This window comes from Bubalus bubalis, chromosome X (genome assembly GCF_019923935.1).
Source record: "Bubalus bubalis isolate 160015118507 breed Murrah chromosome X, NDDB_SH_1, whole genome shotgun sequence".
Lineage (NCBI taxonomy): Eukaryota > Metazoa > Chordata > Mammalia > Artiodactyla > Bovidae > Bubalus > Bubalus bubalis.
This window is the reverse complement of record NC_059181.1, coordinates 8,392,259-8,464,347: the sequence shown is the minus strand read 5'-3', so window position 1 is coordinate 8,464,347 and position 72,089 is coordinate 8,392,259. Positions and strand designations below refer to the sequence as shown.

Sequence of the window (72,089 nt, the reverse complement as noted above, 5' to 3'; positions counted from 1 at the left end):
AAACCAAACTTTTATAGCACAAAACAAAAAATATGGATAAACAAAAGAGGAAAGACTAAAAAATTAAAAATCATAACATAAAAATTGCAGATGAAGAAAAACGTATCACTTATATCAGTTAAAGTACATCAACAGAAAGGACACACACACACATACACACTCAAACACACACACACACACACACACACACACAGAGTTCCTGGGAACTCTGTTTTGCAAGGTACTTGCTCTTCTTCCTTATCAGCTTTAGTACATGTTTTCTATGCTGTATTATGACTGTGCACTTGATTTTAAATTAATATATAATTATTTAGTTAAGTGTAAGACATATTGCATGTAAAGATGACAGAGAAATTCATTCTTTATACTTTTCATAGCTTTTAGTCCAGAAAGAGGCACTAGTTAGGAGCAAGATTTGAAATTTTAGCTCATTATTTCTTGATTTGCTTCTTTTCCTTTCTAGCCTTTCTTATTTTCTTCCAATCTTAACCAATGCTTTCATCCCTATTTTTCTCCTGAACCCAATTCTTAACCCTTTAAGTCCTCAGCATCCCTTTCTAAAGCCACTAAATTAGATTATTGATGACAAACAAAAGGACTCAGAGTTTATGAGTCTGCAAGTCCTTTGCTTTCTCAGTATAACAAAGTCTGAATTTTTCAACCTTCAGGGTATAGCATAGAGCTCATCTTAGACATTCTTTTTGGCTGATCAAAGAAAGGAGGTCAACTTACTTGGAAAGTGCTTTCATGTTTACTTAAACTAAACACTGTTGTTAGTTCTCTTGCTGTATTTTAAAAAATTCAAGTGAAAGATGCTCAAGGGTCATATAGTACATGAGGCTGTTGAAACAGGGAGGATAAAGATGAGACTGGAATGGATTTTTAGTACCAGATTCCACTTTGGCTTTATACTTCAATCTATTGCAGTAATGTCTCCTTTCGTACTCCCAAGAGCCAGCTTAGGTTCTTCAAGACATGGCCAGAATACATTCTGTAGAGGATGATAGAGGGAGGACCTATTTGCCCATAGGAGAAGGGTCCAATTCTAGTCTCATGGTAATAAGCTTAAGAGGCACCACTATATCCCCCGCTTTAGGGAAGAGTGAGAGCAGTAAGGAGTAACTCAGTCCCATGGAGTCTGGGGAGGGGGGCATTGTGGGGTCACCACATTTATGGAGGGCATGGCAATTGTTTCTGATGTCATCTCTGCCGCATGCTATAGTAGAATGAGCCTTGAATTCTATGGTTATGTTTGAATCCTGCTTCAGTCATTTACTCGAACCAGACATGGTGGGTGGAACCAGATTTCTGGAGGGATTCTAGCTTTGGCGACCTTGGAGTTATGTATTCATCCAACAAATATTTTATTGAGTGCCTACTATGTTCCAGGCTCTATTCTGGACATGGAATATATTTTAAAAACTGGAAGTAATATGGAGTCTCTAACCTCACCAAATTTACCATGACTTTGGAGGCTAGCCCCCTCTCCAGCCATCAGTTGACCCTAAAAAGGGCTAGATGGCACATTGCCCCACCTGTGGCCATAGGCAATCATGCAAAATGCACTAATTAAATGTCTCCATAATGACTGTGCTTCAGGAATGGCCTGGTGCCAATGCCTTGAAAAAGACCGTGCTCCGAATGCCGCTCTTGTCCTGAAGCCAATGGATAAAGTGACCACAGCACACGCCTAGGATTGATTGTTTGCTTTGGATTTAATCAAGCTCTCCTCTCCTCCTGCCTTGGAAATGTTAATGCTTTCTCTCTACTACAGCCACTATACCTTAATATGAAGAGAATTAAATTTCCCCTCTGACTTTTAATTATCCCCTGACAGCTTTGGGAAATGGCATGGGTAACACAAATCAGAAATGCCAATCGGCCTTGGAATGCATCCTGCATGCTTTGAAACAGATTTTCTGAGTTATGTTTTGAACAAATGTTAATGTTCATTTGTGTTTTTTTAACAGACACCAACAAATGAGCAGAAAAGGGAAAAAAGTTCTTCGCAAATGTAATGGTGTTACAGGAGGACTTTCAAGGATCAACAATACCATGAAGGTAATTGGCCGGCAGTATGCGAAACTGTACATCAGATATTTCTTCAACTGAGGTCTCGTTTGTATCAGGGCTTCTCTAAATATACTTGGAAATTGAATCATTTTTAAAAAGGAATTTTCTAGTCTAAAAGTTTCTGAATGGTAACTCTCAATTTTTGTACTCCTTTTTCCATCAAAGACCAGCAATGAAAAAACTAGCCCTGGTCCACAAATCGCAGTTTCATTACCCCTGTTCTATATAATAGGTAACACCTTTTAATGGGTAGGCATTATGCCAAATATTTGATAAATATCAAAATTTAGTCTTCACAACAATCCTATGCGGCAGTTCTTCTTTTCTGTTTTGCATATGGAAAATGAGGTTTAGAGAGTTTAGGTTATAGGCTGAAAGTCTCAAAATCAATCATTGGTGAAATATTTCTTCCTGAGTCACATCTGTCCACCACCATCTTTCCTTAAGGATCAGCATGGAGCAAGGTTGGATAGTTTGTAATATGCAAGGGTTATTGACAGATAATGACACCAAGAAGGATTGGATCCAATAGGCCAAGGTCATAAATTGGAAGCAAATTTATAATAATAATTTATTATTACTTATAATAATAAATTATTATTACTTATAATAAACTATTGTTACTTATAATACTGGAAGCAAAAGACCAGGAGAACCAGGTCAGACATAAGTCAGGTACTAGGTGACTGAAGATAAGAATGATTGAAACTGAGTTGGCTGCCAGGGTATGGAATGTTGCTCATAAGCAGCTACCCCAGTAAAAAAGAAACTTATTAACAGCTGTCACCTGATTATTCTACCACCTTCCAACATACTATCTGGATCTCACTATAACTCAGTGGTCCTGGTTCTTTTAAGGCAATAAGGTCATCAACATCTATCCATAACACTTTACATGGCAGAGGGAAGAACACATCCTTTGGCACCATTAGAGGTTCAATTGAAGGGTCTTTATCCTCAGGGAGACCAAATAGTATACTATTTAAGTCAGCAAATTGAAGAACTTGTCTCCTGTTCATCAGAACATCCTCTTTACAGTAAAACACAACAGAACTGGGAGTAGGTCACCCCCTATGGCTGGGAGTGACTGCTAAGCTATTTTCAGGTAAACAAGAGGACTTCACCAGGTTATTAGCACCTGGAGATACCCACTGGAAACCAAGTGTGGTGTCTTAGGGCTGGATCAGTCCCCTGAAAGCAGGGGACACTGAAGCTAATAATAGAAACTCACATTGCAAGCTAAAGTAGGAAAGTGCATTGTCAAAGTAGGGATGTAAGACAAAGGGAAGGGGCCAAGGGAAAAATCTCTGAGCAGGGGGAGATAGTAGGTCAAATGTAATAGCCCAGGTGAAAACATGTCCGAGCCCCAGAGATAAGTATTACATTCAAGTTATAGAAAATATAGAAAGGCACTCTCACACATGCACACATACAGACACACCACAAGCAATCAGCTGCCCATATTCCTGCAATCCAGACATGATCTTTTCTGTACACTATTTGACTTGGAGAATAAGCAAAGCCCAATTGAGCTGATTCCTTGACTGTGTTCTGACCAGTGTGTGTGTTGGAGAGACAGAGATATTGAGGCCAGGACTCTGAAAAAGAAGGGCAGCTAATCCAGTTCTGAAAAACAGTGATAATGTTGCAGGTGGCCAAGGCATCATGGAATTTCTGACCCAGAGAGAACTTGATGTTCATCCAGTTGGTGGTTTTAAAGGTCTGTTCTTCAGAGCGGTATAGGTTCCATACAGATGTCTCAGGGGCTGTCTGGTGCAGAAGGGGGTAAGGTTGAGTGTAGAGCAAAATGGTCAGGGTTATAGGTCTCCAACCTGACTTCAACTCAGTGGCTCTGCATTAGCTTCCGGATATATTCCTTTCTAGCTAAGATTTAATTTGAAGAAATGATTCTGCTGCTCTTAAAAGAGGAAAATAAAAATGATTGAAAGCCAAGTAATCATTTTGCTGATAAAGAAACTGAAATCCAAAGAGATGAAAGGATTAAAAGGCTCCATGGTCTGGTATGGTAGCTATAAGGAGCATTCTTGATTCCCTAGCCCTTCTATGATATTTGCCTTGAAATCAGCTGTGTCATTTTACATCTTCTGTAAAATAGGCCTCCTTTTACTCAGAAAACCACTGGTGTTGGCTCAGTATTATACAGCTGTAGGGTACTCTACTGTCCCCATTATCCTCAGTCTGAGAGATTGCCCTGGGTGTAGGACTCAGTGCTAAAACTGAGAAAGTCCAAGACAAACCAGGACAGTTGGTCACCCTATCAGAAAGCCCCTGATGCCCAGATGTTTCTTTACCAACCACTCTCTTTTTGTTGCTAGAATCCTGAGTAAGTTTCTATCTCACTTTAGAGTCTCACAGAGTCCTTCAACCTTTGGAGCCCAGTCTTTGAGCCTAGCTTTCTCAATTCTGCCTTCTGACCCCAAGCTTTCTGATTCTTACTACTCAGGTAGATGCATTCTGTCTGCTTGCTTCTGTCTGTCGTGGACAAAACCCTCTATCTAGCTTTGATTTTATTTTCCCCTCTGGGGTCTGATCACATGGAATCATTGAAGATGTCACTGAGTGCCATTTGCTGTCCATGCAAATTGCAATAACTGCTAGCTATTTTCCTAATCAGTCTGTTAAGCTTCTCATACATTCTGGAAGATCTTAGACCCACATGCAGACTTTTGTCAGAGCTTCATTCCATCAGCTTTTCTCTTCAGTACTGACAATTTTGGAAAACACTGTATCTCGGCTGGTGGAGGTCAACTACAAATTTTATCCCCCATGCAGTCCATGACCTGAGTGCTTGGACCTATCAGATTAGCAGGGGATAACTTTTTTTAATTCACTTTTCAAATAGTTAGAAAGAGTCTCTTCAGACCACTGTTGATCAGTATATCTAAATTATTCTCACCACTTAGTTTTACCTTAAGAAGACCTGCTACATATCATCCAAGGAGGATTTTATTAAGTAACTCGAGCATGGAATTTTAGCATCTTATTTGATAACTCCACCAAAGTGCTCAGCGTTTGGCCTGCAGGGAGAACCTTGTGGCCTCTGCTCTGCTCATCTGCCTACTCGTATCTATTCTAGGCTTACTTGGTAGATTCTGATCTGAACTATTTTTTTGAGTCCCAGACATGTTCTTTTTCAAAAAACAAAAAACTGGTTTAGCTCAATTCTGTGTGTTTCCTGCTCTCTCCAGCTGCAGTGATGCTACTCAGACCTCTGTGCTCAAGGGATGCGATTAGAGACATGAAATGGCATTGAACTTCACACCATAGAGTGTTCAAGTTCAGCTAGCATGTGAGAGATCATAGTAGTTTTCTTCCCATTCAGTAAACACAGAGTTATATTTTTGCCCTTTCACTTTTAGTTTCTTTAGAGGGAAAAATCACTTCACTTTCTACCAAACCTTAAATAGTGAGAGAGACATCAGCGATGTTGTAATCATGCCATAGGGAAGAAAATCTTAGTAGCTATATCAGTGGAAGAAATATTGGAGGGGGATGTGCCCTGGTAATTTTGAAATAGAATTTAGGATTGTAGCTCGTAGCACACTGTGTTGGGAGTCATCAGATTCCAATATCTTTTTCTACAGATGAGGAAAGTGAGATTCAGATCAAAGTGATGATTCTCCACTCTGCTGCACATGAAATCTCGCTGAGAGCTTGAGAAAATAAGGGTGTCTGTGCCCCACCTCTAAAGCCAACCTAATTGATCAGGGATGTAGCCTGACATTGATGACTTTTATTGTTATTTTTAAAAATTTGGTTCAAGTATAGTCCACATATGATATTATATTAGTTTCAGGTGTACACCATGTCTTAACATTTAAATACGTTATGAATTGATCACAATAAGTCTAGTAATCATCTGTCACCATACAAAGTTATTATAGTATTATTGACTGTATTCCTTTTGTATAAATTACATCCTTGTGACTTATTTTGTAACTGAAAGTTTGTACCTCTAAATCCTCTTCACCTAATTTGCTCAACCCCTGACCCCTTCAAACTCTGGCAACCACCAGTTTGTTCTCTGTATCTATGAGTCTTTTCCTATTTTGTTTTATTTGTTTTTTAGATTCCACATGTAAATGAAATCATATGGTGTTTGTCTTTGTATAGCCAAGTTATTTCACTTAGCATAATACCCCCTAGGTCCATCCATGTTGCTGCAAATGACATTATTTCATTATTATTTATGGCCAAGTAGTAGTCCATTGTATGTATGTACCACATCTGTATCCATTCATCTATTGATGGGCATTTAGGTTGTTCCCATATCTTGGCTACTGTGAACAGTGCTGCTATGAACATAGGGGTGCATGTATCTTTTTGAATTATAGTTAGTTTTCATTTTCTTCGGATAAATACCCAGAAGTGGAACTGCCAGATTGTGTGGTAGTTCTATTTTTAATTTTTTGAGGAACGATCACACTGTTTTCTATAGTATTATGGTTCCATAGTATTAATAGCTGTACCAGTTTACATTCCCACAAGCAGTACATGAGGGTTCCCCTTTCTTCACACCCTCTCCATCTCTTGTTACTTTTATCTTTTGATAAGAGCCATTCTGACAGGTGTGAGGTGATATCTCTTTGTGGTTTTGATTTGTATTTCCTTGATGATTTAGTGATGTTGAGAATCTTTGCACGTGCCTATTGGTTCCCTGTATGTCTTCCTTAGATAAATGTTTATTCAGGTCCTCTGCCCATGTTTAATTGAATTGTTTGGGGTTTTTATTTTAAGTTGTATGAGTTCTCTATATATTTTGGATATTGAGTCCTTATTGGACATATCATTTGCAAATATCTTATGCTGCTATTAGTTATTTTATTCTTTTTGATATAATCATAAATGATATTGCTTTCTTATTTCTGATAGTTTGCTGTTAGTGTATAGATATGTAATAGGTTTCCATATATTGATTTTGTATCCTGCAAATTTACTGAATTCATTTATTAGTTCTAATAGCTTTTTGGTGGAATCTTTAGGATTTTCTGTATATAGTATACTGTCATCTGCAAATAGTGGCAATTTTGCTTCTTCCTTTCCTATTTGGATGCCTTTTCTTTTCTCTCTCTCTCTCTGCTTGGTCTGATTGCTATGGCTAGGTCCTCCAATACTATGTTGAAGAAAAGTGGCAGTAGTGGATATTTTTGTCTTGTTCCTGATCTTAGAGGAAAAGCTTTCAGCTTTTCACAATTGAGTATTATCTTACCTGTGGGTTTGTCATATATGGCCTATATTAGGTTGAGGTATGTTCCCTTTATACTCAGTACTCACTTTTTGGTCAGTTTTAATCATAAATGGATGTTGAATTTTGTCAAATGCCTTTTCTGCATCTATTGAGATGATCGAGTGATTTTTTTCTTCATTTTGTTAATGTGGTGTAGAGTGTTGATTGATTTGTGGATATTGAATCACACTGATGGTTTTTTAAAAAGCCTCCCCCCAGGTGGTTTTCACACACAGCCAGTGTCCAGAATCCCTGTTTTCAAGTTCAGTGGCAGAATGGAGTAGAACAAAGCCCAAATCAGAGATGGGTCCATTGCCCCCATGCTGTCACCTTGCAGAATGCTGGCTGTTGGCACTGCAGATAATACTGAAAGTAGGTGAGTCACGGCCACACAAGAGAAGGAAAGGGTTGCATCCAGGAATTGAGCAAGAAGGAGAATGCTAGTTCCATGTAAGTCAGTTGCAAGCATTTCCTGGGAGACACATAATACACAGGACACGCTGACATGCTAGATAGCTTGGACTTCAGGAGTGTCATACCCTGATTGTGGTACCACTGGAAAGAGATACTAATCATTCAGCAAATGGAGTGATGGAGAAGCTCCTTCAGGAGGCTCGTGCTTGGAATCCTTTCCTTTCCAAAGGATTCCAGGAATTAGAACATTCCTGTCAACTGCTTAAGTCAGCAGGTCATTCACTGAACTCCTCTCTTATCACCCTATCTCTTTACTGGCTAGACAGTAAGCATCACTGAAGAAACTATGAATGGAACTACTTGAAGATAGCATCTTTAAAGAGGTAATTAAGGTTCAATGAGATCACTGGGGTTAGCCATAGTCTAGTATGACTGGTGTCCCTATAAGAAGAGAAGAGGTCAGTGTCAGAGAAGACACTGACATGCACAGAGGAAAGACCACGTGAAGACACAGGAGAAGATGGCCATCTATTAGCCCAGGAGAGAAGCCCTCAGAAGAAACCACACCTGCTGACAGCTTGATCTTGGACCTCTACCTTTCAGAAACATGAGGAAATGAATTTCTGTTGTTTAAGCCACTTAGACCGTGGTACTAACAAGGTAATACAGCTACAGTGGTACTAACAGTGCCAGAGCCTGACAGCTAAAGAAGACAGGGCCCCAGACTCCAAATCACTCAGAGTCTAGCCACTCGTCAGAATCCACTGGAAGCAGTTTTCTCCAGGGAAGAAGGAGGAAGATTGTGAATGAGTCTGTGACTAAATCTAGAATTTTAGAACTGCCTGTAGGAATGGGGCAAGGGAGAAAAAGTGCTGGATCTTGGGCCAGAACCAAGTGGGACATAAAGGTGGCCAAGCTAGAACAAAGCACCAGGAGGGGTGCCAGCTCACAGAATTACAAACAAAATGGGGAGGAGCTGTGCTGGATGAGAAACAAGCCAAGTGATCCAGCCAAGAAAGAGGACCAGGTCGCAAAGGCAAATGTTTAAAAAGCAGAGCCCAGGTAAAAGACAACGGGAAAGGGATCATAAGGACTGCTTCCTGGGTCCATAGCCCATCTGAGACCCAGTTGGCCAATGACATATAGCTTTATTTTTTTTATTTTTATTTTTTTAGCTTTAAAAAGCTTAAACTCACTTTCCTTTCATGCTCTCTTATCTGTATAATAGCCAGTGTTGAAATTGAATTCTGGCATCCCCATTAAAATATGGTTGAGGGACAGACTGTTCATACCTGTGTCATGTTGGGTTCCCCAGAAGCAAACCCTGAGAAGAAGATTCTGGATTACAATTTTAATAATAGGAAGGATACATCTCTCTTTATTTACTACCTTCTCAAAAACATTCTTGGCAAATTGCATACTTTATTTTACTAAATGCATTCTTGTTGTGTGTCCAACTCTTTGCAACCCCACAGTCTGCAGTACACCAGGCTCCTCCATCCATGAGATTCTCCAGACAAGAATACTGGAGTGGGTTGCTATGTCCTTCTCCAGGGGTCTTCCCAACCCAGGGATGGAACCCTTCTTTCTTACGTCTCCTGCATTGGCAGGCAGGTTCTTTACCACTAGTGCCACCTGGGAAACCCTATACATTCTTAAATTATTTTAAATTTAAAAAGAAAGCCTGTTTTGTTTCTGATTGAAATTATATGAAATTGATATATTTATTTGAAAAGAATTAACATTTTTATTACATTATGACTTTCTATCCAGGAGCATGGTATATCTCTATATTCAGGTCTTGTTTTATGCTGCTCAATGAAATTTATAGCTTTCTCTCAAATAAATCTTACATTTCTTTGTTAAATTTTCCCCTGTATATTTTGTAGCTTTTGTCTCTATTGTTAATAGGATGTATGTGGGATTTTTTTTCCCCATTTTCATTTCTATCTGGTTTCTACTAGTAAATGAATTGATTTTTTAAAATATTTGTCCTGTACCTTAACCAGTACCTTACTAAATTATTTTACCTGCAATCCAATAATTTACTTTTAATTGTGCCTGATGTTTTTCTAGGAAATGATCATATCATTTGCAAATCAGGGTAATATGACTACCACACTGGTGGCTCAGACGGTAAAGCGTCTGCCCACAATGCGGGAGACCCAGGTTCGATTCCTGGGTCAGGAAGATCCCCTGGAGAAGGAAATGGCAATCCATTCCAGCACTCTTGCCTGGAAAATCCCATGGACAGAGGAGCCTGATAGGCTACAGTCCATGGGGTCACAAAGAGTCAGACACGACTGAGCTTTTTAAGGCTTATTGCATTAGCTAGAACTCTGAAGAAATGAAAAATAGCAGCATTTCTTTCTTGAGCGAGCATAAGCTACTGGCTATTATTTAGGAGTTGTAATTGTGACAGCAGTTACTTTGTCTGTAATCCCTTCTGCAGTCTGTCAGCAGGATATCAGGATGATATTGCATAGTCAGAGTGCCTCCCTGGGCAGAACCACATGGAATCAGAGGGGTTTTAAGGGACACATTTTGACAGAGTTCTTCTGCCTATCTGTGAGGTTGAGTGGGGCTGGGGAAGAGAGCACACGGGCAGGCGTGAATTACATCTCAGGGACTGATTGTCCCACACAATTTTAAAAATTATTTTAAACAGCTTTATTGAAGTATAGTTAACATACAATAAGAGCTGCTGCTGCTGCTAAATCGCTTCAGTCGTGTCCGACTCTGTGCAACCCCATAGACGGCAGCCCACCAGGCTCCCCCGTCCCTGGGATTCTCCAGGCAAGAACACTGGAGTGGGTTGCCATTTCCTTCTCCAATGCATGAAAGTGAAAAGTGAAAGTGAAGTCGCTCAGTCGTGCCTGACTCTTAGCGACCCCATGGACTGCAACCCACCAGGCTGCTCCGTCCATGGGGCCTTCTCCGACAATAAGAGCGGAAGTTTTTAATTTTGGTGAAATGAAATTTATCTACTTTTTATTTTATAAATTTATTTGGTGTCATATCTCTGAAATCTTTGTTGAACTCATGCTCACATGGACTTTTGTTGTATATTTTCCTCTAGCACTTTCATAGTTTTAGACTTTTCATTTAGCTCTATGCTGTATTTTGTGTGAATTTAGGGGATGGTGTGAAGCCTTGTTCAAAGTTCACATATTTGCATACAGATTTCCAACTGTTTCAGCAACTTTTGTTGAAAAAGATTATTCTTTCTCTGTGCACCCCTGTTGCAAATCAGTCATCTATAGATGTCTGAGTATATTTCTTGAATCTATATGTTTTTTCATGGATAGTTTTTTTTTTCATTGTTTCCACTCATACCACATTGTCTTGATTAGTATAGTTTTATAATAAGACTTGAGTAGACACACTTTTACAAATTTAGAAAATTTGAACTTCTTACTTGTAAGGTCTGGTCCAAATGCCCCCTCTTTAAACAGAATGGAGTGAAAACACTGCCAGCAACATATGCAGAGCCGATGGGAAGCTGGAGGTTCACTCGGCCCCTCCCTGCCTACGGGTAAGGACTGTGCTGCCGGCCTGTGGTCTGCTGTTGTTTGCAAGGCCCAGGACCACGTCTCACACCCTCCTCTTTCCCCAAAGACAAAACCCACTTCCCATAACCAGGCCTGTGTGGATCTACACGACTGCACAGAGCTTGTTTTCCTCCTCTTACTCACCTTTTTGCTTCGCTGTTTTGAAATTACCAGGCAAGCTCAGAGCAGGCAAAATCAAGTCACCTGGGTTATTGGATGATTTCTGTCTTCCACCTTGACCCCTCACCATCCCCTTTACATCATCTTTCCACGTGGTATAAGTATTTATTTGAGTGCCTTGGGCTTGATGTTCTCTACAGCAAGCAGCTCTACTTTCTGTTCATCTCTTCTGCGTGCTGACACCTGTAATAATTATCAGCCTAAAATTAATCCAATCCATCAGATGCACACTGTTTGGTTGCTCCTCAAAGCTTTTCGTTTTTCCTGGCCTATCCTCACTGGAATGGCATTGTACTAAACTAAATTTAACGTGTGTACAATGAGAAGATTTTGCCTCATTTTTATAGGACTTTGATGCTCTGGTATTTCGAACCAGCCAGGCTGTGACAGCTCAAGTTGCCTAGTAACCATCCAAAGACCAGCACAGAGTGAAACCCAGAGAAGCCACGTTCAATAATAAAGAGAGCAACAACCAGGAACGAACAGGCCCAGGCTCATGGCTGGGCTGGATCTGCACCCCTTTGAGGATGCAGCTGACACCTCTTTGGTTAAGCTGCTCAAATCCTCCATCTGTAAAATGGGCCTGACATTTGAGAGCGGGTACCTCCTGTATATATTGTGAGGGTTAATAAAGAATCCAGAAAACAGTTTGAATCCTTCAAACTAAATGTACTTGGGAAATATGTTGGATTTATGATAATTTGGTGCTGACATGCAGATAATGTTGGGAAGCAGGATCAGTTCAATCACTGATTTCCAAGATTCTAAGACAAATACAGTAGTATCAGTCTCTATGCTTGCCTCCTAGCTGCGATGACTATCTGGACACATCTCAAGGATGGAAAGTAGTGAAAAATACAATGAATATTGAGGGGAAAATGAATCCAAGTATTCAAAAACTACCTGAGTTATGATGTCTGAGGTCAATACACATATATGGGATTTACTCACATTTAATTTGGCTAATTTTAGAGAAGTCTGTCACTTCAAAGGGTAGAAACTCGGGATAAAGGTATATAGCACCACAAATAGAATATGAATTGGCTTCATTTGGGTTTCAGTCACCTCTCTCAATGCCAAGGTGGAAATTGGGGTCATCTGAGCCAATATGCCTTAGCTGGGGTTCAAGCCTGCTCTCCTCCCCCTGTAATCTGGGCATCTCCTTTTTCCCATCACCATCACCACAGGCAGACCTTGCATTTTGCTCATGTTGATTTATTTCTCCCCACCCCCCCAAACATACTGAAGTCTTCACAGTTGCAAACATCAAGGCTCACAATTTTCAGCCTTTTAACTTTTTTCATAGTCCTATTGAATGATCTGAAACAAAATTATCCTGAAAACCCCAGCTCAAGTGCTCCTTTGTAAAATGGATTGCTTCATTTCCCAGGCCCACATGGGTCATAAAGCCCCCGATATATCACCAGGAACCAAGACGAACTGGCTTCAAATCTTTTCTCTGTTGTTTTCTGTGCATACCTAAGGCAAATTACTTCATCTCACTCTTAGATTATCATGTTTAACACAGATCATAATATACTCAAAGGTTGTTGAGAAGATTAAATAAGGATATATGTAATAAATGTTGACACATGTATCCTTATATGTGTATATACGTGTAAGGACAACAAATATAGACTTGGAAACAGACATATATGGCCAGATATCTATATAGGTACACAACACACACAGTCAGGAATTTTATAAGTATTCAGTGCTCGGGAAGCTTGTTATCGGAGAAGGCAATGGCACCCCACTCCAGTACTCTTGCCTGGAAAATCCTATGGACAGAGGAGCCTGGTAGGCTGCAGTCCATGGGGTCGCTGAGGGTCGGACACGACTGAACGACTTCACTTTCACTTTTCACTTTCATGCATTGGAGAAGGAGATGGCAACCCACTCCAGTGTTCTTACCTGGAGAATCCCAGGGGTGGGGGAGCCTGGTGGGCTGCCATCTATGGGGTCACACAGAGTCAGACACGACTGAAGTGACTTAGCAGCAGCAGCAGCAGCAGCAAGCTTGTTATCAACTATATTCTCTCTCTGCCCTTTTTCTAGCTCTTGTACCAATCATGGCAGCTTTTCCAGAGGCTAGAGTTGGACCCTACATCACCTAATAAAATCCGCTTGTAGATGTATTCCTTTGGAGGAGGTTTAAAACCATGTTAAAATGTAAAACATGCCCGCTAGCCTGTAATGTCCAGTAGTCTGCATTAGAATTTTCTACAATTTTAGAGACTCCAACCACTGTGTCTTCCTCCACCCCATGCTGAGATCATTTGTTAATCACAAGTGCAAAAAGCATGGTTATGAAATAAGGCAAAGAAACCACCTATTTTTTAAAAAGGAAGCATGTCTTGGTCCTATCTTAGGGAGACAAGTTTTTATTGTCTTAGAATATTTTTAAGTGATGTTTACCTGTTACAAGAGAAAAACTTCAAAACTCACAGTTCTGGAGAAAAAGCACCACACTGAAAGCCCTCCCCCCGGGCCATTTGTGTCTGCTCTCTGGGCATTAGGGAACGCATTGTATAGTGACACATGATTGCCTTGACTACATCTGATCCACCAGCAAGGACTCTGAACGACATTCATTTAATCACTTGTCCTGAAATCACCGCTGAAATTGCAGCCAGCTGAAGTGACACAGGAAACCAAGTCCCTGCACCTAGTGTGGGAGATGAAGAGAGAGATCATACAGAGGACTGATTAAAGCCAGGTGCTTCGGTGACCCTCATCCTCAGAACACCAGGGATAGTCTTTTCTTTAATTTATTTTTAATTGAAGGATAACTGCTTTACAGTATTGTGTTGGTTTTTACCAAATATCAGCATTGGATCAGCCATAGGTTTACCTATGTCCTCTCCCACTTGAACATCCCTCCCATCTCCCTCCCCATCCCAGCTCTCTAGGTTGTTACTAAGCCCAGGTTTGAGTTCCCTGAGTCATACAGCTAATTCCCATTGGCTATCTACTTTACATATGGTAATGTACATGTTTACATGTTACTCTCTCCATACATCCCACCCTATGTATATTCCCGTTATATTGAAGTATAACATCGATAAAGTATACTAATCAAAAGGTCACAGTTTGATGAATTTTTACAAACTGAGCAGACCCATATCAACAGCACCCAGATAAAGAATAAAGCATTACCAAAAAACAGAAAGAAAGAAAGTAGGGCACTACCATCACCCCAGTAGGACTTGTGTCCCCTTTTAGTTATGAGCCCACCAAGGGTAAATGTTACCACAACTTCTAACACCTTAGTGTTTGCCTGCTTTAGGATTTCATATAAATGAAACCTTCTAGTATGCACACTTTAATATTTGCCTTCTTAAAATTCAGTGTTATTTTTGTGAGAGTAGACCACATTATTATGTGTGGTTGTAATTCATTAATTCCCATTAGATTAACATGCAACATTTTATTTATCCATTACATTGTTGGCTATTTTTTAATTAATTAATTTGAAATATAGTTGATTTACAATGTTGTGTTAGTCTCAGGTATACAACAGTTATATATACATAGTTATCTATACTTTTTCAGATTCTTTTCCATCATAGGTTATGACAAGATTTTGAGTATAGTTCCCTGTGCTATAGAGTAGGGCCTTGTTTATCTATTTTATATATGTATATATCAGAGTGTATATGTTAATCCCAAACTCCTAGTTTATCCCTCCTCCCCTCTCTTTCCCCTCTGTTAACCATAAGTTTGCTTTCTATGTTTGTGAGTCTATTTCTCTTTTGTAAATAAATTCATTTGTATCATTTTTTAAGATTGGAACTATGGTGAATAGTATTACAACAAACACTTTCATGCATGTCTTTGGGTGAATAAATGTTGGCTATAAACCAAAAAGTAGAATGGCTGGGTCCTGGAATATGCATATGTTCAGCGTTAGTACAATTGTTTTTTATTTTTAAGTTTGCATACAGTGAAATTCACTTTTGTTTTGGCATGAAGTTCTGTAAGTCTTGACAAATGAATGGAGTCTTATAACCACTACAATCAGGAATAAACAGCAAAAAATCCCCCCAAATTCCATCATGCTGCTCCTTTATAGTCAACCCTTAACCTACACTTTCCCCTGACAAACCACTGATCACTCTAAAAGTTTTGTTTTTTTTTTTAATAAATGGAAATATGCAGTATGTAACCCCTTCTAGACTGGTTTATTTAGTGCAATGTATTTGAGATTCATTTGTGTTGTTTATATTATTGTTCACTCAGTCATGTCTGACTCTTTGCAACTCCATGACTGCGGCACGCCAGGCTTCCCTGTCTTTCACTGTAAAGTCTTAATTCAATCCTTTGTATTACCGGGTCAGTTCAGTTCAGTTGCTCAGTTGTATCCGACTCCTTGTGACCCCGTAGACTGCTGCATGCCAGGTTTCCCTGTCCATCACCAACTCCCAGAGCTAGCTCAAACTCATGTCCATCAAGTCAGTGATGCCCTCCAACCATCTTATCCTCTCTCGTCCCCTTCTCCTGCCTTCAATCTTTCCCAGCATGACGGTCTTTCCCAGTGAGTCAGTTCTTCACATCAGGTGGCCAAAGTATTGGAGCTTCAGCTTCAGCATCAGTCCTTCCAATGAATATACAGGACTGATTTCCTTTAGGATTATTCAGTTCAGTTCAGTCACTCAGTCTTGTTCGACTCTTTGCGACCCCATGAATTGCAGCACGCCAGGCCTCCCTGTCCATCACCAACTCCCGGAGTTCACTCAAACCCACATCCATCGAGTTGGTGATGCCATCCAGCCATCTCATCCTCTGTCATCCCCTTCTCCTCCTGCCCCCAATCCCTCCCAGCATCAGAGTCTTTTCCAATGAGTCAACTCTTTGCATGAGGTGGCCAAACTACTAGAGTTTCAGCTTTAGCAACATTCCTTCCAAAGAACACCCAGGGCTGATCTCCTTTAGAATGGACTGGTTGGGTCTCCTTGCAGTCCAAGGGACTCTCAAGAGTCTTCTCCAACACCACAGTTCAAAAGCATCAATTCTTTGGTGCTCAGCTTTCTCACAGTCCAACTCACATCCCTACATGACCACTGGAAAAACCATAGCTTTGACTAGACAGACTTTGTTGGCAAAGTAATGTCTCTGCTTTTCAATATGCTATCTAGGTTGGTCATAACTTTCCTTCCAAGGAGTAAGTGTCTTTTAATTTCATGGCTGCAATCACCATCTTCAGTGATTTTGGAGCCCCCCAAAATAAAGTCTGACAGTGTTTCCACTGTTTCCCCATCTATTTCCCATGAAGGGATGGGACCAGATGTCATGATCTTCGTTTTCTGAATGTTGAGCTTTAAGCCAACTTTTTCACTCTCCTCTTTCACTTTCATCAAGAGGCTTTTGAGTTCCTCTTCACTTTCTGCCATAAGGGTGGTGTCATCTGCATATCTGAGGTTATTGATATTTCTCCCGGCAATCTTGATTCCAGCTTGTGCTTCTTCCAGCCCAGCGTTTCTCATGATGTACTCTGCATATAAGTTAAATAAGCAGGGTGACAATATACAGCCTTGACGTACTCCTTTTCCTATTTGGAACCAGTCTGTTGTTCCATGTCCAGTTCTAACTGTTGCTTCCTGACCTGCATACAAATTTCTCAGGAGGCAGGTCAGGTGGTCTGGTATTCCCATCTCTTTCAGAATTTTCCACAGTTTATTGTGATCCACACAGTCAAAGGCTTTGGCATAGTCAATAAAGCAGAAATAGATGTTTTTCTGGAACTCTCTTGCTTTTTCTATGATCCAGCGGATGTTGGCAATTGATCTCTGGTTCCTCTGCCTTTTCTAAAACCAGCTTGAACATCTGGAAGTTCGTGGTTCACGTATTGCTGAAGCCTGACTTGGAGAATTTTGAGCATTCCTTTACTAGCGTGTGAGATGAGTGCAATTGTGGGGTAGTTTGAGCATTCTTTGGCATTGCCTTTCTTTGGGATTGGAATGAAAACTGACCTTTTCCAGTCCTGTGGCCACTGCTGAGTTTTCCAGATTTGCTGGCATATTGAGTGCAGCACTTTCACAGCATCATCTTTCAGGATTTGAAATAGCTCCACTGGAATTCCATCACCTCCACTAGCTTTGTTCATAGTGATGCTTTCTAAGGCCCACCTGACTTCACATTCCAGGATGTCTGGCTCTAGGTGAGTGATCACACCATCGTGATTATCTTGGTCATGAAGATCTTTTCTGTACAGTTCTTCTGTGTATTCTTTCCACCTCTTCTTAATATCTTCTGCTTCTGTTAGGTCCGTACCATTTCTGTCCTTTATTGTGCCCATCTTTTGATGAAATGTTCCCTTGGTATCTCTAATTTTTGAAGAGATCTCTAGTCTTTCCCATTCTCTTGTTTTCCTCTATTTTTTTGCATTGATCACTGAGGAGGGCTTTCTTATCTCTTCTTGCTATTCTTTGGAACTCTGCATTCAGATTATTTACTGAGTACTGTTCCATTATTTGGATCACAATTTGTTAGTTCATCCATCTGTTGAAAGACATTTTTTTTTTCTTTTTAAGGCTTCTTTAAACATTCACATACAGGTTTGTGTGTGAATGTAATTTTCATTTTTCTAGGATAATCACTTAGGAATGGTTTATTTGGTATTTTGTTGGCCTTTATAAGAAATAGCAAATTTGTTTTCTGCAATGACTGTCCCATTTTGAGTTCCCATGAGGAATATATTAGAGTTCGTGTTGCTCTGCATCCTCATTGGCAGTTGGTATTGTCAGGTTATTTTATAAGCCATTCTGATACTCTTGCAATGATTTCTTATTGTGGTTTTCATTTACATTTCCTTAATGATTAATGTTGTTGACCATACTTCTGCGTGTTTACTTGCAATTCTCAGAGAGTTACTTTATGTATTTTTAGTTGTAATTCATGGGAGGATAGGGTGAATTGTGCTTCCTTCATTTCAACCAGATCAGAAGTCCTCAATATCTTTTGAATTTAATTTATTATATGCTTCAGAGAATGTGCTTTCTGTTAGTCTCACAGCCAGCACAGCAAATAAATGGACCATTAACAGCACGAGGACTCCAGATGATATAAACACATCTCAACGACACTCAAGGACACCTATTATCCTTTGAATCATGTCTGCCAGTTTGTTGAGAGCCTGCTGTTCTATATGATAAGTTCCTACAAAATTCAAGTGGGCAAAAGAACTGGTGTGAGTTAATTTTAAATGTACCCCACACTTTTCTGATTGTCACCCCTATTTTGCTTCCCACAGAAGCAAGTTCACCCATTCCCCTTTGCTTATGGTATTTTAAACTGCTATCATAGAAAGTAACTGGATCTGCTTAGGCACTTTCTCCCTTTTCCACAGTTCTATTGTAATGATCTCATGTTTGGTTTGACTCAGTAGTTCTCAAGGTAGGGAAGCAGGCTTTCCCCTGCTTCTTAGTTAGGCTGCCTTAACAACAGAATTGGTAGGCATGGGTCATGATGGTAGCAACACATTTGTCAAACTGGAGCTGTCTCAAAACATACTGTTTCTGGTATCGCCAAAGCTTATGACTTAAGATGCCCAAATATTGCTATCCATTCTAGTTTATTAGGCAGGATTACTTGAACCCACACATAATCCTCTAGCAGGATGTCGAGTGTTTCAAATGGCTGTGTGTACTCATCCAGGCCATGAGGATAATGCTACTCAAAGTGTGGTCTGCAGGCCAACAGTGTCAGCGTTACCTGGGAGCCTGTTAGAAACCCCAGTGTCCAGGCAACCGCTGCTGAATAAGATCTCTGATGGTGGGCACGGGAATCTGGATTTGAACAAGCTTTCCATGGTACTCTTTGCATTCTAAAGTTCAAGAATCACTGCTTATTCACTTATACTTATCACAAAGCTGAATTTAAAAGTTGGTAAGAGGAAATGAGATGCCTCTCCCAATATTTTCAAATTTCTGAGTGTTGGTTTATTACTCTTTTAGGGCCAGACTTCCCTAAACCTAAAAAAAGAACTAAAATGACTTCAGTAATAGCAGTTAGCAAAACTGTCAGCTTACAGGAGAGTATGTGCACTCCTTTTACACTTATAGGTGGCAAAATATTACTGTGCAATGTAGGTTAAAAAAAAAACTTATTTTTTAACTGTTTTAGAGTAAATGCCCACCATAAAGTAATTTTAAAACAAAGACAGTTATTTCCCTTATAATTCATGTTTTAAAAAATAATATTCAGAAAACAGGAAAATCAAGCAAAGCTATTGGTGGTGTACTTCCCTCAGGAAAGAAATTATTTTCTGAGCATAAGACCAGGGCAAAGTGAGCAAGTTTTAGAGTAATTCAAACTTGATTCTCAGTCTTGAGCCTTGTTAAAAGAATTCTGAGAGCTGAAATCAAGTAGAGATGGCATGGGAAGCTGGCAAAACAAAACAAAAAAAAAAGACAGACAGTCTTCTAAATTGGTCTCGAATTGGTCAGATGCTGTTAATAAATATTTATTGGGTGCTTATTATGTGTGGAATGTGTGCTTCATGCTGAAGCCAGCCATCATTATACCAGTTTGGAAGTATGCTACCAATTTGGAAGTATGCTCAGCTAGCCTTATAAAATGCCCACTAAACCCATGTAGGCAATAGAAGGCAAAGAAGATTTCTTCTTTCCTTCTGTACTCTTCCTCGACTCCTCTGCAATCTCCCCACCCCTTACTGAGTTATGTTTTCTTCCACAGGAAGCTGTTAGTACTGAGTCAGCATCAGGGGCACTTCAATTGTTTCTGTTTCATCCAGCCATGAACATTCACCCTCCCCCTTCCAACAAAAAACACAACTTTTGCAAGCTGACGAAGTGAAATACAAGGGGTAAAGGGTGGACACGAGCTAAAAGAAGTTATTATCCAGAAGGAATTTATTTTTTTTTTTGAGAATTATCTGTTCCTGCTGTTTGAACTTCAAGCAAAAGATACATATCATATAATTCTTGTATCTGTTTTTCCAATTAATGTCCCTATGAAAAAATCCAACAGAAGTGAATTAATCATGGCATCTTCTCTCTTGAGCTTGGGACTGGAGCTCAGGTTCACCAGCGGTTTTAGTGCTTACTCTGCCCCCCTGGACTTCAGCTGCAGCTTACTGAAGATAGTGACTGTTTAACCAGAACCACAGAGCTATTTGGCACATTGCACATGCTGCGTCTGAAGGAATCATAACTGACTACTCATCTGCCTACAGCTTGACTCTCAGGCAGATGAGTAGCCTGAGAAAGAGCCAGATTATTTGAAAAGTGAGGGTGCTGGCTAACACATTAACTGGGCACTGCCTCCATCTGGGAACACCTAGGGAAGTCCAAAACAGGACAAGGGCATGCTTGCAGGAGAGACTCAATGGTCAGGTTCTGGGGTCCCTTTATTTCTCATCGTGTTCCCTCCAAGTGCTATTCTTCCCTTCCATTTGAAAAGAAATTGTGGTGTTAAAGGATTTTTCAGAAAGAAGAAGGAAACAATCACTTTATATCAGCAAAGGGGTTTTTTTTCTTTGGTTGTGAGAGGGTTTTGCTCATTTTCCTTTAACATTACAGACATCTGTCTCAGATTCTGCTCCAACAATATTGTAATGTCATCAGGGATCAGAACTGGCTTCTGTTGATCAAGGATTCGGAAAGCCCATTTGCAGACGTTAATTCTAAATGGGGGAGGAGCCAGATTTGCATGTTTTAGACCAGAGTTTGCTAATTCTTATGAATTTGAGGAACCCTTTATACCATCAGGAAAATTTCCAAGTCATCATATAATTTTACCTTTGTTTCTAGTATTAGTTGATGGAGCAAATGCTTGTACTAGGAAAAGTGGCTATCATTTCAAAAACAATCTTAAATGATTCTTATTTGATCAGTAACAAGACCTGAAGACCTTTGAAAGTAGTAGTCAATATATTGGAACATCTATTTTTATTCACTATGTAGTCAATACTTGGTGAGCAGAAGGATTAAAGGTCCTTTCACAGAGCAGTCAAAGTTCCTGAGTGTCCACAGTGCACAGATTTGAAAGCAATGACTTAGACAACAAATACTATTAAATAAACAAATGAATGAATAAATACAAAAAATAAATGATGGGGGAAAAAACAAACCTTGACTTATAAGTAAAACAGAAGGAAGCAGATTTCTACTGGTTCTGAAATTAGAATTACTTTGATTGGTAAATGGGAAATTATTTTGTGATAATTCTTGTTACTACCCTGAGTATCTGTGATGAATTTAGGGGTACTTGTTGCTTTGAGGTAATCAAATTGTATTAGTAGAGAAATCAGATAAAAATAAGTCTTCTTTAGAAGTAGATTTTAGCTATTAAAGTGGTTTGTAAAGATGGTTTTATCTTCAGGGATTCAGGAGTACAGAGCATGGAAACATTCATGGCTTTGAGATATAACTTCCAGGAAGGATAGGAATGTCCCAAGTGTCCTGATCAAGGATAGAAGGTAACTTGATGCCTCCTACCGTACCGCCTCTAGTGTTGATGCAATGACGATTACCTATAAGGTGAAAGAGACACCTACTTAAAGAGGGATGGCGGCTCCTCACAGAGCAGTGTTACAGCTAAGAGCAGGCTCACGACTCCTACTTCTCTACCTCCTCATTCAACTCTGAATCATGAATCCCCATCTGGGATCTCTGAGGATGAAGATGGGGCTTCAAGTGCCATTAAATGGAATCTTGAGCCAAGGATAAAGTATCACCTGAATCTTATCTTGGTCCATCCATTCTCTTCTCCTTAAAGTCCTTAAGGTCACTCTGCCCACAGTGGACAATGACAAGGGCAGAAAGGCTTTATTTCTTTTCAGTGAGCCTGTGCCTGAAACTCCAGTGCAGAGCTTTCTAGATAACTAGACAAAAATCCATGACTTAGACCCGGGCTGGGGGTTGAGAGCTCAACCTTCCTCTAATTGCAAAGCACACTTTAATATTTTACCACCCTTATGGAAACTGTATTAGGAATGTAAGGCCAGAGTTTAGAATATCCAACTGTATGTGAGATAGGAAAAAAAAAAGGAAAGGAAGCCAGAGCCCAAAGCCAGATTCTCCTCCATGGAGGCAAGACAGAGAAATACACCTGTATTTTTGACCCTCTAACACACAGGGTGAAATGCACACTGAAGTATCAGAGTCTCAGCCACTCAGATTAGCAACACATGCTTTGGAGAGGACCTACAGAGTAGACAGGAAGCAGGAAGAGATCTCCTTTCTCATTCTAGAAGACCACTGTCCTCTTATGAACTCCACCCTAGAGGATACCTAACTTTGGAAATCACACAATGAAATTTTTTGGCAGATGAAATCTGCTCACAACCCTAATGGCACAAGAAACTGCATGGAAACAGTCTTTGACTTCCTGAAGCAGAAGAAATAATCAGGCTCATGCTGGCATTTGATGAGTTAAGTGAACTGAAGTATGAAGTCTGACAAATTTGTTCATGGAATTTCCTTCAATCAAGAGGAGAAACAAAATCTGTAGGAAGTAAATCTTTGCTTCCTCTCCTACTGCTGTTATTGAAAGAATTATGGAGACCTTTTCATTTTTTGCAGAAAAGCAATGAATTGCCTCTTTTTATTAAAATGGATAAAAGCAGTGTCTAACTCTAAGGAGACAAGAACGTTCTAGAACAGTATTGCCCAGTATGCTATACTTTCCAATATGGTAGCTAGCAGCCATGTGTGATTACTAAACATTTGAAATGTGGCAGTATGGCTGAGGCATGAAATGTTTAATCTTATTTCATTTGAAGTAATTTGATTTTAAATAGCCAAATGTATCTAGAGATGACCATATTGTAACACACAGTTATAGAAGAACTGTTTTATTCATGAGTGCTATATTTTTATGAAATATATCATAGACATAAAAGAATATATAATGTATACAGTTTAAATAATATTGAAATAATTCACATGCCCCCCAACCCTTCCTAAGAAAGAGAATATTACCCAAACCTCTGAAGTTCCCCAAGTGCCCCTCCCCTGCCCAATCCCTTTGTATCCCATCACACCTCCAGAGCTAACTATTATCCTAAATTTTCTGTTCATTGTTCCCTTAGTTTTTTGGTATGTTTTTACCAAAATTTCTGTGCATTCTAGATATTAATCATTTGTCAGTCATATATACTGCAAATATCTTCTCCCTATTTATGGATTGTCTTTTTATTTTATGGTCTATTTACTAAACCGGAATTCTTAATTTCAATGTGGTTAACTTTAGCATATATTTCCTTTGCTTGTGCATTTGTTATTGTTAAAATATCCTCCCCACTGCCAGGGTTGTAACATCTTTCTCTTATATTTTCTTCTTTGTTTTAGTTTTCTGTTTGCCTTTATGTCTTTGATCGATCTGATTTTATTTATGATATAAAACGGGGATACGAATTCATTTCTTTCCATAGAGATAGCTATTCTACTATTAGTTATTGAATAGGTGGATTGTTTGCTCACTTATCTTTCATGCCAACTCTTGTTTAAGTGGGCCGATTCTAGGCCCTCTCTTTTCATGTAGCTTTCATCTCTCTTCATCTTTCCGTGTATCTTTTCATATCTCCTTTGTGTATGAGGGCATAATTCCAGACACTACCTTCTGTTCCACTAGTCTGTTTGTCTACTCCTGAGACAATACAGCCATCTCTTAATTACTACAATGCTGAAATAAAGGAACCAGACAGAAAATAACAACCAATCTATACTTCCATTTACTTTTAAAATTCAAAGCAGAATGCTTCACATTCTCTTCAGTGAGGCATAGAGAAGAGCAAGAGATGAAATCATAGAAATACCAATTTGGGAGTGAGATGGAAGCCACTAGAAGATTTTCAAGTGACATGACCTAGCTTATGTCTTCAAAGTATCACTCTGGAGCTTAATTGAGAATAGACCTTTGTGAGGCAAGAGTGGAAGCAGGAAGACAAACCAGGTCAGAGAAGATAGCAGATAAGACCAGAGTGGAAGCAGTAAATGTAGAGACATGTGGTCAGATTCCAGGTATATTATGAAGACCAGGCTGATCATACTTTCTGATGAATCCATTGTGAGGTATAAGATAGGAGAGGCATCAAAAGAAGAAGAGAGTTATCAAGAGTGATGTATTAGTAAAAAAAAAAAAAAAAAGAATGAAATAATGCCATTTGCAACAACATGGATGGACCTAGAGATTATTATACTAAGTGAAGTAAGATAAATATAAAGACAAAGGTAAATATCATATATCACTTATATGTGGAATCTAAGAAAATTATACAAATGAACTTATGTACAAAACAGTAACAGACTCATAGGCTTCAAAAACAAACTTATGGTTACCAAAGGGGAAGAGGAGGAGGGATAAATATGGAGCTTGGGAGTAACAGATACACACCACTACATATAAAATAGATAAACAACAAGGACCTAGTGTTTTAGCACCTGGAACTGTACTCAATATGTTATGATAACCTGCTTTTCCTGTGGGAGCCACCAGATTGAGAGGAGTGTGGCCTTCTCCTCTCCTCACCATGGCGTGTGCTCATCCATGGATATCAGTGTACTCCGAAAGGGAGGAGTCCTCTGGCAAAAATGTCATTTTGCCTGCTGTGTTCAAGGCTCTCATTTGACCAGATATTGTTAACTTTGTCCACACTAACGTGTGCAAAAATAACAGACAGCCCTATGCTGTCTGTGAATTATCAGGTGATCGAATCAGTGCTGATTCTTGGGGTACTGGCAGATCTGTGGCTCAAATCCCCAGGGTTCGAGGTAGCAGGACTCACCGTTCTGGCCAGGGTGCTTTTGGAAACAGGTGTTGTGGGGGTTGCATGTTTGTGCCAACCAAGACCTGGTGATATTGGCACCTCAGAGTGAATACAGCACAGAAGTGATATGCCACTTGCTCTGCACTGGCTGCGACTGCCTTATCAATGCTGGTCATGGCTAAAGGTTATCGTCTAGAAGAAGCTCCTGAACTTTGTTTGGTGGTTGAAGGCTACAAGAAGACCATGGAGGCTGTTTTGTGTCTCAAGAGACTTAAGGTCTGAAATGATATAAAAAAGCTCTATGCCTCTCAGAGAATGAAAGCTGCCAAAGGTTAGATGAAAAACTGTCACCGTATCCAGCACACGGGACCTTCCATCACTGATAATGAGGATGGTGGTATCATCAAGGCCTTCAGAAACATCCCTGGAGTTACTCTGCTTAATGCAAGCAAACTGAACATTTTGAAACTTGCTCCTGGTAGTCATGTGGGATGTTTCTGCATTTGGACGGGAAATGCTTTCTGCAAGTTAGATGAGCTGTGTGACACTTGACATAAAGCAGCCTCCCTCAAGAGTCACCACAACCTCCCCCATGCACAAGATGCTCAATGCAGACCTTAGCAGGATCTTGAAAAGCCAGAGATCTAAAGAGCCCTCCAAACACCATGCAATAAGATTCATCACAGAGTCCTAAAGAAGAACCCACTGAAAAACCTGACAATCATGTTGAAGCTAACCCCATATGCAAAAATCATGCCAAGAACCACAAAATTTGGATGAATAGGACAGCAGCAGCACTAGAAGCCAAATCGGATGAGAGGAGGGTTCGAGGCAAGAAGCCTGTAGTGGGAAACACAGAAAAGAAGGCTGTTGGCATTAAGGAGGGGAAGAAGACTGGTGGGTATAAAAGCTGCAAGGACCGAGAAACCAGAAGCTAAAAAGAAGCCCACAGGAAAGAAACCCACCATAGAGGAAAAGAAGGCTGCTGCATAAACTTCAATTTGTTTATCACGTAAAGGTCAAATCATTTTGGACAGCTGATTTTGAATAAAGACCTGATCAAAGAGGCAGTAAGAAAAAATATAATAACTTTAATGAAAAAGAATCTGAAAGAGAATATATATATGTATATATATGTATGTATGTATAACTGAATCACTTTGCTGTACACTTGAAACTAACACTACATTGTAAATTAACTCTACTTCAGTTTTTAAAAAAATGATACATTAATATTTTTGGCTGAGCAATTGTAAGGATATATTATATATATATACATACATATATATCACATATATGTATATGTGATATACATATATCACATATATGGAATATATGTATTACATATATATATGGAATGTATATATCACATATATGGAATATACATAAGCTACACACACACACGTAGTGCCTAGTACAGGTTTGGGACATGATGTGTGTGTGTGTGTGTGTGTGTATTTCCTGGAGGCTCAGACGGTAAAGAGTCTGCCTGCAGTGCAGGAGACCAGAGTTCTGTCCCTGAGGTGGGAAGATCCCCGGGAGAAGGAAATGGCAACCCACTCCAGTATTCTTACCTGGAAAACCCCATGGACAGAGGAGCCTGGAGATCTACAGTCCATAGAGTGGCAAAGAGTTGGACATGACCGAGCAACTTCACTTTCATACACACACACACACGTGTATAAATATGTGTGTGCATGTATGTGTTTAACAAATAGCCCCTCTCTCTCCCTCATGGGACATAGACATAAAGGACATCCCAGTTCGTTAAAGGTAGAGATACCCTCACACTTAAGTGGTAACCCTGAGTAATGCTTGCCTGATAATGGAGTGGTGGTGGAAGAGTGATGTCTGTAAGCCTTGATTCTTAGGCATTTGATGGGCACAGACAATGATGCCCATCTTAGGAAATAATCAGAGTAAACAAGAGTCACTATAATAATGTGGCTTCCAACAGGACTTTTTTTAAAAAAAACAACCAAGTGCTATTTTAGCGTGTGCCTGAGGGTGAATGTTTACAGTAGAGAGCTTTGAGATTTCTGTGTTATCTGGATATAAATAGAACTTTTGAGCGCCTTGGAAGAAAGCTTAGGTATTTACCAAGCTGACCACTATTTTCTGCTGCTGACCAGTGAAAGGCTTTCTAAATGTTTTTCTGATTGTATTAGCCCTTTAAGATGGATGTTTTGATATGACCTCATTGACTAGGTGACTTTCAGAGATGACAGACCCGTCACCAACTTGACACAGTATCTCCCCACACATCTCAGTCTGCAAAGCAAGGACCAGGCATTTGTTTTCAGGTTAACATTATGAACACCAAATTAATGTGTGGTTTCTACAGAATCCATGCTTTCTCCTTTCTTGGGTTTATAATAGATGTCTAAACAAAAGACTTGGTCAAGAACTACATTCCTCTGGGTCACTCTCATGTGTCCTGAACCTGTCATCACTCATATCCCTAAAGACTCATATAATTATGCCCAGATTCATTCTCCATTCATTTGGGTTAATTGCTAATATAAGGTCAGCAACATTGTGCTCTTAACTTGGGTGTTATTTTTAAGACATTTTTAAAAATGCAAGATGTTAATTAGCAGTAAACATTGACTAGATTGAAACAAAACCTTTCCTTCAAGGTAACACCAAGTATGTAAGATGCTTTAAAGTGATTTGAAGATCCTTTTCAACTTGCATCATCAGTCAAGTACAATAGTTATGTTTATATTGTCATGACTCTAGCCTTTGAAACTTGTAAAACTAGTATAAAGATGATCAGGGTACAAAATAAAAGGTCTTCCCTGTCACTGGTACCTTCTTAATGGAATAAGACATTATGGAGTTCTTTTACATTAAAAGGCAATTGTGCCAGGGACTAGGAGGTATAAAAAGATAGAAAATGGCCCCCACCATTAAGGAGTTTATTATCATGGGGAGATAGAGTTGGAAGCCAGTGGTTTTAAAGACAGCAAAGGCCCAATTATCACTTCCAGGGGACAGTTTCTTGGTGAATAAGAAATGAATGCTATTAATCAGATAATAATACACACTCAGATTTATTGCATAGTTCTCTGTGTTCCATGTAACACCTAATTTAATCTCTACTACAACCCTATGAAGTAGGATATTATTTGTATCACCGTTTTGCAGTCAGGGAAAAGGTACAGTCAGGTTAAGTGACTTCCCAAGGCATACAGGTAGCAAGTGGTACAGCCGGGATCTAGAAGAACTGAAGAAATTCTGTTTCAGAATCTGCATCACAACCTCTGTGTCGTTTTACCATTTTGATGTCAAAGTGCGAAAATCAACTTTACCACTTACTGTAGTAACAGAGGGTGGGTGAAAAGAGAGAACTTTTATTTTGTGCCCTGGTCTCTCTGTGCACCACTTTTACAAATTTGGAAAGCAGAAGTCATGATAATGTAAAAATAGCTGCTTCTTGACTAGTCAAGTAGTAGTCAAGTCAAGATCAAAAGGATCTTAAATCACACTTGGATATCTCTTTCATGTTCTGTGTTGGAAGAGGGTTGCCCTTCAGCCTACAAATGTTTCTTGCATGCTTCAAACCTTAGATGTGTTATCTTAGGAAGAATGCCACATTAAAAACACTGAAGGTTGCTTGCTCCATAGTGGCAGATAACTGGATAAATAGCACAATTTGGAGTTTAGTGGTATATATTTAGCTGCTCTAAGACTTAGTTTGGTCCCTTGTAAAAGGAGAATAATGGTATCTACCTTATAGGGTCTTTGTAAGTATTAAATGAGCTATTGAGAGTAAAATGCTTAACTTTATGCCTGGCACATAAAAAAATACTCCATGATAACGACAAGATGATGATGATGATAGTGATGGTGATGATGATAAAACTCTCTCTGCTGATGGCAGGCTCAATTTTCAGTCAGTTCAGGCACACCTTTTGAAGGAGGTCGCCATTTTCTTCATTACCTCCACCATAGTTTGGTCTCAGGTCCAACGACAGGGAGGGAACACAGCCCTGCCCAACAACAGAAAAGTGAAGTCGCTCAGTTGTGTCTGACTGTTTGCAACCCCATGGACTGTAGCCTACCAGGCTCCTCTGTCCATGAGATTTTCCAGGCAAGAGTAGTAGAGTGGGTTGCCATTTCCTTCTCCAGGAGATCTTCCCGACCCAGGGATTGACCCTGGGTCTCCTGCATTGTAGGCAGACGCTTTACCCTCTGAGCCACCAGAGATCAACAGAAAATTGGATTAAAGATTTACTGAGCATGGCCCGACCCATCAGAACAAGACCCAGTTTCCCACACAGTCAGTCTCTCCCATCAGGAAGCTTCCATAAGCCTCTTGTCCTTCTCTATCAGAGGGCAGACAGAATGAAAACCACAGTCACAGAAAGCTAATCAAACTTATCACATGGACCTCAGTCATGTCCAACTCTTTGCAACCCCATGGACTGCAGCATGCCAGGCTTCTCTGTCCATCACCAATTCCCAGAGCCTGCTCAAACTCATGTCCTTTGAATCCATGATGCCATCCAACCATCTCATCCTCTGTCATCCCCTTCTCCTCCTGCCTTCAATCTTTCCCAGCATCAGGGTCTTTTTCAATGAGTCAGTTCTTTGCATCAGGTGGCCAAAGTATTGGAGTTTCAGCTTCAGCATCAGTCCTTCCAATGAATATTCAGGACGGATTTCCTTTAGGATTGACTGATTTGATCTCCTTGCAGTCCCAGGAACTCTCAAGAGTCTTCTCCAACACCACAGTTCAAAAGCATCAATTCTTCGGCGCTGTTTTCTTTACATCCAACTGTTTACTTTACATACAACTCTCACATCCATACATCAATTCTTCGGCACTCAGCTTTCTTCACAGTCCAACTCTCACATCCATACAAGACCACTGGAAAAGCCATAGCTTTGACTAGATGGACCTTTGTCGGCAAAGTGATGTCTCTGCTTTTTAATATGCAGTCTAGGTTGGTCATAGCTTTTCTTCCAAGGAGAAAGCATCTTTTAATTTCATGGCTGCAGTCACCATCTGCAGTGATTTTGGAGCCCCCCCAAAATAAAGTCTGTCACTGTTTCCATTGTTTCCCCATCTATTTGCCATGAAGTGATGGGACTGGATGCCATGATCTTCATTTTTTGAATGTTGAGTTTTATGCCAGCTTTTTCACTCTCTTCTTTCACCTTCATCAAGAGGCTCTTTAATTCCTCTGCACTTTCTGCCATAAGGGTGGTATCATCGGCATATCTGAGATTATTTATATTTCTCCTGGTAATCTTGATACCAGCTTGTGCCTCATCCAGTCTGACATTTCACATGATGTACTCTGCATATAAGCTAAATAAGCAGGGTGACGATATACATCCTTGATGTACTCCTTTCTCAGTTTGGAACCAGTTCATTGTTCCATGTCCGGTTCTAACTGTTGCTTCTTGACCCACATACAGATTTCACAGGAGGCAGGTAAGGTGGTCTGGTGTTCCCATCTCTTGAAGAATTATCCACAGTTTGTTGTGATCCACATAGTCAAAGGCTTTAGCGTGGTCAGAGAAGCAGAAGTAGATGTTTTTCTGGAATTTTCTTGCTTTTTCTATGATCCAACAGATGTTGGCAATTTGATCTCTGGTTCCTCTGCCAGATTTTAGAATCTTAAATTTTAGGACACTGAGGTGAGATGTTCTATGTATTTTGCTTATGAATATAATATTTATAATATAGAAATTATCCTTCAGTCAGTTCTTCTATCATCCATTAATGACTTCCACATGCTTAATCTCTGCCATCTCTCTGAGATCTTATAAAAGCATTTAAAAGAAAATTTTACCAATTACCCTAACTGGAGTTGAGCAAAACTGGGTGAGAGGATTTTTGCTTAGATGAAAGTTTCTTTACCCCTCCACCACTGCCCCCTCTGCCCGAGTATTAGAATTTATAGAACATGATTCTGAACAATCTTGTAAACAGATTAGAACATTTCTGGAGATAAAAGAAATAGTGTGATAATGTTGCCTGTAAATGGACTATCTCACCTAATTCATTATACATGCTATACATACATCTACTTCCAATTGGTATTGTCCACTGTAACCAGGCACACTGATTTTCAATAAATAATTCCCTGGACATTCTTTATCTAAGTTAGTTTATAATTGTGTTCACTGAGCATTATGTGTTCTTTGTGATTAGAGATAAGACGTCAAGAAAGGCTTCTTCGGATTCCAGAATTCCTTCCATTCACTATCACAGGAAGTATGCTCTCAGATTCTAGAATACTAATTGAAAGTTAAAGCATATTTAAAAAAATCTGGAATATATAATTAAACCAAATGGTTAGTCCTACTTGCTATTGTGTGCATATATAAGCATTTTATTTGTATTCAATTCTATAAAAAAGAAGGATTTAGTTACTTTTTTTCTTTCATCTTTCCAAAGCAATATTTACAGTGTATTCTTAGATACAAGAGGGGGCTAAAACGCAGACTTATAAATAGGACCAAATTTCATTGAATTGGAAGAAAAATTCACCACTAAGAGGGTGTGCGTGTGTGTGTGTTATTTTTATGCCCAAACATTGTCATCACTCTTCAGAGTCTAAAGTGATGAGACTATTTTTGTGGATCTCATGTAATTCATTTACAGTCACAGCATGTAGGAAAATCTCTCCAGATCAGCATATTAGAGTGTACAGTGGGGAGAAGTAATATAGCTTTAATTTTAGTGATGAAGATTGGGTGATTTTCTGTCTTTTAATTTTTCTTTCTGCATAGGCCTCACTTCCCCTGCCAGTAAACCTCCATTGTTAAGATGTGAACGAGCATGAGGGACAGGCAGCTGGATTTTCACTCTAAATTGCTAGCTTGCATGCACTGCCAGCTGCCAGTATCAAGTGTTCATCTCTGTCTCGTGACTCGTCATTGACCTCAGTGAGATAAACCATCAGGCATGGGCCTAATACTTACTTATCCCTGGCTTTGGGGTGTACAGCAAATACTGAGGACTTAGTTGAGGTTAGGAGAGCCCACCCAGGCATCAGTTAGGCCAGTAGGTGAAGAGTGGAATCCAGCAACATAGGTCAGAAGTAAAGCCAGAAGATGCACTGGAAACTAGTCTGGAAACAAACAAACAAAAAAACCTTTCTGGATATAGCAATATTAAATCTGATTCAGTTAAAGAAGATTTTTAAATGATGATCCCTCAGTGGTGTAAAAACTGAGAACAAACTCTGTCGCTGATATTTGGCACTTGGCATACTTCCCTCTAAGCACCCAATAAATCTCTGGAGGATAACTGAAAGAATGAATGTGAGTGTTGAAAGGCCAGTTTAGTGTTACATCCTCCGCTTTGTCTATCTATTTTCCTGCATGCCTACTTCTGTCTTCTCTCACTATTGTTTTCTCTCTCTCTGTCTGTCCCTCTCTTGACTGATATGCTCTCCTCCCCATCCATGTAACATGACCATATCATGACTTAACTCCTGAGTTAATATCTCTATTGCAAAGATCAACCCACATGCAGCCAAATTTCTTAGTATGAATTCCAAATAATCTGTGCCCCACCTTCTCAAAAAAGTACTGGGGTCAACTTAAAATAAAAATGCATAGACACTTGAATCCAGGCTAGGCAAAAGGAATTTAAATTATGATCAGGAATCATATAAAGAAAGTGAGACTATACTAAGAATAAAATAATGAAATGAAATAGTCACCATAACATGTAATTTACCTGGCAGACAAGGTAATTAGGGAAACATTAAAGATCATAAAATTGCCACCCCTAATAGAAGAAATTGTCATTTTTTAAAAAGCCAGCTCTTATCATAATGTTTGACACATAGTAGGTACTCAGTAAACATTTGTCAGATAACTGCAAGAAGATAAACAGTTTCATGGAGAAAATGTAACACAGAAACACCCAGACCACATTCACATGCAGACAAACACATTCACACAACTAAGATATAAGTCAATGTGAATATTTTTCATCCAACTAGCAATATAACAGGGGCTACTTTATATCTCTATACAAAATATGGATGTCTTTTCTGTAAGAATTCTTATCCTAGCTGAGAGAGAACGTGAGATATTAGTTCAGAGAAGGCTCTAGTCCTGCTTACAACAACTTTGGCTATATAGCAAAAATGGAATCAAGTGATCCAAACTAATATAAACTAAAAGCCATCATTTATTATTAAGATACAATAACATGGACCTCAAAGGCCTAGGCGATAGATTAGAATGAAAGCTAAAGACACCATCTACATTCTGTGCCTTTCTCATCGCTACCCATTCTGCAAGTCTTCCTCATTTCTTCTCTTTTTCTCAAAGTTTATGTATCTCTCTCCTCTTCTTGGGATCCTCTGTTTTTTAATTTTGCACCCCACCAATCATGGGTTTATATCATCTCCTTTTAAATAAGACATCCTGGTGGAAACTGGAATCTCAATCCAAATTCCAAATTTTCAGAGCACATGCTCTATTTTGTTTAGTCAGACATTCAAGTCTGGACCAGTCAATTGCACAGGAAGCCAAGGCCATATCAGAGAAAATGGTTGCTAGGGGACTACTCTTACCTTTCAGGTGGGAGTGGGCGTCCTGAAGGAAGGATTCTGCAGCAGGCAAGATAATATTGAATTCATTGCTTTCAGTGGATGGAACACTTAACATGTGGCTAGAAGCAAGAGATCCTAGAATTACTGGTGGAAAACAGATCACCTCTTGCAAGTATAACCCTTCCCAACCCATGATTTTGGCCAAAGCTTATTTACAAAAATAAGCTTATCAACGGGCATCTGATAGGTATACACATTCTGTTTTTTAAAGAAACAGACCCTATGATCTTGCTTTCAAATGACTATGTGGAAAATTTAAATAAACATCATTTTTTTAATTGAAGAACCTGGTTTGTATTCTCACTGAGATAAAAAGTCATCCTACCTTTATTTTTTTTTTAATTTTTAAAAAATTTTTATTGGAGCATAGTTAATTTGTAATGTTGTATTACTTTCTGCTGTGTAGTAGTGAATCAGTTCTACATATACATATATCTACTCTCTTTGAGATTCTTTTCCCATATAGGTCATCACAGGGTATTGAGTACAGTTCCCTATGCTATACTGTAGGTCATTATTAGTTATCTATTTTATTACAGTAGAATGTATCTGTTAATCCTAATCTCCCAATTCATCCCAACCCCCCTTTCTACCCTGGTAACCATAAGATTGTTTTCTACATATGTGACACTATTTCTGTTTTGTAAATAAGTTCATTTCATCCTACCTTTAAACACCCTCTTCCAACAATACAAGAGAAGACTCTACACATGATATCACCAGATGGCCAATACCAAAATAAGATTGATTATATTCTTTGCAGCCAAAGATGGAGAAGCTCTATACAGTCAGCAAAAACAAGACTGGGAGCTGACTGTGGCTCACATCATGAATTTCTTATTTCAAAATTCAGACTTAAATTGAAGAAAGTAGGGAAAACCACTAGAACATTCAGGTATGACCTAAATCAAATCCCTTGTGATTATACAGTGGAAGTGACAAATAGATTTAAGGGACTAGATCTGATAGAGTGCCTGATGAACTATGGACAGAGGTTCATGGCATTGTACAGGAGGCAGTGATCAAGACCATTACCAAGAAAAAGAAATGCAGAAAAGCAAAATGGTTGTCTGAGGAGGCCTTACAAACAGCTGAGAAAAGAAGAGAAGCCAAAAGCAAAGGAGAAAAGGAAAGACATGCCCATTTGAATGCAGAGTTCCAAAGAATAGCAAGGGGAGATAAGAAAGCCTTCCTCAGTGACCAGTGCAAAGAAACAGAGGAAAAAAATAGAATGGAAAAGACTAGAGATCTCTTCAAGAAAATTAGAGATACCAAGGGAACATTTCATGCAAAGATGGGCTCAATAAAGGACAGAAATGGTACGGACCTAACAGAAGCAGAAGATAGCAAGAAGAGGTGGCAAGAATACACAGAAGAACTGTACAGAAAAGATCTTCACGACCAAGATAATCATGATGGTGTGACGACTCACCTAGAGCCAGACATCCTGGTATGCTAAGTCAAGTGGGGCTTAGAAGCATCACTACAAACAAAGCTAGTGGAGGTAATGGAATTCCAGTTGAGCTATTTCAAATCCTAAAAGATGATGCCGTGAAAGTGCTGCACTCAATATGCCAGCAAATTTGGAAAACTCAGCAGTGGCCACAGGCCTGGAAGAGGTCGGTTTTCACTCCAATCCCAAAGAAAGGCAATGCCAAAGAATGCTCAAACTACCACACAATTGCACTCATCTCACATGCTAGTAAAGGAATGCTCAAAATTCTCCAAGCCAGGCTTCAACAGTACATGAACCATGAACTTCCAGATGTTCAAGCTGGTTTTAGAAAAGGCAGAGGAACCAGAGATCAAATTGCCAACATCTGCTGGATAATTGAAAAAGCAAGAGAGTTCCAGAAAAACGTCTATTTCTGCTTTATTGACTATGCCAAAGCCTTTGACTGTGTGGATCACAATAAACTGTGGAAAATTCTGAAAGAGATGGAAATACCAGATCACCTGACCTGCTTCTTGAGAAACCTGTATGCAGGTCAGGAAGCAACAGTTAGAAGTGGCCATGGAACAACAGACTAGTTCCAAATAGGAAAAGGAGTACATCACGGCTGTATATTGTCACTCTGCTTATTTAACTTATATGCAGAGTACATCATGAGAAACACTGGGCTGGATGAAGCACAAGCTGGAATCAAGATTGCTGGGAAAAATATCGATAACCTCAGATATGCAGATGACACCACCCTTATGGCAGAAAGTTAAGAAGAAGTAAAGAGCCTCTTGATGAAAGTGAAAGAGGGAGTGAAAAAGTTGGCTTTAAGCTCAACATTCAGAAAACGAAGATCATGGCATCTGGCCCCATCACTTCATGGCAAATAGATGGGGAGACAGTGGAAACAGTGGCTGATTTTATTTTGGGGGGGCTCCAAAAATCACTGCAGATGGTGATTGCAACCATGAAATTAAAAGACACTCCTTGGAAGGAAAGTTATGACCAACTTAGCATATTAAAAAGCACAGACATTACTTTGCCAACAAAGGTCTGTCTAGTCAAGGCTATGGTTTTTCCAGTAGTCATGTATGGATGTGAGAGTCGGAGTATAAAGAAAGCTGAGCACCGAAGAATTGATGCTTTTGAACTGTGGTGTTGGAGAAGACTCTTGAGAGTCCCTTGGACTGCAAGGAGATCCAACTAGTCCATCCTAAATGAGATCAGTCCTGAGTGTTCATTGGAAGGGCTGATTTTGAAGCTGAAATTCCAATACTTTGGCCACCTGATGTGAAGAGCTAACTCATTGGAAAAGACCCTGATGCCGGGAAAGATTGAAGGCAGGAGGAGAAGGGGACGACAGAGGATGAGATGGTTAGATGGCATCACCAACTCAATGGACATGAGTTTGGGCAAACTCGGGGAGTTGGTGATGGACAGGGAGGCCTGGCATGCTGCAGTCCATGGGGTCACAAAGAGTCGTATGTGACTGAGCGACTGAACTGAACTGAACTTAAATGGAAATGGGCCTCAGATGGACTTGAGCACAGAGTCCAATTTTTTCTTAGAACAGAATTTAAAATCCACCCTGAGTCCTGCATGAGAACTCAGAGATTCCATCCATACCCCAGATAAACAGATTATAGGATATAGGAGAGAGATTTTGACTATGAAAGTTTTACTAGAAAGGTGTTAGGGTCAACTGCCATGAGCACCAGAGCAGCCCTGTGGTCCCAAGGACTGTGTGGGTCACAGGTGATAGAGAGAAAACATGTGATGACATCAGATTCCCAAATATCTTTCCCTTGAAAGCATTCATGACATAGGTGTTAAATCAGCTACTAGTAACCAAGAGATGGCAATTGTGTATAGTTGGGCCAGAATGCAGCATTCTTAGGATAGGAATGAGTCAGTCCCCTGTCCCCATATAGTAAAACAGTCAAAGCTGGTTCATTCCTACCATGGGTGACAACAGAATTTTCAGGGAAGTCCAATCTTATCTGTGTCCCCCTTCCTCTTTCTTCACAGCCAAAAAACAAACTGGATAGAAGTCACATTAATGCACGGGGAGGAAAGAAGGTAATACATCAATAATAACTTGTCCTTTGTCCAGTTCCCACCTAACATATAAAATTCCCAAAACTGTTTCACTCTGTGCTTGTAGTGAAATTTCCAAAAGCACAAGGCACAGTAATAAACAGGCCAATAGATTCAGACTGAGACCTAGCAGACCCTTGGAGGAAAAAATGATTAATAGTATCAGAATGACATCCTTGAGAAGCTGATCTCCTATCTCTGAGACAACAATAATCTAACTTTACAGAACAAACAGCACCACTAGACTGGGACTTGAGCCATCTTAGTGCATTCTGAAGAAACGGAGGAACTAAAAGAACAGCTTTAGAATCGCAGTCAGGAAACCTGCCAGTAAGACAATGGTTGGAGTGCACTTGGCAGGCTTTAGGGAAATGCCAGCTGAATCCAATATGTTCATTACACAATGCAAGCGAAATCTGAGCAAGTGGAAACCCAGCTGAAGTAAATGTAGTTGGAAAGCAGTAATAAAAATAAAAATCAGGAAATGGGGCGAACGTGGTTAGAATGCAGTAATAAAAATCAGTCAGGGAACTTGGGGATTTCTTAGGACTTGTGGACCAAATAAAAGAGATTGGAATATATAGGGCAGTGGTTCTCAAAGGAGCAGCATCAGTCTGCCAACTTGTTAGAAATGCAATTTCTTAGCCTTGTCCCTGTGTTGCTGAATCAGAAGCTCTGGGGGTGGGACTCAGAAAGTTGTGATTTTTAACAAGTACTCCAGGTGAATGGTTATGAAGAGGCATTTATATTGTTCACTTGATTTGTCATTGGTGATGACAAATCCAGGGGGGTAGTTGGGATAGAAACCAGATGCCTCTCAGTATACCAGGTTTCTAGCGAGATTGTACTTCCTGGCCCCATTGTGTTCGCCATCTGACTAATTTGGGCCAATGAGTTGTAAGGGGAAGTTATATGAATCCCTTTGAGGTTGAATATTTCATGATAACATTTAGAGCTGCTTCCCTCTACCACAGCATCCACCAAGTTTCATGGACTGTTCCTTCATTTGGATGAGCCCAAACTGAGAAGACGTGTATAAAAGAAAGTGAATCTTTCTCATTATAAAAAAAGAGGCATTTTATTAAGCATGGAGGGAGAAACATTATATATTTTCCAGGTATGGATAGGAGGAGAAACAAAAATGTTTGAATAAATGCATATTCCCTAGAGTTCTGATTTTTAAAGCCAGGTCATTACACATTGTTGGGTCATGAATATATCTGAGTCATGGATCAGCATGTAGAAAACTTGATTAGAAAACATCTATTGAATTTAGAGTATTTTCTTCTCAAAACCTTCTTTTTAGTCGTCTCTCTTTGTGTATATGTATGTATGTGTGTGTGCAGTAAAAATTATTTATTATCTTGGATAAAGGTCAAAATGTTACAAAAGCCACTTTTCTAAGACAGAGATTCTCTTTTTTTAAATTTTATTTTATTAAAGTATAGTTATTTACACTGTTGTGTTCATTTCTGCTATACAGCAAATAGATTTATATATATATATATATATATATATATATATATATATATTCTTTTTCATAATCCTTTCCACTATGTTTTATCACAGGATATTGAATATTGTTCCCTGTGCTTGTTGTTTATCCATCCTATATATATAAGTTTGTATCTGCTAATCCCAAATTCCCAATACATCCTTCCCTCACCCCTCCCCTTACCCTATGACTAAGACAGTGATTCTTAAATTTTAATGTACATAAGAAGTACCCAAGTGTGTTAAAGATGAATTTCCCAGACCCCAGGCAGAGAATGTAGTACACGAGACCTGAGGTGGACCCAGGAATCTGCATTTTAACCAGTGCCCTAGGTGATTCTGATTCAGGTGGTCTGCAGATCCATTTTGAGCAACAAGTTTCTAGGGTAGACATTGTAACTGACATTAATGAAAAAAATTAACAGTTCAGATTAAATATTTTTGAGTCCCAATTAAAGATAGGCTAAAGGTTGTGGAGTGTGTAAAGTTGAATTAGACCTGGATTCTTCCCTCAAAGACATAAAAAAAGAAGCAGTCTTTATTGTTGGGCCTGCCTGATTTGGAAAGTCTGCAAAAGACAAAAAGGCTAAAATATCCCTGGGGATATTATTTGCCACTTACAATTCAGTTAGCAAGAACAAATATACTGGGGCAATCAGAGTCTCTGCTAGCACATATAGTGCCTTTGTGAGTAGTAAAAAGGGGTACCTATTCTGGGTAAATGAACTAGGAAAACACACACCTAATGGGTGGACCATCTAGAAAGACTTGCCCCTTCCTCCATATTAATATAGGCTCTGACACCACCACCATAGTTCTGTGTGGGACACAGAACATTCTTTCTACCCATACTCTTTGATGCTGCCCTTCCCCACTAGTTCTGGACTGTTTTTAAAACTTGATTTGGCCACCAGGACATCAGCAAACATGATGCAAGCAGAGACTTGAAAAAGGTTTATACATTGGAGTTTACCCTCTTGCTGCTGTCAGTAACTTTTCCTACCATGCAGAGTCCATCCAGGTTAGCCAGGAGGATGGTGAGTGTCTATAAGGGGAGAGGTCTCAGTCATCCCAGCCATCCCAGTTGAGGCCATCCTAAACCAGCCAGCTCCAGCCCATTCATTAACTGACTATAGGTGAAAAAGCAAGCTAGCCAAGATCAGCCAAGCCTAGAAGAACCACCCAACTGAGCCCAACCCAGATTGCCAATCTATAATAATGAGCAAAAATAATGGTTACTGTTTTAAACCACCAAGGTTTGAAGTATTTGGATATTTGATGAAGACTCATGAGCCACCTAATGGGCTTTCCTGGTGGCTCAGACAGTAAAGAATCCACCTACAATGCAGGAGACTTGGGTTCGATCCCTGGGTTGAGAAGATCCCCTAGAGGAGGGCATAGCAACCCACTCCAGTATTCTTTCCTGGAGAATCCCCATGGACAGAGGAGCCTGGCGGGCTTCAGTCCATAGCGTTGCAAAGAGCTAGACATGACTGAGTGACTAAGCACAGCAATGAGCCACCTAGACAGTAATCTCTAGTTGGAAACAGTCCTTCATTATTCAAGCCCACAAGCCCAACAGTCTGTGGAGGACACAAGCTGCACCATTACACGTGACAGCCTGAGGTGCAAACTATGTTAAGTCAGATTAAGCTTTATAGGCTGCAGTCATGTCCAACTCTTTGTGACCCTATGGACTGTAGCCCACAAGGCTCCTCTGTCCATGGGATTCTCCAGGCAAGAATACTAGAGTGGGTTGCCATGCCCTCCTCCAGGGAGGAGGATCTTCCCAACCTAGGAATTGAACCCACATCTCTTATGTCTCCTGTATTGGCAAGTGGGTTCTTTACCCACTAGTGCCACGTGGGAAGCCCAGGCTGCAGGATAACCACCAAGAAATCTCTGCCTGGTAGAGTAATTAGAGTCTGTCTATCTGGTCATTCATGAAAGAGTGAAATGACTCAAGAAGAGCCTGCTGAACTGGGAAATTAGATGGTCTAATGATGAGATCAGACTCAATGAATGCATAATAGATGGTACAGCACAAAAATTCCAGACTGACTGCTGTAATGAAGGCACTCATTGTAAACACATAGCCTGTTTGGCTGAAGGATTGCTTTGGGCTATTTTTATTAAGAAAACTATGCATGTTTAGAAGATATAATTGGGTTTCCCTGGTGGCTCAGATGGTAAAGAATTTGCCTGCAGTGTAGGAGACCCAGGCTCAATTTCTGGGTTGGGGAAGATTCCCTGGAGAAGGGAATGGCTATCCACTCCAGTGTTCTTGCCTGAAGAATTCCATTGACAGAGGAGCCTGGTGAGCTACAGTCCATGTGTTGTGAAGAATTGTTTCAGTGTTTTATTACCCACCTGGATCCTGTGCAAAACCATTCATAAAATGTGTTCCTATGTAACAGAGCAGCAGGAAATAACCAGACAAGCTCCAGTGGCAATTTCCCTTCACTCTCTACTCCTTTTCATGCCATCAAATGTGAAGGGAAAAAACGGGAATCTCTCTTCCATATTTCCTTCAATTTGGAAAGTTTTCCTTTTAAAATCTGAAACAGTTTCCTTTCATAATATCCACAAATATCTGTATTGGTCACGTAAAAAAGGAAATCATATCCCTGCACATTCCCCTGTGTACAGAAATGAAGTCTGAGCCAGCTGGTTTATCATTCTAAAGTAGATGTGGAAAACTGTTGAATGAGAGATAAGTTGCATGTGGAGAAAGTGACAAGACACAGAGATGTTCACAACACAAAGGTACCACCTTATACACCTATTAGGGATCAGAGGAGACCTGGAACAACCCTGAGAGCAAGCAACAATTCTGGTGTTCTTTAATGAGGTCAGTGAATAGGCCATAGCTGGGATGCAGAACCTCTGGGATTAAGCGCAACAATTCATGTGAACGAATTGTGTGCTTTTATCTGTGGAGAAGGCTCAGTTGCTTTCATCAGGTTCCTAAAGGAATCTTTGTCTTCCCTGCTGCTGCTGCTGCTGCTGCTGCTGCTGCTAAGTCGCTTCAGTTGTGTCCGACTCTGTGCGACCCCATAGACAGCAGCCCACCAGGCTCCCCGTCCCTGGGATTCTCCAGGCAAGAACACTGGAGTGGGTTGCCATTTCCTTCTCCAGTGCTTGAAAGTGAAAAGTGAAAGTGAAGTTGCTCAGTTGTGTCTGACTCCTAGCGTCCCCATGGACTGCAGCCCACCAGGCTCCTCCATCCATGGGATTTTCCAGGCAAGAGTACTGGAGTGGGGTGCCATTGCCTTCTCCACCTTTCCCCAAAAGGTTAAAAATCATTACAGTAATGGAATCTTAATTTGTGAGCATCTCACTTCATTAGAGGATGATTTGATTTTATCTTTTCTCTTCTTTGACAGCTTCATTGAGGTATAAATGATGTACAAAAAACTGCTCTTGTTTAATATATGCAGTTTAATGAGTTCTGACATATGCATCCACCCATGATACTATCCCCACAATCAAGGAAATAACCATATCAATCACTTCCAAAAGTTTCCCTTTTGTGTGTATGTGGTAAGAACATTTAACATGAAATTTACTGTCTTAAGAAATGTTTAAGGGCACAACACCAACTTGTTAACTATAGATAGTATGTTGTATAGCAGATCTCTAAAACTTACGCATCTTTCATACCTAAGACTTAATACCCATTGAACAAAAATACACAGGGACCTCTTATTCAATTGTTTTTCTTTTTAAACCAGAGCCTGATTGTCTTTTACACAGAAGTACTTTGCACTCAATGTGTAACATGAATCTTTTCTTTCCCTTGACAGATGGGTCAATACCGCCAACAGATTTATTATATTCTTTGCTGCCAAAGGTGGAGAAGCTCTATACAGTCAGCAAAAACAAGACTGGGAGCTGACTATGGCCCAGATCATGAATTCCTTATTGCAAAATTCAGACTTAAATTGAAGAAAGTAAGGAAAACCACTAGACCATACAGGTATGACCTAAATCAAATCCCTTACGATTATACAATGGAAGTGACAAATAGTTTCTAGGGATTAGATCTGATAGACAGAGTGCCTGAAGAACTATGGGCAGAGGTTTGTGATATTGTACAGGAGGCGGTGATCAAGACCATCCCCAAGAAAAAGAAATGCAAAAAGGCAAAATGGATGTCTGAGGAGGCCTTACAAATAACTGTGAAAAGAAGAGAAGTGAAAGGCAAAGGATAAAAGGAAAGCTATACCCATTTCAATGCAGTTCCAAAGAATAGCAAGGAGAGATAAGAAAGCCTTCTTCAGTGATCAATGCAAAGAAATAGAGGAAAACAATAGAATGGGAAAGACTACAGATCTCTTTAAGAAAATTTGAGATACCAAGAAAACATTTCATGCAAACATGGGCATAATAAAGGACAGAAATGGTATGGACCTAACAGAAGCAGAAGATATTAAGAAGAGGTGGAAAGAATAGACAGAAGAACTGTGCAAAAAAGATCTTCATGACCCAGATAACCACGATGGTGTGATCACTCACCTAGAGCCACACATCCTGGAATGCGAAGTCAAGTGGGCCTTAGGAAGCATCACTATGAACAAAGCTAGTGGAGGTGATGCAATTCCAGTTGAGCCATTTCAAATCCTAAAAGATGATGCTGTGAAAGTGCTGCACTCAATATGCCAGCAAATCTGGAAAACTCAGCAGTGGCCACAGGACTGGAAAAGGTCAGTTTTCATTCCAATCCCAAAGAAAGGCAATGCCGAAGATTGCTTAAACTACTGCACAATTGCACTCATCTTACACCCTAGTAAAGTAATGCTCAAAATTCTCCAAGCCAGGCTTCAACAGTACATGAACCATGAACTTCCAGATGTTCAAGCTGGATTGAGAAAAGGCAGAGGAACCAGAGATCAAATTTCTAACATCCACTGGATCATTTAAAAAGCAAGAGAGTTCCATAAAAGCATCTACCTCTGCTTTATTGATTATGGCAAAACCTTTGACTGTGTGGATCACAACAAACTGTGGAAAATTCTTCAAGAGATGGAAATACCAGACTACCTTACCTGCCTTCTGAGTAATCTGTATGCATGTCAAGAAGCAACAGTTAGAACTGGACATGGAACAATAGACTGGTTCCAAATTGGGAAAGGAGTATGTCAAGGCTGTATATTGTCACCCTGCTTATTTAACTTATATGCAGAGTACATCATAAAAAATGCTGGGCTGAATGAAGCACAAGCTGGAATCAAGATAGCTGGGAGAAATATCAATAACCTCATATATGCAGATGCCACCACCCTTATGGCAGAAAGCAAAGAAGAACTAAAGAGGATCTTGATGAAAGTGAAAGAGGAGAGTAAAAAATCTGCCTTAAAACTCAACATTCAAAAAGCGAACATCATGGCATCTGGTCCCATCACTTCATGGCAAATAGATGGGGAAACAATGGAAACAGTGACAGACTTTATATTTTGGGGCTCCAAAATCACTTCAGATGGTGACTGCAGCCATGAAATTAAAAGACACTTGCTCCTTGGAAGAAAAGCTATGACCAACCTAGACAGCATATTAAAAAACAGAGACATCACTTTGCCGACAAAGGTCTGTCTAGTCAAAGCTATGGTTTTTCCAGTAGTCATGTATGGATGTGAGGGTTGGACTATAAAGAAAGCTGAGTGCCAAAGAATTGATGCTTTTGAACTGTGGTGTTGGAGAAGACTCCTAAGAGTCCCATGGACTGCAAGGAGATCCAACCAGTCCATCCTAAGGAAATCGGTCCTGAATATTCATTGGAAGGACTGATGCTGAAGCTGAAGCTCCAATACTTGGGCCACCTGATGTGGAGAACTGACTCATATGAAAAGGCCCTGATGCTGGGAAAGATTGAAGGCAGGAGAAAGGGATGACAGAGGATGATATGGTTGGATAGCATCACTGTCTCGATGGACTTGAGTTTGAGCAAATTCCGGGATTTGGTGATGATTCCGGAGGCCTGGAGTCCTGCAGTCCATGGGGTCACAAAGAGTCGGACACAACTGAGCGACTGAACTGAACTGAACCCACTTTATAGTGAAATTAGATGTGTGCTCCAAACAGGTAAGAAAAAAAAAAAAAAAGCTTTCAGTTTTTACTTTTGAATGTCTTGACAAGAAAAGGGTCAAGTGAAGAGGAGTAATTCTCTCCCCTAATCTCCTCTCCTCTCCAATTTCCTTATGGCCTCTTTTTAATTTCTTCTGTGTTCCTTTCACGTATTAGAACATTTTTTTTTCTGACTTCTGGACACACCTGATGCTCTTTGCCTCTCCCCATGGACTAAAGGAATTGATTTGGGTCCTGAACATCCTCTATGATCCCCTGGTTTACTTTAGCTGCCGGAGCTCTGCTGTCTTCATGTATGTGAGTATTTGGCAGAACTGAGATATTCAATATATTGGCCTTCCCCTCACATCCCCGACACAAATGATGCACCTGACCTGAAGGTCCTCAAGTTTGACATGTGATACAAAGTATGGTGTGGTACAAAGTATGAATAGTCCCCTCTTTCATATGAATCTGTGAGTTCAAAACAGTGGCTATTCGTCTCATTTAACCAAATGCATCTAACAGCCCTTTATAAAAGAGATGCTATGCAGGATTATCAAAAGTTTCTCCATTTTACCCTCCTTAGTGCTCTTAGAAAGGATCTGTAAGCAGGAATTATGAAAGTCTTCATGAATATCTTTCAGCAACAGACTAGCCAACCAGGAATCTTCAGTAGGGAGCAGGGGGCAAACTTGATTCCAGAGCCCAAAGCTGATTTGGGAACATACGCAGTCTATTTTAACAATGAAGCTGATTTGGTCATACATTCTGAGCAACTTCAGATTAAGGTGAGGTAGGATCTGTCCATTCTTAAGGGAGGTAAAGAGAAGAGGGACTTATTTGGTGGCTTCCATTGTGTGCTCAGTCGTGTCTGACTCTCTGCGACCTCATGGACTGTAGCTCACCAGGCTCCTCTGTCCATGGGATTCTCCAGGCAAGAATACTAGAGTGGCTTGCCATTTCCTCCTCCAGGGGATCTTCCTGACCCAGGGATTGAACCCACGTCTCTGGCATCTCATGCATTGGCAGGCAGATTCTTTACCATTGTGCCACCTGAGAAGCCTGGCTTCCATTGCTTTTCATTTTAAAAGCAGCAAAACCACATCACAAAAAAGAAAAAAATCGGAACATAAGATAAAGAATAAAAAAGAGCTCCCAACTTCACCCATAGTCTAGCACTCTCAGGCAGCAAAATTAAGTTGTTGCTGTGTCTTAATCATGCAATGCAATCTATTTTCTCAATGTGTATGTATAAAATTTAATTATTGCAACCCTTGTTGGTTCTCAGGTGATTCCATTCTAGGGACATCTATCATAATTTATGATTCTCCCCCAGAATTTCAAATTAACTGGAAATATATGGGAAAACAACTTCCAGTCAATGAAATGAGGCTACAGGATAAAAGTGACCAGACTGCCTCATTTATTAGCTGTGTAATCTGGACCATTGCTTACCACCTATATGTATTGGTTATTTCTTATAAAATGAAGATAGTAATGATCACTAGCTAAATGTATTGTTGTAGCATTAAATAAGGCAATCTTTTTTTATTGAAATATAGTTGGTTTCTAGTACTGTGTTAGTTATTGATGTGCAGGTGTACAAGTGATTCAGTTATATGTGTGTGTGTGTGTGTGTGTGTGTGTGTATTCTTTTTCAGATTCTTTTCCATTATAGTTATTCAGTTCAGTTTAGTTCAGTCACTCAGTCGTGACTGACTCTTTGCGCCCCCATGGACTGCAGCATGCCTCCCAGAACCTACTCAAACTCATGTCCATCATATCGGTGATGCCATCCAACCATCTGATCCTCTGATGTCCCTTTCTCCTGCCTTCAATCTTTCCCAGCATCAGGGTCTTTTCCAATGAGTCAGTTCTTCGCATCAGGTGGCCACAGTATTGGAATTTCAGCTTCAGCATCAGTCTTTCCAATGAATAGTCAGGACTGATTTCCTTTAGGATTAACTGGTTGGATCTCCTTGCAGTCCAAGGAACTCTCAAGAGTCTTCTCCAACACCACAGTTCAAAAGCATCAATTCTTTGGCATTCAGCTTTCTTTATAGTTCAACTCTCACATCCATACATGACTACTGGAAAAACCATAGCTTTGACTAGACAGACCTTTGTTGTTAAAGTAATATCTCTGCTTTTTAATATGCTGTCTAGGTTGGTCATAGCTTTTCTTCCAAGGAGCAAGCATCTTTTAATTTCATGGCTGCAGTCACCATCTGCAGTGATTTTGGAGCCCTGCCAAAAAAGAGTCTCACTGTTTCCATTGTTTCCCCATCTATTTGCCATGAAGTGATGGGACCGGATGCCATGATTATAGGTTATTACAGGATATTGAATATAGTTCTCTGTGCTCTCTATACAGTAGGATCTTATTATTTTATATATAGTGGTATGTATCTATTAATCCCAAACTCCTAATTTGTCCTTTCTCCCACTATCTTTCCCCTTTGGTTACCATAAGTTTGTTTTCTATGTCTGTTTCATAAATAAGTTCATTTGTATTATAGTTTAGATTCCATATATAAGTGATATCATAAGATATTCGTCTTCCTCTGACTTCCTTCACTTAGTATGATAATCTCTAGGCCCATCTATGTTGTTGCAAATGGAATCATTTCATTCTGCTTTATGGCTGAGAAATCTTTTAAGACACATTGCAGATTACCTAGAATGTAATAAAGTGAAAGTGAAAGTCACTCAGCCATGTCTGACTCTTTGCGACCCCATGGACTAGTCCATGGAATTCTCCAGGCCAGAATACTGGAGTGGGTAGCCTTTCCCTTCTCCAGGGGATCTTCCCAACTCAGGGATCAAACCCAGGTCTCTGATTGCAGTCAGATTCTTTACCAGCTGAGCCACAAGGGTGTAATAAGTCTTCAATAAATACTGGCTGTTAGGATTAGTAATAGCCTACCCAGCATTTGTTGGTTTATGTTTCCCACATACTGTTTAGATCCCAAGCCAAGAGCACAGAGGCTCTGAGTCAAAAAGAAGAAAGAGAACTATGGTAATCACATTGTGATCCGTAGTGTCACGACTAGTACTTAAGTGAGAATGGAGTCCATGTATTACGCCCTCAGCCTTTTGTTTGTTCAAGATGCTGCAATACCACGTTGGCTGAAGGTGCCCTTGTGAGCCTGCTCTGCACTACTACTGCTTTCTATCACCATCAATCAGGGCCACACATGTTAATTAAGCACTTTACTGTTTTTGCACATGATTTATTAGATCTCTTTTCATTAATGTGTTTGATCAAAAAGAAAAGTAATTAAGTGGGGAACAGTGGTGGCAAAACATACTCGGCATCAATTATTAAAAATAAAAATTCTTAGGATGAGAGCCTGATCATTCATCCTTAAGCCATCTGTGGGCCTCATCTGATGGCAAACCGGCTGAACCATTGCTACCTCTAATTCTTAGATGCACAATTAATTTTTTAAGAGTATTAAAGGGAAATATATTTTTATGTTTACAGTCAAAATACCAGTAGTTGGCAAAGGAAGAAGGGCATTGCATAATCTTCTCTTTATCCCTTAATCACAGAAAATCAATAATACTCCTCTCCAGTCAAAAACCTGTAATTTGTCCCTTAAATATCCATAACACAACTTTGTAAGGTAGGCTTCTCCGAAAATAAGGAGCGCACAATTTTAATGGGGAAAAACACATTTTAAGGGAAAAAATACCCACCATTTCGTCTTCAATAACTTGTTTTTATAATGGAAAGATTCAAAACAAGTTAAAAGGCAACCCCAGGGGTCACTGTGTGGATTCCTCATTTTTAAAGGCAAGGTTATAAACAAAATCTTCTAGAATTTTGTTCTCACTGTTTCAATAAAGCACCCAATGTAGAGACTATTATTCAAGTCTTATGATTAATCCTGGTATTCTGATGAATCTATAAAATGAAAATCATCATCTCCTACCCTCAGAGATATTTAAGAGGCTATGGGTTCTCAACATCTTAAAGCTGATGAGTTTTAATTATTGGAGTCAATTTAAAGACACTTGGAGAGTCACCATCAATTATATCTGCAACAGGATAGGGTATAAATATACAAATAAATTGGATGCCACTGCCAAGGAATATTCAGATATGACAAGAATTCAGCCTTTTAGATTATAAGAATAATGTACTGACTATAATAACGAAGCTGATTTTCTACTGTGCAATTTATTACTATCTTTCATTTTGAGACTATTTTTAAGCTTCAGTGTTTTATCTTATATCAGAAAAATTCTGTATTTGAAGGTCCTTATTTTTAAAAATGGGCCAAATGTGAAAGCAACATGACCATATGCAAACTGGAATATGAGATCTGCTGAATGGGAGGTAAAAATCTTGACAAGGATGAAAGGAGTATAGGATATACTTTGACTTTAGAAGGATCTCTATGAAAGTATTAGTAGTTGTGATGCTTAATAATTATAAGTTTTTGTGCTTTTCCCTATTTTTCAAATAAAATTCTATAATAAAAGGACATTGATTTTGGAATTAGATTAAGAGGCTATTTTTTAAATAAAATTTTATCAAGTTAAAACAATAAGAAATTTAAAATAGTATAAACCTCACTTTTTTTAATTTTAGTTTTTGATGTAAGTATGATTTCTAGATATTCCTGATTTAACTTCCATAGTAGGATATTGTAGGCTTCCCTGATGGCTCAGACAGTAAAGAATCTGCCTACAATGCAGGAGACCCAGGTTCGATCCCTGGACTAGGAATATTCCCTGGAGAAAGGAATGGCTACCCACTCTAGTATTCTTGCCTGGTGAATTCCATGGACAGAGGAGTCTGGCGGGCTGCAGTCCATAGGGTTGCTAAGAGTCGGACACAACTGAATAGGATATTGTACCAAAAATGAAAGTAGCCTTAGAAAGCATTTTTTTTCTCAAAGTAAATTCTGTAGAACATTAATCTTTTGAAATGGTCTTTGTAAAAAGGAGAAGAGGGCAGCAGAGGATGAGATGGTTGGATGGCATCACTGACTCAATGGACATGAATATGAGCAAACTCCGGGAGATGGGAAAGGAAAGGGAAGCCTGGCATGCTGCAATCCATTGGGTCGCAAAGAGTCAGACATGACTTAGTGACTGAACAACAACAAAAAGGGTTCCACAATCAAATAAGTGTGGTAAATCCTGCTCTTCATATTCAGAGGCTCCACGTAAAGAATGCAAGAAGCTTGCTTCTAATGAAACCTGTTTAAGTATACTGCACCCAAAATCTATATACCTCATTTGACCACAGAGAGCATTTTTCTACATAACTTCAATTAACATCCTGTCACACTTTGAGAAACACTGATTTCAATTAATCCTATCAAGAGAGAAACTTTAGAGAGCTGTTGCTCAAGGTTCAACAGCTAGTTAATAGAGACATTGGCCCTGGAACTCAGACATTCTGACTCCCTGTCCAGTGCTTGTTTTTATTAAACCCAAGTGTTCAACACTTTTACTCAAAGGTGAAGAGAGACCAATTCCTCCTTCCGTATCCATCCAACAGTCCTTTTCTCACCTCAAGGAAACAGAGCAGGGAAGATTCCTTCTGACATTTCCTTCCAAGATTCAAGCCAGTCGAACGCAGTAATACATCCTCATGTCTTAGAACATTTGGATGATTATAAACAGACTTGAATAGTTCATCAACTGGCCCACTTAAGAAGGAAAATTCTCCCTCACACTTTGCTATTCCCATTCCTGCTAATTTGAAATGCTCCTCCCAACCCCAATAACCTTGAAGTAAAGCATTTTTTTTTTTGCTCTTTAAACACTAATGCCTCTTGAAGGCCATTTATGTCACACTTTAGGAGTTTTTTTCTCATTACCTGAAGAATCATAAAAGAGTGAAAATCTCTATCCATCTGGGAACTGAAATGGAATCCATGTTCAGAGCAGTTATTGCTTTTCCCTTTGTTCTATTTTCTTATAGTACATAGCTTAAACGATCAGCTACCCAAGCCCGTCACATCACCATACCTTCAATTTGGAGTGTTTTGCTCCGTGGTAGTAAATTATTTGTTGCTCACTTACTGTCTGAAAACCCAGACCTTCCCATATTTCCTTCATTGTCTGGTTAATTTCTTCTTTTCCTTTACTTTTTTTTCCTTCTTAATATTCTAAGACCTTTAAAGAATAGCACCTCTGTGCAACAATATGGCTTCACTCCTCATACTAAGATCTGTGGGAGAGCAGTTCAGCTATCACTTTGGGAGTTGTTTAGAAATGTAGAGCTACTGAGTCAGACTCTGCATTTTAACACAATCCCCGTGGGGTTGTGTGCACCTTAACATCAAGAAAGCATCGGTCTAGGATATGTTCCAATGCAAGGAATTAATTTGAGAGGCAGAAGCTGGAAAGAATTATGTTTACTTGCCAACTCCTTCTGAACTCAGGCATTCTTTTTGGTTCTGAAATAGACACCAAAGCTAATATATTAGGTGTGTGCGCTTTTAAATAAGTCAGTGAAACAGAAACAAACCTGGAGACTCTCTGAAACATTTGAAAGGAAGCATCAAAATATAGCTCACATGACTAATGTAGTCAATTTCACTTTGATGTAAAGTAAGCTAACCAGCAGCCTCCTTTCCCTCTAGGAACTGACAACTGGGCAGCACAGCTCAGCATCAGCTAGAGCTATGGAGGGGTGTGGATGGAATAAGCGGAACCATCCTGGGTGAGGCATTAGCATGCATGCACAGCCCCTGGCTTTCTTCTACCTGGGCATTTCCACTCTTGTGATTTCCCTGCTGCTATCTTCTTGGGACTAATGGGGAAAAGGGGATCAAGTCTAATGCTTCCTTGATTTAAACAAAACCCCCCAAAAATGTAATTTTCCTCAGGATGCCAAGAAGTGGTATGTGACTGTGGACTCATCTTATTTGATAAGGCCGAGACTGATTTCTTTTTCCATGCATTTTGAAGTGCTGTATCTTAGCAGTAGCTTTCTCTAAGGAACTTTACACAAGCAGCTCATTACACTATGAAAAAAACAATCCCTGGGAGGTAAAGGGATCAATATGTATTATGCTCAGTCTTAGAGGAGTTGAAGACAGTGCATGGAGAGAGCTAAACGTGGTGAGTTGAATTTCAGACTACTAGCTCTTAGCTGTATACTCTATGCAGTGGTGTACCTAGACTCCATCTGTTAGAATTAAGGAAAACTAACTTGTTAGTTTCATTAACTTTGCTATTAGACAGTCCTAACCATCCTCTCAGTTCATAATAAGGAAGTAGATGGATGCCAAGCAGCCATGAAGATGCATTTTTGTCAATACAAATTTCAGGGGTAATGAATAACTAAGTTTCCAAGCTGTTGGTTCTATGCATGCTGATGGCCCTGTTATTTGCTTCTTAATTACTTAATTAACTTTTCACTGGCTTGTCTGTGGTCAGTGGACATTCATGCACCCTCAAGTCTACATCTAGTGCTTGGATTCTGAATTTTCCACTCAGGGGGTAATGTTTTAGTTAGCTAAAGTTCACAATCCATGGTTAAACATCCAAAATCAAATAGGCAAGGAAATTTGAGGCAGAAATTAGCTGTAAGTTGCCTTTGTTTTGTTGCCTAGCATGGAATAAAATCTAGATACAAAGTCTGGAATAAAACAATAAGAATTGATATATTTCTCAAGGGCAAGCATTTGCGCCCATTTGCATTTGAATTTGAAATCCATGGGTATAAATCCCACCAAGATGTCCAGCAATCTGTTCAGATTAAACAAAATTGTGATAAGGCAAAATGAAGGGTGTGACACTCCTTCCATAAAGCATTTTTTACTTTACTTCTAAAGAAGTGATTAACTGGTGGAATTCATTCTTACTGAGATCAAGAAGGAGTAAAGAATTTGAAGTGAAGAGGCTTTTTTTTGGTTCCCTTCAATACACATCATCCAAGTGTTTAAAGCAAGCCTTGCTGAAACTAGAGGACGCTTAAGAGAATGAGACCTCATTTTTCGCACACCTAGGATAGGATATGAGCTTTCTTAAATATAGATACTTTTTTGATACAATAGCTGATATAGTTAAGTATTTTCAAATTATGCCTTGCCCAAGGCATTCAAAATCATGCGAAAGAATTACAGTTGTATGTCAATAGCTTTGAAAATATGCATGATTGGAATAGTTTTCAAAGAAAACAAAAATTATTAACTCTGACCCAAGTACAGTTAAAAAGACTAAGTAGACCATAAAAATATTTTTTAAATCATCAAAATTCTCCCTTGCCCTGCACAAGCCATTATGCCAGCTAGTTCTATGGAACAGTACTATGTACTGTTATATAGTACTATGTACTATATATATTTTTTTTAAAAAGGTTATTTGTGTTCTACTTAAACTGTCCTGAAGCTAAGAAAAAGATAAAAGTCCAAATTTATTTCTAAGAAACTAAGGTGACATGCTAATCAGATAAGGACAGCTCTATCCTCGAAAGAAAATTATTGACCAGTCTCATTAATGAATATATTGCCAACATTAGTAAACTGGATATTAAAAATCATGCAAAAGAATTCATGATTAAAGAATTCACTTTAAAATATTAAAGTATATTCTAAAATAATAATATATCACACATGATAAATATAAGGATAGTTCAACATGAGGATACAATTTACACATGAAGGAGAAAAAAGCCATATGATAATTTTAATAGGTTTATGTGTTAAAATTAAACAGAAATTCAGGATAAGATTATTAGTAAGCAATGAATAAAAAAATATCTCTTTAACTAGAGCAAACATATTTATCAGGGACAAAGAACAAATTTCTTACCAAATAATAAAATAGAGACATTTCCATTAAAACAGTATCAAGACAATGATCCCTACCATCAAACAATTCTTCAGTATCTTCCTGGGCAATAACACTCATTCAGTTATAAAAATCACTCTTGAAAAGAAACATCACTTTTAGTCAAGCAAATGGATTGTTGAGCCTTCCTTAGTCATATTTTATCCTCAAAAATTTTTACCAAATAATTTCTTAACTATATTGCTTGATAACTAAAGAGAAATTATCTTTCACCTTTGATAGACACACAATGTCATTGCCCTATGTGATTTTCCAGATGTTTTTCTGAAATTGCGCTGACACTTGGTTCTAGCTTGTCCTGACATGTAGACTGTGATTATCTTCTATTTGTCAAAGAAATCTACCATCAGAGAGTTGAAAAACCTATCCTCACACTCTCCTATTGCTTTCTACCTCCTATAGTTTCAGAAATAGCAATATACCCCGTGTTACAAAGCAGGTTTTATCTTTGATCCATCACTCTGAATTGTAGTGGCTCTGATTTAGAAGCAAAGTTACTAGTCCAGCTGCAACAGGGAACCAGTTTAGCACATCACGATTCATCCTGAACAGAAGAAATAAAGACATAACAGTGAAAAATTAACAGAACAAACACATTAGGCTCAACATTTACATGAGTAATGTCTATAGAATTCTAATTGGAAGCATATTAATGAGGAGTGTTGAATATATAAAACTTGGAGTGAAAAAGCTATTTTTAGAACTTTGCTTTTCTTTAAATGTCACTCTTTTATATATATTTTATATTCTTCCTTCATTCTATGAATCACAGTATATTAGAGAAGAAGATGGCTTTATTTCAAGTGCTTTGTGTTTGTATTGATGTCAACAGGCTGCTTTCTTAGGCTAGTGAAGCATGTGTAATTAGGAGGGACAGTGGCATTTGTAAACCAGGATGACAAGGTGGAGGGGGATCACTGTAGTTTTCCTATCTAATGACACTGAGAAAATATCAATAAGGGTGAATATACTTTGTTTTACCTTGAGGCCTTACATTTAATTTCAGGAAAGAAGACAAAAATCATAATGCCCTTGAGCAGGAAAAAGAAAGGTTATAATCTCCTGAAAGCTTGCGCAAAACAAACCATTCATACTCTCAAAGTATGTGAATCTGAACTCGCTTTTTGGTTGTTTTTTTTTTACTTTTTCTTTTGAGATAATTATAGATACACTTGCAGTTTTAGGGAATGATATAGAGATATCCTAGGAACATTTTATTCAGTCTTACTCAATAATATCTTTAAAAACCAAAATTTCTCCCAAAAAGCCAGGAGAAATATCAATAACCTCAGATATACTGGTGACACCACCCTTATGGCAAAAAGTGAAGAGGAACTAAAGAGCCTCCTGATGAAGGTGAAAGAAAAGAGTGAAAAAGCTGGCTTAAAATTCAACATTCAAAAAACAAAGATCATCATTTCATGGCAAATAGATGGGGAAACAATGGAAACAGTGACAGACTTTATTTTCTTGGGCTCCAAAATCACTGTGGACAGTGACTGCAGCCATGGAATTAAAAATACGTTTGCTCTTTGGAAGAAAAGCTATGACCAACCTAGACAGCATATTAAAAAGCAGAGACATTACTTTGCCGATAAAGGTCTGTATAGTCAAAGCTATGGTTTTTCCAGTAGTCATGTATGGATATGAGAGTTGGGCCATAAAGAAAGCTGAGTGCAGAGATTTGATGCTTTTGAAGTGTGGTGCTGGAGAAGACTCTTGAGAGTCCCTTAGACTGCAAGGAGGTCAAACCTGTCAATGCTAAAGGAACTCAACCCTGAATATTCATTGGAAGAACTGATGCTGAAGCTGAAGCTCCAATACTTTGGCCACCTGATACGAAGAGCTGACTCATTAGAAAACACCCTGATGCTGGAAAAGATTGAAGGCAGGAGGAGAAGGGGACAACAGAGGATGAGATGGCTGGATGGCATCACCGACTCGATGGACATGAGTTTGAGTAAGCTCCGGAAGATGGTGAAGGACGGGGAAGCCTGTTGTGCTGCAGCCCAGGGGGTCGCAAAGAGTCAGACATGACTGAGCGACTGAACAATAACAACAAAAGCCAAATACAATATCACAACCAGGCTAGTTCCCTTTACTTGTGCTCATTGGTGTGTGTGTGTGTGTGTGTGTGTGTGTGTGTATTTATCACATGGGTAGGTTTGTCTAGCCACCACTGTAGTCAGCATCCTGAATAGTTCTGTCCCCACAAGAATCCTCTGTGTTGCCCTATTCAAAGTGCATCGACCTTCTACCTGCTCCCTGTCTTGTTTCCCTGTCTTTAACACCTGGCAATCACTAATCTATTCTCCACTTTTACATTCCATTTCTATAACATGTCAAGAATGATAAATGGAATCCTACAGCATTTAGCCTTTGGGGATTTGCTTTTTACACTCAGCATAATTCTCAGGACATGCGCCCGAGTTGTTGCATGTATGCATAGTCTCTTATTTTTACTGCTAAGTAATATTCTATGGTATGGATGTGCGAGGGTGACAGGTAGGAAGGCCACAGGTCCCCAAGGGGCAGGAGGAAGTAAACTTGAAGTGGCAGATTTTTTTTTTTTTTCCTGGTCTACTCAAAATTAAAAGAAGCTTCTTTTAATTCTGTGTTGAAGGCACCTGGTTCTGCCTTGAACTAACCAATGCACTTTTCTTATGGAAATGTTTTTCTTAACCTTTGTTAATGAAACTATGTATTTGCTTTGGAATCTGCCTTTCTTCAAAATAGTTCTGCCTAAGACTATTTTCTTTTCTCAAACCTTGGGCTGATAATGACTCAACACACCAGTACTCATGTGAATTATTTTATGGCCGTGGGTGACACACCTTGTGCCGTCCTATCTCAAAAATGTATATTGTGGGAGAGGGGCCTGGAGAAACTCCCTCAGCCTTGAGGCATTTCTTTTATCTGATTAGAAGCTCTCTAACCACATAAAATGCCTTGCTAAAAACTAGCGACTGGGCATTCTTTCTGCCCTCTTCTGATACCTATCCTATGTCAGAAGCTTTCTCTGTCTCCCTTATACTTTAATAAAATTCTGTTACACAGAAAGCTCCAGTGGTCAAGCCTGGTCTCTGGCCCCGGGTGGAAATCCTCTCCTCCAGAGATCATGAATCCCAGCGTAGCACACGGCTTCGCAGCAGCAAACTTTCAGAAGTTTGTTTTACCATTCACACATTGAAGGACATCTGTGTTATTTCCAGTTTGGGGTTATTATGAATAGAGCTTCTTTGAATATTTGTGCCCAGGTTATGTAGGAACATACATTTTCATTTCTCTTGATTAAATGCCCAAGAATGCAATTGCTGAGTCTTATGATGATTACAGGTAGAGTTGTACAAGAAACCATCAAACTGTTTCCCTGAATGACGATACCATTCATACATTCCCACCAGCAGTGCATGAGTGATCCTCTTGTGTCTCCACATCCTTGCCAGCACTCGACGTGTCACTATACTTTATTTCAGCCAGTCTAATTGGTGTGGAGTGTATTTTTCATCCAGGGCTTCTCATCCTCAGCACTACTGGCATGTTAGATGGGGTAATTCGTTGGTGTTGGGTAGAGGGAAGGGTCGGAGAAGGCAATGGCACCCCACTCTTGCCTGGAAAATCCCATGGATGGAGGAGCCTGGTAGGCTGCAGTCCATGGGGTCGCTAAGAGTCAGACACGACTGAGCGACTTCACTTTTCACTTTCATGCATTGGAGAAGGAAATGGCAACCCACTCCAGTGTTCTTGCCTGGAGAATCCCAGGGACGGGGGAGCCTGGTGGGCCGCCGTCTATGGGGTTGCACAGAGTTGGACATGACTGAAGTGACTTAGCAGCAGCAGCAGCAGCAGGGGGAAGGGTTGTTCTATGTACTGTAGAATGTTTAGCCACATCCCTGTCCTCTGTTAGATGCCAGTAGCTCCTTGCCCCCATTGTGACAAGCAAAAATGTCTTCAGATACTGCTAAATGTCCCCTTGGGGACAACATTTTTCCCTGTTAAGAATCACTGTTAAAGAAAGGATCACTAATCCATCATGACAGTCTAAGTAAAACAAGATCACTAATGCTCATTTATCTCCTCCAGGCTCTTTCCCTTTTTTGGATATTAAAAACTTTTCTTAGCACCTACTTCCCTCCTGTTTTCCAACCAAACTCCTCAACTCACTACCCAGACGCATAAGACGATAAGCCTGCTCTAATGACTTACTAGACTAAGACCAAAGTGAAATTGCCTTCATATGATTTTAACTATTAAGTCTTGCCCAGACTATTAATTCTCAAATCGTCTGCAGTAGCTCTGAATGTGCCTGCTCCAGCTTGTTTATAAGATGCTAATCTCATGAAGGAGAAAATTCAGAACAATTAAGAGATGAGAAAGGAGAGAAAAATCTGGACAATAGGCTTTCTTAAAGGAGTGTTGAGGCAGATAAGAATGAATCCAGGTGAAAGCAGATAATGCTACAAGTTGGGAAAAGCTAGAATTCCAGTGGCTATACCTCCAGGGTTTTACCTCCAAGCATACAACTCTGCCTGTCACTTCAGGCATGTGTCAAACTCTAATTCCCTCACTTCTCAGTCTATTAAAATGCTTCTCATCTTCCAAAGGTCAGATCAAGTGTTGTCTCTTCTGTAATACCTTCTCCAATCCTCCTAGCTGAAACAAAATCATCTTTCCCCTGGATTCTGCCAACATTTATCTCCACCTTGATCACTTTGACCACACTTTGATATGTGTACATCTTTCTCCAAAGTGAGATGGCCAGCTTCTTGAATTTTATTTGACAGTGACTTAAAGATCAGAGCAAGAGTGCGTGTACAGCAGGTACAGTGGGCTACATAGAAGGCCAAAGGGGAAAGTATGGAGAAGCAACCAACAGCTGAAAGACAGTGGAAAAGGGGTGATTTCTAAATCTGCATCTATAGGGGGCTTAGATGCTAATCCCATCTTGGAATTTGAATCCCAGACTGCTGGACCCCACCCGTAGAAATTTTGATTTGGTGTCAGGAATGGGCCTGAGAATATGCATCTTTAACAACTTTTCAGGTGATGCTGATGTTGGTAGTCCAGCAGCAACTTGGAGAACCACTGTCCAGGCTGGCTGTGTTGACGGCATGGGCTTACCATCAGGGGTCCAACACAGCGGGAGAGCTGTTGGGGGAAGGACTTATATACAGGACCAAACTGGGGAGCACCTCCTCTTTGCTCAGGCAAGTCTAGAATCTCCCCATGAGCATGGGCTCTGGACATCCTTTAATGACTTTAAACAAACATTTAATGAGATTCGTATTCATCTTTGTATTTCTGAAATGCTTTGCATGAGTAAGTGGAGGACACTCAAGAAATGCTAATTAAATTTTTTTAAAAGGCAGATAGATGAACTTAATATCCTTTTAATCCTTGCGTGTTCCTAAAACAGGGAAGTTAGTTGCCCAGTAAAGGTTTGTTGGTCTTGCTGCTGCTGCCATAATATCCTTCTCAATCTGATACCAAACAAGGTGCTATCTATGGAAGACAGAGAATGAGGAAATAGTTAGTGGAATGAATAATCAGCTTTGAGGCACTAAAGGTCTATAAAGGTAATCTATGCTGCAGATATTTCCCATGCGCTATTTATCTAAGTAGAATCTTAATAAATACGCATAAATAGGTAGATGGATGGATGGATGGACAGATATGTAGACAGAGAGATATACCCACTCCCCCTTCATGGGTCCTGTGACAGGCAAACTTCTAAGATGGCCCCAAGGATTGCCACCTCTTGGTATTCACGCCCATGTATAACCCATCTCCTTTGAGTATGCCTGGACCACCATAGCAAGTTGTTTAAAATTTGAATACAAAAAAGTAATAAGATGTTATATTTCCAATTGAAAATAGCAAAACTTACAAACCACTGTGACTTCCTACCTTCTGACTTGTTCTCTCTCTCTCTCGCCTTTTCACGTGCTCATACTAGTAAATCCAGATGTGATATTCCCTCCACAGAGATGCCCTATGGAGAGGCCACTTGGCAAGGAACTGAGGGAAGCCTGACCACAGACTATGAGGAACTGAGGCCCCAGGCCAACATGGGTCCAGCAACCGCATAAGTGAGCTAGGAAGCAAATCCTTCCAAGTTAGCCTTGAGAGGACCGTGGCCTTCTCAGAAACCCTGATATGGGGGCCCAGTTATGCCATATAAGGATTCCTGATCCACAGAAGTGATGTGGTGATAAATGTGTACTATTTTAAGCTACCAAAATAGTAATTTGGGGGTAATTTGTGATGCAGCAATAGATAATGAATGCAGATTCTTTTCTAAGAATGCCAAATAATTAGTATCTCCTGCATATCATCAAAGAAGTAGTGTGTGTATATATATATACGTGTGTGTGTGAGAGAGAGAGGGAGGGAGCAAAGGAGGGAAGAGATCAGGCAGGATTCCAAAGAGATTTTTGATCCCCCCCCCCAATGGGGCATAGTCTTATTTCCTATCACAAGAGATTTGTTGCCAATCTGATCCCTTAAAAAAGTAAACACCAAAATTGCTAGGATTAATTAAGGTTGTCATTGTCACCATTTTTCAAATTTTCCAGTCCTAATCGGGCCATCCCTCTCACATTACTCACGAGTAATTGACAGAACTGTATTATTTGTAATTATTTTTAGTCTTACTCTTGCTGACTCACATTTCAAGCTCCACTCATATCTTTTTGGAGACTTAACTAAGTCTCAAGAAGAATGTGGCTTTACCCCAGCTGTGGCTAAAGTCTCAAATACTCCAACCATACATAAATACTTTTACACATCCAGAATGACAGACAGCATTCACTGAGTTATCCATTTAATTTTTGACTAATGTTAATTTACTGCCTACTAGGAGCAATGTGCTAGGAACAGTAATGGGAAGGTGACCATATGTCATGCATTCATGATGCATATATGACCATAATGTATTCATGCTCCCTTTGAAGTTTACAGTAACCATTGCACATACCCTCACCCCATGGTGATTTCTTTGTAGCAGTATCTTGTATAGCAAATATGGCGAGAACATGACCATTTGTGAAATACCCGTGGTGAAAATGTTGATTCTCAGGAATAAACGAGAAGTCTGTCATTGGCATGTACTTTGACCAGCCTTTAAAAATGAAACACCAGCAATGTGCCCCTTTAGCTATTGCTTGCATGGCACCTGATTTGAGATTTGAAACTCTGGCTGGCTCTTTCCCATAGTACCACCCTGAGGGCTAAGGGAAGATCACAGGGGCCTCTCTGTCAGGATAAATCCCAGCAAGGCAGACACAAGTGTGTGTCTGACATGGATTCATCTCTGCTTACACAGCCAGCAGGTAGCACAATGGCAATTCATAACATCCCATGACCCTCAGCGTTCCCAGAGATCAAGGGAAGTAAACAAGAGACAGAATATGCTCTTGAGGCACATTGCTTATAAGTGAAAAGCAATATATAAGTATTAAAATAAATCCGTAAGAGGCAATTTGGCAATGCATGTGAAAAGACTTAATTTGTAGTTTGCATATCTTTTGATCTAGCAAATCTACTTCTAGGAATTTATCCTAAAGGGGGAAGAAATCACAGGGCTTTGAAAATCTAGTTACATGGGTACTTGCTAAAATTACCTTCATGAGGGAAGAAATTGGAAACAGCTTAAATATGCACCAAGTATGAACTGAGTAAATGAGTTATTATATAATTCACAATGGAATGTAATTCAGCCCCTGAAATAATACTGTGAAAGAATAATTTAAAAGAATATAAAAGGAAAATTTTCATGTTCATTATATATTATAAAGTGAAAAAGTAGGCTAATAAATGACATGTACAATATTATGTTTAAAAATGTGTGTGGATACATCTGTGTATCATATATGTGTATCCATACATACAGAGAGAGAGAAGGAGATTTTAATAGTGGTTCTTTTTAGGTGTTGAGCTTATGGATAATTTCAATATTATTATTTAACTATGGTCTATTTTTATAATGAGTATATATTATTGAAATTAAGGACAATTCAAATTATATTAATGTTATTTGACTGTTATCTATATTTTCAACAATGACCATACATTGTTTAGAAAACATTAAATTATTATTAGAAAAAGGGATCAATTAACTAAGTGTACACTAAAGGGATTCTTAAACCAAATCTTGAGGTTTTAGGTACATAAAAAAGGGAATATATGTAGGCATCTTAATTCTATGTTCTGCCCAGAGACTTGGCTATCACTCAAAGGCAATAGAAAGTTAAACGGTTCCAAACGTCACTAACTGTCAGATAACAACTCTAGATCCTGTTAGCTTCTGTCATTGGGACTTTCCTTTTGCCAATGACTGAATCAAAAGGAACTCGTCTTGGGATTTCGGGAGACAAAGGAAATGGTCTTTCAAGGAGGAAGGAGAGAGGACAATCCCTTAGGTAAAGACAAAACAAATGCCAGCTGAGGAAGACATATATGTGAGGCTGCTACTAAGGAGAGGTAGGTCCTCAAAGGCAGTTCAGACATAGATGCTTTCTGTTCAAGGACAGTGAGGGGGGAGGGGGTTCCTTTCCTTTAAAAAAAAATCTCAATAGGCAAATAATTCAAAGAAACTGAAATTGTAGAAGATGTAAATGTAATAGGTGTAGGAAACACTTGGTCTCTTCCTGAGATCCAGCAAAACCTGGTATTGACCAGGCAACTGATTTTTATTTTAAATCAAAATAGTACTTCACATTTAAGCAATTTCCCCCTCTGAAAATTTTTCCATTTCTTTGAGTAAAAAGAAAGCTTTCCAACCAGAGTTCAGTAGAAAAATACCTAAAATATCTAAACAGACAAGAAACATCTAATTTAACAAATGCTTTGACTCTATTAGGTTGCCTCTTCCTAGGAGACACAAAACAACCCAAAAAGATATACACTCACTAAGTGTGCAGATAAATAATCTACCCATTTACTCATTTAACATGAATTTACTTACCATCCACTGTTAGGTGTCCAGGATAAAAAATAAATAAAGACCAGTGCTGCCCTACAGGAATTGCCTTCTGTTGTTCCAGAGCACTGGAAGAGAATAGGTAGAGCCGTTGAGAAAGAAGACTTGTTAAAGTAAAGCAGATAAGGAAATCCTGTTTTCAACACAATGTATTAAATGCTTTAATAGATTAATGCACAGCATGAATGCTATGGAAGACCAGGGCACAGCTATGTTTAAAATACCCAACAGAAGGAGGCATTAGTGAGGCTTCCAGAGGAAGAAAGACTTGCTGAATCTTGAAAGGATGGAAAATTAACCCAAGAGATGAGTGGGGCATACTTCTAAGGGCTCACTAGCCAGGATCATTAGCTAGATTTGGAAGCTGTAAATGATATGGCAGTAAAAATGGGCAGAAGTCAATAATATTAGGAGATAGGCTCAGCTGTTCTAACAATGACATCAAAACATCAGTGGCTTTAACATGATAGACATTCATTTTCCCTCTTGTAACTCAAGTCATAAATCATCCAGGGAGATAAGACAGATTTACAGTGTGGGATACCCAGGCCCTTTCCATCTTGTTACTCTGTAATCTCCAACCCATGGCTTCCATCTCATGATCTGAATGGCCACTCCAACTCCCACCAGCATGTCTGTATTCCAGGAGGAATGTAGAAGGCATGCTCCTTTCCTTTAAAGTGAATGAACCAGATATTTCACTCATCACTTCTGCTCATACCCTTTTGGCCAGCACCAAGTAATATGACTGCAAGAGAGAATGGAAATGCAGTCTTTATCTGATCAGTCATGTGCACAGCAAAAACTCAGGGATATTGTTCAGTTCAGTTCAGTTCAGTTGCTCAGTCGTGTCTGACCCTTTTCGACCCCGTGAATCGCAGCACACCAGGCCTCCGTGTCCATCACCAACTCCCGGAGCTCACTCAGACTCACATCCATCGAGTCAGTGATGCCATCCAGCCATCTCATCCTCTGTCGTCCCCTTCTCCTCCTGCCCCCAATCCCTCCCAGTATCAGAGTCTTCTCTAATGAGTCAACTCTTCGCATGAGGTGGCCAAAGTAAAAGCATCAATTCTTCAGCGCTCAGCCTTCTTCACAGTCCAACTCTCACATCCATACATGACCACAGGAAAAACCATAGCCTTGACTAGCCGGACCTTTGTTGGCAAAGTAATGTCTCTGCTTTTGAATATGCTATCTAGGTTGGTCATAACTTTCCTTCCAAAGAGTAAGCGTCTTTTAATTTCATCGCTGCAGTCACTGCAGGGATATTATTACTAAAGTTCAAAGGGGAGAATGGATAGTGGGGGAATTAGCAGTTTCAGACACAGTTATCCAGTTGGTAAATGAGTTGGATTGTGGGATCTGGCTGGAAAGTAGGAGGAATGGCATTATAACGTTTATATTTTTGAAAAATCACTTAAGGTATGGAATTTGGATTTGAGGGGATCAAGTCAGGAATTATGGAGATTAGGAGGCAAGTGCAATAGACAGATGAAAAATGAGGGAAGCCTGAACTCTGAAAAGAAGTGGTCTGATTTGAGGGAATCTTAGGAGCAATAATCCATAGCACCTGGGGATTGATTGAGTACAAGGAGTGACTGAAAGAAGGAAATAATCGTCAAGAATGTTTCCTAGACTTCTGCCTGGAGATTTGGGTGGACCATTCTCAGAGACTGGGGAGAGTAGGGAGGGAGTCAGTTTGGTCAGCTTGGAGGTGTGGTGAACTGACGTTGTAAGAATGGACAAGACTAATACAGTGAATTCTGGACTCATAAGAGAGCGTGTTACTCTCTTGTGAAGCGTGGCCTGGATAAGTATGACAAAGGAATTCTTAGGGCAGCATAAACATACCTGTTAATTTCTGTTGTTTCACTGAAACAGAATTTGATTATATGTTGGCAGTTAACAAGCTAATATGGTCTAAGAACTTGTACAATTTCCCAACTGTGGTGTATGAAGTTATTGGGGTTTTTTTTAAGATTTATTTATTTATTGGCTGTACTGTGTCTTTGTTGTTGCGTGTGGACTTTCTCTAGTTACACCGAGCGGGGGCTACTCTTCACTGTGGGCTTCTCATCGCAGTGGCTTCTCTTGTTGCAGAGCACAGGCTTTAGGGCACGTGGGCTTCAGCAGTTGCAGCTCCCAGGCTCTAGAGCTCAGGCTTTGTAGTTGTGGTGCACACACAACTACAGGAGTTTAGTTGCTCCTCGGCATGTGGGATCTTCCTGGACCAGGGATCAAACCAGTGTCCCCTTGCATTGCAAGGTGGATTCTTAACCACTGAACCACCAGGGAAGCCCTGAAGTTATTATTAAAAATTATTTACTGACCCCTTCTCCACTTCTGTGGGTGGATTGCACTTGCCCATCCCTTGACTAGGGGTTTGTCCATTTACTTGCGTTAGATGGTGGGATGTCAGAAGACATGAGACCTAAAAACACTTGAGAGGCTGGGCTCTCTCAATTGCATCTCTGCTATCACCATGAGAAGAACTTACTATCTCCTTGTTCCTGGAAAGAAAATAAGCCACACAGAGCACAATCTCCCCATCCTAGTCCTTCCCAGATCAGTCATCCCAAAGTTCATCTTCAAACTTGTGTGCTTATTGCTGTATGCATCTGAGATTTTATGGTTATTTGTTATGCAGCAGTATTGTGATCATAGTTACTGATACATCAATTAAAAATATTTCCTGATATTATGCGTACAATTTCAAACATAACTAATATTTCTTAAATGAGAAACTTATCACAGTTTTATATTGTGTTACTGTGTGATATGTGAGTTTTGATTGGAGAGAATTAATACAGAGTTTAGTTGAGATGAATGCCCAGACACCTTAAAGAAACTCATGAAATTCCTGGGCTTTGGGTGGTAGGAAAGGAGAGAGAAGACAAAAAGAGAGAGAGTAGGAATGAAACATATTTACCCTCCTCACATATTTTTTTCAGGATATATCTGGCATTCAACTAAGTGTTTGGTTTAGCAGAGGAGGGGGTAGACAGATCTTTTTAAACTTTAATCCCGCTCCTATATACTATATATACTATATTCATGGATTAGAAGACTCAATACTGTAAAGGCAGTAGTTATCTCCAAATGCATGCAAAGATTTGATGCCATTTCAGTCATTGTGAAAATCCACAAACCGACTATAACATTTATAGTTATAAATGCAAAGGCCAGGATATCTGTGGCAATTATTTTTTCATAATTTTATTTATTTGTGGCTGTGCTGGGTCTTCTGTGGTGGCTTCTCTTGTTTCATAGTGTGGGCTCTAGGGCTCATGGGCTCAGTAGTTGTGGCCCAAAGGCTTAATTGCTCCACAGCATATGGAATCTTCCCAGACCAGGGATTGAACCCATGTCTCCTGTGTTAGCAGGCAGACTCTCCACTGGGGAGCCACCAGGGAAGCCCTGTGGCAATCTTAAAGAAATACAGAGCTGGAAAACATTGCCAGATGTCAAGATTTGTTATATAGCTAAATGGATGAAGCCCATGTGCTGTTGGTGCAGAGAAAGACAAATAGACCTTTTGGACCAAAATAGAGAGTCGAAAAACAGACCCATCCATATACAGTCACATGATTTATGACAAAGTTGACTCTGCTATGCAATGGGAGAAAGGATATTGTCGATAAGTGGTCCTGGATTATTTAAATACCCAAATGGAAAAAACAGTGAATCTTAATCACTATCCCACATCATCCCCCAAATTAATTTCAGACAGAAGATAGATGTAAATGTAAAAGTAGAGGAATGAAGAAAATATAGGATACTATTTTCCTGACTTATGAATAGGCAAAAAGTTCTTGTATAGGATCATAAACAAAATGAATGACAATTTGGATTATAATTCTAATCATCCAATTTTGAGGTGACTCTACCAGTACCATTTCCAGGGTGAAATGTGAACCGGAAGTCATTACTTCATTTATGGAATAGTCACTTAAATGTATTATTGCCACTTCAGGCCTCACTGTATAATATCCCCAATCTCTGATAGACAAGATAAAAACTTTCCTTACTAGTGATACGGATGGTGAGTATGAAATGAATGAGTGTCCTTTCTAATATCAGATATTATTCACTGGTATGAGGGAGCAATCCTAAAGAACTCATTTTTTTTCCTTCTCTAATATTAGTATGCTCACCACAGAGAGACATCACAGAGCAAAGAAATAATGCCTCCTAACCCCTGGAGTATTGCATTAAAGGCCCGTGTGAATAGCAGACTTCCTTAGTGCGTTGTGAGGGTCTGCAGATCACTGACTACTTGACTGACTGGTGGTGGCAAATTCCAAGTGTTGGATCAATCTGAAATGAAAAGAAAACATCACACATGACGATCTGAGTCAAGGGGAAAGAAGATTAAACCTGTATAAGCAATACTTAAGAGCATCCATCAGATACAAGAAGGTAAACATATTCAGTTTCAGGCATTTCAAGAGCTGAGAGGTTCTTTGGAAAGGGAGACTCAAAAGATTAACTGCCAAAGAAGCATGGAAATGAGCCCAGGAGAGAACAGCTAGCTCAGGAGCCCAGTGCTCTCTGTGCTCTGTGATGTTCCCAACAGGCAGGGCACAGACCTCACCTGAAGTGGCCCAGAGGCTGCCAGAAAAGGCTGCGCCTGAGTAAATGCAATGGTGAGCTATTTTTTCCCCTGCAGATGTGTGTCACGATGGATCTGTAGTCCCAACGGGGGGAGTCAGAGCATCAGCGCTGAAGTCATTCCATAGCAAGACGTCAGCACACCCCACACGCATGCTCACTGGCGTCACACAGCCGACCTTGATGATTCCAAATGAGGCCTGGCAGAATCCACAAGTTCTGATTGCAAAGGGTGTATGCGTGTGTGTTTCTATCACTTACAATGGGACAGGAGGTGTTTTACAGACGACTGCATGGCGGTACTCAGACACAACAGTATTTTTTTTTACTGAAATATGGTTGGTTTACAGTGCTGTGTTCATTTCTGCTGTACAGCCAAATGTTTCAGTCATACATGTATGCACATTCTTTTTTATATTCTTTTCTTTTGTGATTTATTATAGGATATGGAATATAGTTCCCTGTGCTATACAGTAGGACCTTATTGTTTATCCACCCTATATATAATAGTTTACAGCGTCTCACCGCAGACTCTCACTCCGTTCTTCCCCCAGCCCCTCCAGCTCGGCAACCACAAGTTTGTCCTCGATGACTGCAGACGCTTCAGTACTGAGCCGCATAACTAAAAGCTACCTATCAACGATTGCTCTTTTATTTCCATGGGAAAAGAAAGAGACATAGACCTCCCAGGAGAGAAAGCAATGTATATTATCCACATTAAAGAAATATTGTCAAGAGGTCATTTTTAAAACATCATTCCTCCCTCGCCTGCCCCAATTAAGCTGCTACAGTGACATGTACCACCAAACAGTAGCTTCTCCCCCGTCCATTTAACCTGCTCAGATCTTGGGTTAAATTAGTTAACCTCTTCTGGATTTCTTTACCTGAAAAATTAAAATATAAAGTATTTGTTAATTGCCTGCCTCAAGGTCTCCCCCCAAATTAAGAACCTATGAACATTTAAACTTGGCCGATGGCTTTCTGTTCTGCCAGCTCACTGTATTATGCAATAACGTGCTAATGCTCAAATGTACTTAACCTTGGCAAAGACTAATTGAGGGACTTAAATGACTTCAGGTTTTATTTTAAAAGTGCACAAGTGCAAAATATTTACAACCTTTTCTGAGAGAGCCTTGGTGATTTATTTCTGTATAGCAGAACCAAAAGAAATTTCATTAAAAAAGGAACTGCTTCTTAATCAGAAAATGACTTTTCTTTTTAATAAAAAAAAATCAGCCTCTCATAGGAGACTCATGCATAAGTGGCTATGTGTTAAATACACTAAATAGAGGATGAATAATATATTTAGAGATTTTAGCACAATTAAGAGGACCTCCCATTGCCTTTAAACAGTTCCCACAACTCAAATCCCAAATGGACTCAGAAATAGAAGACAGTTTGTCAGTTCTGAAATATTGTGTAATATGGATAATCTTGAGAAACAGAGACTCTGTGAAGCTAACATGTCAATCTGTGTGTCTAGAAGACAACCCTGCAATAGATTTAGCAAAACACGTTAAGATTCTGGCATTGCTAGTTCTAAAAAGATGTGAGCAGAACGTGGCTTTTTGTTTTGTCTGATCGGGGTAAGTTACAGTGGTCATCAGCCTTCCAATCTCTCCCTGCAGTCACTGTCTCTGTCCTGCTTCTTCTCTTGATCAAATGGAGTTGGCTCCATTCTGATGGGCCATGGAGATTAATTCCAGATATGTGCAGAATCCACCTGGCAAACCCGATAAAGGCAGCTTCCAAGAGTAGAAACAGAACAAAGGCATGAATAATAACACAGGGGATTTACAAAGGACAAAAATATGGGTCACCATTTGAAAGTGACAGTAGTTACTGAAGTAAATGTCAAAACTCTTGAAAGAAACAAGAGGAAGACAAGTCATGAATATTTAAAGTTGAAACATGCCATTTCTATTGATGTGCTATTTAGAAAGAGATCCTTCTTCTTATATTAGCTCAGGTAGTGTTTTTTGGAAGTGGTATACAGCCTATCTATCTTTATAATGGGCAAACTGACTCATAAATGATACAAAGTCCACACACATTTTATCCAGTCCCTTAGTGCCTTACTACACAAAAGGCTAGCAGCCTTGGCCCCAGCTGGGAGCTTGCTAGAAATGCAGAATCTCGTATCCCATCACAGACCTACTGATTCAGAACCTGCATCTTAACAAGATCCCCAGGTGGTTTGTGCGTGGTAAAGATTGAAATGCCCAGTCTCAGAACATTTTGAAATGGCATCTTTTCAGTGATGCGTTGTTCCAGGCTTCTGCATTTAGAATACCTTAGTGGACAGTAAAAGGGTTGCAGTTGCCTCAGAGAATAAAAGGATAAATAATTTGCTAACCTACCTGGTCTGGTCATGAATAGGTTCCTAACTGTCCAAACGTGGTAATTGAGAGAGAACCCCTAAAGAATATGTAATCCCATAGAGGTTCACAGATAGCTTTCAAGAAGAAAAAGCTGCCAACTATTAATGCATTAAGGATAAAATTCCTGCTACATAAAAACAGTCCTTTATCTCATTTTCTTAAAACATTAGTGTAACATTTTCTTAAAAGAAATTTAGATTCCAAGTACTGATGGAAGGTTATCAAAATATTTATGACCTCAAACAGCAGACCAAATCAAAACAGTACCGAGAAAAGTAGTGTGCCCAGAATCATCAACTATTTGACCTGGCAATCACTTTAGAAATCAACTAGCACACCACTACCCTATTTTGACCGTGCAGAAAATAATTTCCCACATGGTGAAATGACATGTTCAGGACTTCACAAATAATTGATGACAGAGCCAGAATTGCAGGTCCAGTCTTATGAATCAAATCAGGGCTGTTTCTCTGCTCAACATGCATGGATGTGATCTGCATGATGACTGAGTCCTGCAAGTGGAAAAAAAGCCCATTTTTCTTTCTCCAGTCACATCACCCAGGGCTTCAACAGTGCCTTTACCTGCTCATTTGGAAACAGTTATTTTTAAGTGAATTTCAAAAGCAGCATCCAAAAATAAAAAAGGGGGTGTAGCCCTTAAAAAATAGAACTGTTTCAAAAGGAGCCAGGTGCCTGTTTGAATGGTTAATGGATAATCTTGAGCATCTGATTGAAGTTAGCGTTTATAACAATTATGTGTGCCAACGTAAGCTTCTTTGAAGAAAAGAAGAGGTGGTGTGAGTGAATTACTTTCTCAACTTGAGACCTGAAAAGTCACAATGAGTTCTGTGATTTTTCTCCTTGCTTTTGCCACATGGATAAGAGGACCCAAGGAAGTTAGAAGGACAGGCAAGTTCTCCTCCCTGAGCAGGGGAGAGTCTCTGTACAGAATGCTCAGCTAGCAGAGTGAGATGAGAAAACCAGTGCTGCTCCTCTGAGACCTCCAGAGGCCTGGGCTGGTCCCAGAAACACTGACTGTCACAAAAGGATCATGGTAAACCGCTTTTTTCAACTTCGATTAATTACTGTATTCAACTTTAGAAGACTCCTTAATTTAGGAGTTGGATTAAGCCATAGTTACATTTGGTGATAGATTTGGGTTTGCATTTATTTCCCTAATCACCAGTGAGTGTTTCATTAGTATGTCTCATTCCTTTAAAATATCTTATGTCCTTTACACGAGTAAATAAATGATGTGCTAGTTTATAATACCCCGTATCTTCCACAAGAGTGAGTCCTAATCACATCAGCCAGTCACTGTTTTTATCACTTCCATAAGGTTGCAAAGAGTCAGACACGGCTAAGCAAGAGAGCATAAAGGAATACGTAACTTCCTAAGCATTAGTCACTTAATTTTTTTGTATCAGGATATTAAAATGAAACTCTCTCTCAGTTTTGATTGAGAGACTGGAGAACAAAACAATCATTGGCAACAATTACCACATTCCAGACTGAGGAGCTTTACCATTTCTTCAGGACTTGGAACGGAGGGACCTGAAAACGTCCATGAGTTACCTTCTCACCCAGCACTCCTTGGGAACCAATACTTCACTTTTGCTTTGGTCTCCCACAAGTTAATCCATCGTTCCTGGAAATGGAATTTGCCAGCCAGCCCAGTTTTAACCAGGTGGAGTGATTTGATTCTATTGCTCTATGTAGGGAACCAAGCATCTATCTGATTTTGAGAAAATGCCACAATAGTCCTGAAATGAACTCTAGAGAACCACTGCCTTAATCTGATAGAATGAAACTCTGAGCATAGTTTGTCTGGTTATGTAACAAAGAGAGATATTTTACAGAGAATGTCTTCATGAAAAGTGAAAGTGAAGTCGCTCAGTTGTGTCCAACTCTTTGCGACCCCATGGACTGTAGTCTATCAGGCTCCTCCATCCACGGGATTTTCCAGGCAATAGTACTGGAGAATGTCTTCATAGCACTCCTGAAATCACAGTGTTCTCTCCCACTTTCATCAAATGGACAAGGATTTGTGGTAGATTGTTAAATAATGGTTCCCAATTCATCATACCTCCCAGAGGTCTTGCCCTGTTTCGTTCTCTCCCTCTTGGACTCTGGACTTGGCCATGTGCCTCGCTTTGGCCATCAGAACATCAATACATGTGATTCAGGCAGAGATTTGATACACGCTTATGCAGTGAGTTTTGCTCTCCCGGAACCCTGAGACTGTGGTGGAGAAGCTGACATTGAAAGGCCACACGAAGAGAGAGGCCCAGCATCCAAGCAGAGTCGCCAGCTGACTGCAGTGAGCTCTAGTGAGAGCATAGAACTTCCCAGTCAACCCACAGAACCGTGAGGAGTAACACATCCTTCTGTTCTAACCCACTAT

General features: G+C 39.7%; 1 long non-coding RNA gene and 1 pseudogene across 2 annotated transcripts; one reads left to right on the top strand and one right to left on the bottom strand.

The window, feature by feature from the left end:
- Positions 1–24,925: 24,925 nt before the first annotated feature.
- Positions 24,926–26,266, top strand: LOC102397354 (annotated as a pseudogene).
- A 27,850-nt stretch (positions 26,267–54,116) lies between these two features.
- On the bottom strand, positions 54,117–67,369 carry LOC123331789. Of its 2 annotated transcripts, none has more exons than XR_006548563.2 (4): positions 67,288–67,369; positions 66,848–67,010; positions 62,676–62,758; positions 54,117–54,254 (listed from the first exon to the last, which is right to left on the bottom strand). It is a non-coding gene; the product is annotated as an uncharacterized LOC123331789 (long non-coding RNA). The 2 variants fall into 2 exon arrangements; XR_006548564.2 differs by having other exon boundaries at positions 66,890–67,010.
- Positions 67,370–72,089: the final 4,720 nt, after the last annotated feature.